This window comes from Pyrgilauda ruficollis, unplaced genomic scaffold (assembly GCF_017590135.1).
Source record: "Pyrgilauda ruficollis isolate IOZ18807 unplaced genomic scaffold, ASM1759013v1 scaffold28, whole genome shotgun sequence".
Taxonomy (NCBI): domain Eukaryota; kingdom Metazoa; phylum Chordata; class Aves; order Passeriformes; family Passeridae; genus Pyrgilauda; species Pyrgilauda ruficollis.
Window position 1 is genome coordinate 7,647,019 of NW_024524155.1, and position 72,089 is coordinate 7,719,107.

General features: G+C 39.1%; 1 protein-coding gene across 1 annotated transcript; it reads right to left on the minus strand.

The window, feature by feature from the left end:
- Positions 1 to 5,298: 5,298 nt before the first annotated feature.
- KCNK10 (potassium two pore domain channel subfamily K member 10) lies at positions 5,299 to 60,096 on the minus strand. Its single transcript, XM_041471999.1, has 7 exons — positions 60,045 to 60,096; positions 36,659 to 36,987; positions 26,883 to 27,000; positions 24,045 to 24,205; positions 11,970 to 12,156; positions 8,751 to 8,893; positions 5,299 to 6,380 (listed from the first exon to the last, which is right to left on the minus strand). The coding sequence occupies exons 1-7, from the start codon at positions 60,094 to 60,096 to the stop codon at positions 5,775 to 5,777; spliced, it is 1,596 nt and encodes a 531-aa protein (XP_041327933.1). The 3' UTR covers positions 5,299 to 5,774.
- Positions 60,097 to 72,089: the final 11,993 nt, after the last annotated feature.

A 72,089-nucleotide genomic window follows, 5' to 3' on the forward strand; every position in this document is an offset into this window, starting at 1 on the left:
TATGTTCAGCTTACATCTCAAAATAGGCACCACAACCTTTCCTCTTGAGAGTATCCAGCTCTCACAATAAAAAGGACTTTGGGGACAGAATGTATTTGGGAGACAAAAGTATTCTCACGTGCCAAGTATCACCTGCCTTTGCTTTGCTCTGAAGATCAGTGAGGGAAAGCAGATCCTCTTTGCCTCAAAAGGCTAAATGCTATAGAAATGTCCACTTTCCCCCAAAAGCAGCAGCCCTGTCATTTCCTGCTGATAAGACTTAGCTCAGATATGACCTGTAACCAGAGAGGAGGGAGCACAAGAAGTTCACATCTACCTGCATGGAGCGAGGAGGCATCACCAGTAAACCTGTGTGCAAGAGCCGGTGATGTGAGCCACGTGAGGGGTGTTAGCATGGGGCCGTTCTTCAGCTGGATCCTAAGAACTCAGCAGTGGGGGGGATAAGGCTTGCCTTTAGGGTGACCTTCCCATCCCAGTGTGATCCAGCTCACAGATTATGCACTGGCTACATCAGGCCAACTCCAAATTAGCTCCATGATTTCAACAGCACAAGTCAACAGAGACTAACAATGTTATGAACTGCAGTGGCAGGAGGAAAAAATACAGTTCAGTTCAGCAGTGATATTAAGGAGAGTAACTGTTACTGATAGTAAAGGAGATGGGACCTTGGGAAAATTTCAGCAACCCAAAGGAATTTCAGATCTAGATTTTTTTGGTGATACATTTCAGCAAACCAGTTTTATACATTAATCTACAAGCCTTTATTTGAGCTCCACAGATTTGTGTTGATTTGCCTTGTGTTTTCATTGATATTTAAATGCCTAGGAAACTGTTTCTGAAGCTGAGCTTATTTGTGTTTAGTATGGATATAAAGCCATTCCAGCAAGTATAAATTGTAGAGATAATTTATAACAGCAGGCCTTTGCTATAAAAAGCTTAAAAATAACAAGGCAGCTTCGCTTTACTGCACAGACTTACAGGAGCAGATTTTGGCCTAGATTAGACAAAACATAGCTCAGAACAACTAAATGTACAGGGAGGACTGAAACAGTCCTCAGTCACCTTTCAGATTCATATCTGTTTGAAGTAGGAGACTTCCTGCTCTAGGTTAGTATACAACATAACATGATGCTTGGTCTTTACCTGTAATTTATTTCTAGTAGATTATGGGAAAAGTGAGAGTAGCAGACATCATGCAACCTGACAACACAAACCCCTGAGAAAACCAAAGCTGGCAAACAAACAGCCCATGTACAGCATAAATACAAATACTTCAATGAAGGGCTTTTAAGGACAAGGTTTTAATAACCTGAACTCAGGCATAATTTCATTTATTATGGGTTGGAGATTTTTGCAGAAAGTCTCTGGCATAGTCCATTAATGGCTTTGGAGGAAGCAGACTGGTACTAGCGACATCCTAAAGCCAGGCAGGAGAAGCTCGGGTGATTTGTAACTTCATGGCCACAATCCAAATCAGGTTCCATGAATATAAATCACTGGGGAGGGGAGGGGGGGGGGGGAATTATTGTATTTTATTTACTATTATTTCTAAGATTTATTAGAAATAATGTTCCCTATTAAGTGGTAATGAAATTACCAATCTTTTGAAGACCAGTATCTGCACAAGTTCAGTGATGCTTATGATGCCATTGTTCAGAAAGATCCCCAAATTCAAATGCAGAATTCTCCTGCACAAAGCAGTGGAAAGTGGGACTGCAGAGCTGAAAGCTGTAGACATACAGTAGCTGAGTCATCCTCTGTGTGTGAGGGCTGCAGCTACATAAAATCCATGTTTCCTTGTTCTTCAGGTCCCAATTCCCATGTCAAGTCATGTTATGCTCAGGGCAGGATCAGAGAGTTAAAGTCAGTAATTCACCCTTCAGTAACCCAGGCTTATTTTTAGGCTGTTGGGAAAGGTCCTAATTTAGAGAAAGGAGTTTTGGATATGGTTCAGACTACTTTGGCTAAAAAATTTCTATAATGGTGGAATAGCCTCACTAAAAATAACGACAAATTTTTTATAGGTGTTACTAAATTCCAGAAGATGAGAATTTTAGCCATAAAAACACTTGATGTTTGAACTGAGATTCCCTCTTGAGGTGTTGCAGAAAATTAAAACCGAGGGATGCTCTTTAAAAGGGGAAAAGCAATTTAGCTCATTAAAATGTCATTTTAGCTGTCAAGATGTTTCTGTCTGGCCCCCTATGAAATACACCATTTGCACTTCCAATATTATAATAAAAATTATGTATATTGAGGTATTCAATAGACAATCATCTAGCAGAAAACATTTACTCCTGTCACAGCCTGGCAACCTTCTCAGCAAGTTTCACAGACACAGAAATGGAGAGGAATGAAAGAGAGCATTTTGTTTTCATATAAAAGGTCATCAAATGCTCTGCTCAGTATCTCACTGGGATTTAGTGATCATCACCTTTTGTCCCTGAACTATTATATCCCAAACCAGGGGATGCTGAAGAAACAGCTGATAAAATGTCAGTCAGGGGCTCCTGCATGGCATGGCCAAACAGAAACTAGAATGATACACACACACCATCACCTAAAATCTGGACAGGGGACAGACTGAGAACTCAGAAAGTTAAGATTAAAACTATTCCAAGATGTCATTATCCTTCTCTTGCATCAGAGCAAACAGTTCTGGGTTTTCCCAACAAATTTTGCCTCTTCACTTTTCCATGTTGACCTATTTTCTGTGATTTGCCTGCTGTCCAACTCCCTGCTCACACAGACAATTCCTGCAAGACAGACTTTACTTTCCCTGACCCTAATCAGAAGAAATGACCTGGCAATGGCTAAACTTTATATTTTGTATGTGGAAAATGCATCTCTTGGGAGATATAGCCTTACAGATGTCTGTGTGACTATGCAGAACTTTTCTATTGCAGACAAGCATTTCTTGTGAGAAGAACTCATCTGAAGAGCAGATAACACTGCATGCATGATATTGATTTGGCATTTGGTAACCAAGGAGAATTATTTGCAAAACTGAATGGATTGCATGCTTTCAGAGTCAGATGAGATGTTTTTGGGTGCCAGATCCTTCACAGATGCAAAGCGCAGGATGATGTAACAAGGAATTACTGCAATTCTCAGACCCAAATTTTACATCTCAGCACTTCTGAACCTTTTCTGGAATCCAAATGCAAATCTAAATTGTAGCTTTCACTCCTAACCTCCTACCAGTAAAACACCAGATCTGAACAGCCTTGCTACATCCAGACATGCTTCATCCATCCTGACACTGCAGAATTAGTGATGCTCATGAACAAAACTTCAGAACGTTTGCTCATATGTGGAACTCAAGGCCTGCCCAAAACCAACAGTAACAGGTGGATTAAAGAGCTCCAGAGCTTGAGGAGTCCTGCACCATGCTGGTGTCTGCCTGGGGCTGGAGGAGGACGGGATCCTAGGATGGTCACCAGCTGGTGTGTTTGTGAAAGCAAGCACAGGGCTGGCTGGCACAAAAGTCTCCAGAAGCCACAGCAGCTCTTGAGTTGAGTGGAACCTTCTCCAGGGTGTGGGCTTACTGCCCTGTCTCTGGTAAGGTGAAGCCAGAGTGCAGGCCTGCACCTTAAGAGATTCACTGGTGAAGTAAGCAGAATTCAATTTCTCTTGGATCTTATTGAGTTAGAGCAATCCCAAATGACCTGAAATTTTTCAAACATTGCTTTTTCTTCCTTGATTTTCAGACAGATAATGAAATTAGAAAAATGATAAGACATTTCAAGAGAAGTGAACCAGCAGACAGAACAAACTAAAAACTTCTTTCCTCCTCTGTACTAGTAGAATTTGACTCCCTCCTGCAAATTCAGCAGTTATTAGATATGCAAATATGTATACTCAAAATTTGCATACACAGTGCCATGCTTCCATTCATAGCCATGGCAATCTTGAATTGTGGTGGCCAGTTTGATTTTGAGTCATCCTATTGTGCACAAAATCTCAGAAAGTATCAGAGAATGATACATGCACTTTTGTGTGTGTAGACATCAGCATGCAATTCCAAAAGTCTGTGTCTGCATGACCTGTGGATGTCTGCATGTTTGACTAGCTTGCAAGTCTCTGCAATCAACATCCATGCTTACCTTACCTATAAGCCTACAGTTTGAATTGCAAGAGTATTTAGGATTTTGTGAAAGCTCAGGGAAAACATTGCTGGTACAATCATGTGTATCTCATTTCCAGCATGCAAAATCTTCTATCTGTAGTGGCCCACCCAGTAGCCCACAGGCTGACACTGTAAAAAATGTAGTAGGTTTTGCAATTCCCATTAATTATTTTGCAACTTTTTCTTTGAAAACACAATTCTATGTTTCATATCCATATGCCCAGACAGCACAAAGGATTTTTAAAAATGCCCACAGTTTGGTTACATTTCATTTTAGTCTAGAAATGCAGAGAGATCATGTTTAGTTTTTATCAATAAAAGGGATAGCAAATTTCCAACAAAGATAGTACTTGAATGGAAATTAACCAAATAATTTAAAATACTTGTTTAAAAATTTACAAAATATGATGGCATTAATGGCACTTAAAGTTATAAGCACTTAAAAGATTACCACAATATTTTTTTCCTAAATTTCTTTTTTCTATTTTTTTTCTCTTTTTTTTTCTGAGACTATGACAGCAGCTTATGTCTAAATCAAACCCAGCAAAAGGGAGCAGAGAGCCCTGAGATTCTATGGTAGCCCTGGCCCTCATTTGAATCATGTAAATGCTTTTATGTCTATTTTTAAAAATTCAGATTCAGCTAGAGAACAGCAGTTTGCTGACATGCAAAAGTTACAGCTTCCCTTCTGTCCTTATAGTCTTACAGCATTAAAATAGAAGGGGCTTTTTCAGTGGTGGAAAGTGTGAATGAGAAATTCTTTAAAAAAAAAAAAGTTGGCCCACTGTTTTATATTTTTAGCCAAATATTAAATTGATGTTTCTCTTCTTTTAAACAACATGAGATGTTGTATTTTCTTCATATGCACTTTCTTGCTGTGGCTTTACATTGAATCTTCCTACATGAGAAAAAAATCCATTTTTTTTTGTTTTTTTTTTCATTGCTTAAGATAAATACCCACAGAGTTTTTTGTTTTGTATTTTTTTCTTTTTTTTTTTTTTTTTAATCAAAAGAGCAATCCAACCCTTACTTATGTCTATGTCGATTTTCCAACCAGCACTCAGCTGCTAGCTTGTGTCCATGGACATTCTTTTGGCATTTAGGAAGGTAATGCATCTGAATCCGGTATAGGGGAAAAAAAAATCTAGCTTGGATCACGTGCCAAAACGTAAACTAAGCCTTACTGAAAGTTTCTAGTTCACTCCAATCATTTCTCCTCCTTTTAATCACCAGGGGAAGGCTTTATGGATGCATACTCCATTAGAAAGATACACTGTTTTTCATCCCTTTCATAGGCCCTTCTTGCATAGCTGCCCTTTGTCTAATATCACACCATGGTAGGAGCCCTCTGGTGATACTGCCATGGTCCACTCCCTTCCTTTGTGTCTTGCCCTGGTAATCTTATACAGGCTGAAATTTCCATGTGCGTAGCTTTCTGTTGCCATTCTGCAGTGCTGTGTTCCTGATTTGTTTTGGCAGAGCAAGCTTGAGTCTTTATGGCACAGTGAAATATTCTTGGATGCTATATAATTCAGACTGAATAAGGAGTCTGTATAAGGCACGTGTCTCACTATATATGTATATAAAAACACCAACATTTTTAATTCAAGTCAAGCATCTTTTACATTTAACTTCTGTCTTAAAGTCATACTTTGTTTTTATGCTTCCTTTCTTTGGCTTCATTGGGAATCTCTCCATTTTCCAGGTCTGAGTGCTGCTGAATAAAGTTGGTAAGAACTGCAGTGCTAGTAGTATTCTTGGAATTATACATCTTCTCTCTCTCCTCTCCCTTTTTTTCTTCAGCCAGGGAATAGTTTCTGAAGGTCTCATAAATTTTATGCATATCCTCAGGCATGGTCTTTTTCAGGTCTTTGTTTTTCCTTTTGGTCATCTTAGCGGACGATCCAAATTTGTTGATGATGTTGTCCTCAGACGCCCCCTGCCCATGCTTGCTGAGCTTATCTGACCCTTTAAGGCGCAGGTTGTTAGGCCTGTTGTTGATGCTTTCCTGAGAGGAGGCCTTGAAGCGTCCTGTTTCCAAGGTAGCAAAGACAGAGCGCTTCTCCGGAGAGAGCATGTCCAAGGAGTGGGCTCGCTGCTCCAGGCCCAGGCGCCTGCGCTCCATGCTCCGGATGGTGGCTGCCCGTTGAAGCTTGTCATGGATCTCCACGCTGAGCCGCCTCCGAGTCTCTCTGAACTCAGCCGTCACGTTTGCTTTCCACTCTGCTGCGTGGGCTTTTATTTCTCCAACCTTTACAACATAAGGAAAGGCAAATTAATAAAAAAAAAAAAAAAAAAAAAAAAAAAAAAAAAAAAAAAACAAAGAAAAATCTTTCCTGTAGAACAGTAATACAAGCACTTTCTTCTGTGGCATGAAACTGGGGAGTGGTCAGATCTCCACTGCATCCATCTGGACCCTAACTTCAGTAGTAAAGGGCCTAAACTGGGCAAACTCTAAACATACCAACTGATGACTTTTGTGACATAGAACTCATCTGCCTGTGTCACTTTGCCACCCCACACATTTTATAGATGTGTTACATCATGGGACATGTTCATGTTAATCCATCCTTGATTAAGAACAAAATTCCTGACTCATAATGTCAGCAGTAGATGGTCAAGAGTGGCCAAAGTTAATCACATACAGTTAAACCAATACACTTCAGAACAACACAACAACCAGTGCAGCAGTACAGGAATGTGTTTTCCTGTATGGCTCATGGATGCAGATGTTTAGTCCCACTGAAGGTTCTGTTCAGAGCCACAGAGTCACAGAGCTGTTAATGTTTAATACCCATTTATTGTATTTATGATGACCCCAGATGCAGGGAAGAAGGATGCGCATCTGACTCCATGGCTTTGGAATTATGAACACTCACTTTATTAAAACTGTACTATATTAAAGAGATACATTCTATACTACATCATACTTACTTACTAAATTCTAACTACTACTAACTAATAACTGAAAAACTCGTGACTCTCTACCCAAGAGTCCCTACCCACACACATGGATCCAATTGGTCACCTCGGGTAAACAATCTCCAGAATTGCACATACACAGGCACAAACACAGGAGCAGCAAATGAGATAAGAATTGTTTTGATCATTCTTTTCTCTGCTTCTCTCTGTTCCGAGGGCATGTGAATACCACATCCATTAGCTAATTTCAAGTGGCCCTCTGACTCCCCCAGTCTAGGATTCATTTTCAGGGACAAATGTAGCTGTCTTTAATGGAGATTTCCATTGCACAACTGTCCAAATACCACACTGTCAAGCCATCTGGAGGAGTTTTCAACACACATTCTATATGGGCACTATGAGCGTATCCTTGAATGTCCTACTACCGTCTTTCTCTGGTTTACTACTTTGCACTGGAGGCTGGAATAAGGGCTAAGAATAAAGAACCAAGTGATGGCTGTATTCAATAAATATGCCTTCCAAAATGAGAAAAATCAAGATAAATGACCAAGTAATATTTCAGTTAGAACAGGCCTTTCTCAAAGTTCAGCTAAAGAAGAACAGATTTAGGAGTACAGTGGCTGCAGGAGCCCACCACTGTCAATGCTTTGTTTGTGCTGCTGCAGCCTGAACTCAAGTTTTTGCATCCAATAACCCACAAGGAGTCATCTTTTTTTCTGCAGTCCAGATGCGCAGGTGTCCATTTAGCACTGTGCCAGAAGGCATCTGCATGGGAGACCAGATTCCTCGCTGTAGGTGCCTGATGCTCAACAGAACAGCAACACTCTCTGCAGTCCCCTTTATTAATGGAGATGCATGGGGGATGCACTAGGCTTTGGGTGGTACAGATGCCTTCAAAAATTAGAAACAGCAAAAAGATACCCCCCTGCCAAATTTTGTCTGCTATTTGGTTAACCCTGCCAGGTAAACTTTGCTAGTAAAGCAGGGTTGCCTTAAAATTTGAAATTATTAATATCCCCCACCACAGGCTTCAGCTCTAGAGGCATGGCAATTACCTTTCTATTTTCCACACTTATTTCAGTGTGGAAAATATTCACACTCACATAAGTGTGGAAAATATCCACACTCAAATAAGTGTGGAAAATAGAAAGAGCAAAATAGAAAAATAGGAAATAGAGCAGTATCCTCTTTGAATCAGGGAGGACATTTTCTGAGTGACTTTAGTCATGCTCTCCTTGATGCTGACTACTCAATTTCTTCAACTTTTAAAAGCAAAGTACACAGTAAAGGACCTGAATCTAAACTTCTATTCAGAACCACATTCCCTGGCATAGGAAAAGACAGGAAAATCTCCTAGTTTTTGAGAGGACACTGAAATTTTTAGTACAATTTCATAGCTAGTTTCAGAGTAAAGGCTGGCATCTCATTCCATAATTGGAATCCCACTGATGTGTTCGGTGTATTTTTGAGTACTGATAGAGGTGTAACAGCCTTGGTTGCTTCCGTTGCTCTCTTCTCTTCCTTTGTGAAGATGCTAGAGATCAGAGTTATGTGTATACCAAAGGTAGACAGTGAAGTAAAGCACAGAGCATATTGAGCATTGGTCATGCAGAGAAGCATCCTTATTTAGACATGCAGGAATCAGGCCCTTAAATCTCTCTTGTAAAATGACAAACTGCTGAGAAATTGCTGATCATACCTCTTCTTGTGTCTTCTTGGACAGGACTCTTAGCCAGTCTCCAATCATACTCAGAACAGCAGCAAAGTAGGCAAGGCCAACAAGGATCCAGAACCACACTAAGGGTTTATACCATTCCATGTATTTGATGTCAGCATTTCCTCCTGAAATAAGCATATAATTATGCTTACAAATAATGTGGTGCCAAAATCATTACAAAATATCTGCAATTCTGAAAAATGCCTAAAAGTATTTCCTAACTCTTGTCAACAGCACTGTTCTGATAATAAGACAAAAAGCTTGTCAGATGGGAGGGACCCAGTTTGCTTTAATTTGTCTTCAAAATTACCTATTGTTCTACTGCTATGTGACCTGCCAGAGCACCCAGAAAATACTTTCCTTTGTACTGCTCATATGCTGAAGCAGCTCTGAAATTCTACTTTGATAGTACTTGCAACAGCACAAACACCTGTCCAAGAAAAAATTTAATACAGCTAGTCTTCCTTATTCTGAACTGTCTGCAGCCTCATAGTTAAGAAAATTTACAGGTCAACCCCTTTAAGTTATAGTTTCGAGACTTTTTTGGATTTAGCTAGAGAATTGAGAGATCTGTGTGCAGAAAAAAGAAATGTAGCCTTTTCTTCCAAATCAGGGTATCTGACAGGAAACCAACCATGCATTAGCCCTGAAAATAAGGCTGTCCAGTCTTGGATATCATTCAGAGATGCATTCTCTGGACAGTGACTTCATAGGAGATATGGATCAAACCAAGCAACAAATATACTATATTGTTCTTCATGCAAGTCTCTAGATGAGCTGGCAAAACAAGAAGTGAGATATTTGGCAAACCTAATGGACTACAAAGACTCCCAAATAAGTGCAGTAGGGGCCAGGTTGCTGCCCGCTATAGAGTAAAATACAGGAATTTTTACAAAAGAAAGCAACTAGCAACCACACTGTCGACACTCTCAGTCCCATCACAGTGCTATGTGCACTGCAAGAATGAGCCAGTGAGAGGCAGGCACAGCCCTGAGTGGAAGAGAGTGAGCAGGAAAGAGTCTGCAGAGCCCCATGGGCACCACCATATCCCTCAATGCAAGTGAACATCACCTTGGTGGTACCTGTGGAAATCCCTGCCCAAAGAGCAAGCCTAGCAGGAGACTCAGGCAGAGGTCTGCATATTTCCTCTGTATGACTGCAGAGAGATTTTAGGGGTTTTCCCTGTTAAAATCACCAGACAACACAGTTCAATATTTTCCCTTTTGCTTTTCACAATCTGAGACATTCCTATGACTCTTTCATTTTATCAAGACTCAGTATGAATGTAGTTGCAGTGTTCGAACACCCCCATGGAAGGTCAGACATTTGAGACTTGGCAGGGACCCAAACATTGGTTTTGATGTTAATTTCTCCCCATACACTGCATGAATCACACTCGTTTTTTCCAGTCTTTAAGAGTCTGAAACAATGGGAGGTAGGGACTGCTGTTGCTATGGTACAAGAAGCCTCTTCTGATCATACATGTCCCTGAGGAAGCTCACTAGGAAACAGATTGTCTGGATCTATCTTGCACGGTAATCAGGTGACGAGAAAGTATGAGACCACTTTTTTCAGCCTATCAGATACTGTGTTTTTTCAGGCTCCATGTACAATTTTTTTTCCAGCTGTAGTACAAAAACCTCCCAGTTTCCTGAGAGCTGGGATTTGTTCTAGGGGAATAAGCCAGCATAGCTCCATTGACACTGCTTTAACTGTTAAGATATAGTATTTTTGATTTGCTGTTGAAGGAACAGAGATATTGAGAGATTAAAGCGGCAGAAAATAAAAGGGGCAGAAAATCTCTCTCAAAACCAGCAATAAACCCCAAATCTCCTGGTGATCACCTGCCTTAAACTCTTATCATGAAAATGCCTCTGAAGTTTTCTTGTTTCAGGTCTTCCATATGATTTTTGGAAAATCCTGCTTGTTAGTGACCACCCAGCTGTGGATTATATTCTCCTAACCATGTGCATACACAGCAATTTAATATTCAGAATTTTTTTTACTATCACATTATTAAACAATACTGAAATGCTGTATTATTAAGAAAAGTATTGTAAATTATTTTTATTTCACACTGTGATACCTCAAAGAACATCAGTGAATTCTTTTACACATCTAAGTGGTTAAAATGGACAAAGCTCACACAATCACTTCTGTAACTGAATGGTCCTAAAACTTTATTTTTTATATCTGGGTCTTCTTTTGCTCAGTGACTTTTTTTTTCTCAATAATTCATGTCTTTATGTCAGTATGTCATAACAAAGGAAGATTAGAGTATTCTCTACAAAAAAAGACTTTTCTACTGTTCTTCAGCAAAGAAAATTTTGTAGTTTTATTTTATGCTTTTAACTCATTCTGTTTATAGGGACTAAGAAGCACAGTATGACTGTTTGTAACACAGGCAGCCTAACACCTTTAATTAGGGCCACTAACAGGAATGAGGAGTAGAGGTCATGCACTGATGGGAAAAAATTCACTTATTTTTAACCACCTTTTTGTTAGCAAAGCAGCTGCATGAAAAAAAGTCTCTCTCTCCAGTCAGCTATCTCAGTTGCCTCTTTGTAAATTGTATATGGGTAGATATTTATAGTTCCTGCTTGTACTGTATTAATCTTGGAGAGTCTTCCCCAAGCACTGAGTTACATACCCCATTAGTCCTTCTCTCCTACAAGAGTTTTCCTTAACAGGTCAACTGCAATGTCAAAATTTCTGCCAAGGTTATGAAACAATGCAGGTTTTGAAATGCTGCATCTCCTGTGGTAGCAGCCCACTACCGCATCTGACCAGAGAATTCTACAGACCTATGGCTCAGTCATCCTTTGTAAAAGCTTCCTCCATTCATCATTTGGGCTGCTTGCTCCTGCAGTCAGCCTCAGACTGAGCACTAATGGACTAATCCAAATCTTTAATTGAATGGGAAAGTAATTTTACTTTTGCATAATTCATTGAATGATAAAGGATAATCAGGATTTCCCAGGCTCCCGTTATCTACACTGCTGAAGGCTCACAATCTACAAATGGCAAGGCACCTGGACCTTAAATCAGCCTGGTGTTGTACTGCACAATAATTCCAACAGAAACACCTGGCATCGTTTCACTGGAATAAAACACATTGTGAAAAGCCTCCTCTCTATACCAGAAAACAAATTCTAATAGCCAAGGCCATTGTGCACAGCATCTTGGCTCAAAGCTGCTCACCTGCTACAAAGTCACCGAAGCCAACAGTGGTCAGAGTGACAACTACAAAGTAAATGGACTCCAAGGCTGTCCATCCCTCGATGTATTTGAAGATAAATGCAGGAATGGTCACAAAGACAATGCAGCCTGCCAGGATGAAGACGATGGTAGAGATCACCCGGATCTTTGTTTGACTCACTTGTTTATTCTAGAAAAAGGAAATAACAAGAAAAAGAATGTTTGAGTGGATTTCTGTATTCTTTGTGGATGACACACTGATTATGCTGGTGTCACCTGGTATGTCTCTTTCTGCCTTTTGTGAGCTTGTTGGGTGGAATACAACCCTCTCTCCCTGTTAGTGAGAGTCCTGCCTAGGTAATAGTAAACCCCCATGTCTGGCCCCCGTTTATCATGATTCCCATTTTCTATGCACTAGGAAGTGACTAATCTACCACAAACACCACCTGGAAAAACATTCTTGAGCTTCAGAAAGGCATCAATATGCTCCATATCAGGTTCAATGTGTAAGAAAAAGTGCACATTCACACCTCCATACAAGTATGCGTACACCCACATTGTCTCACCAGCACCAAGCATTCAACAAACAAAACCAAGGTTAAATGAAGATAGACCCCTCTTCCCTTACTGAAAAAGTGCAATTTTATGTAGAAACAATTCATGCTTTGGGATTTCTAGACTCAGGATTTCCCGCTTTCATTCACAAATATGAAGGTTAAATCTCCGTTTCAAAAATAGAAAGCTGTATTATTGGCTTACTCCAGAAAAAAAGGATTTATGTCAAATACCAAAGAGCCTGAGATAAAATTACCTATGTAAAGCCACACTGGAAAGCTATTGAACAAAGAGTATGTGTTACTGACTTTTATAAACTGAATTCAAATATAGCCAGTGTAATTGTAATATTTTACACTCCAAAATCATATAAACTCTCAATTTATTTAGTATATACTTATATTTTGTTTCTATTAATATTGATGCAAGCCTGGATTAATACAATTGACTCTGGCAGATTTATTTCAGATTCTCTGCTGTTAATAAACTCAGCACCCAATAAAGTTTTATGAGAAACCTGTAAATTACTAGAAACCTTATTGTGGATTAATTTGAGTGGCAGTACAAATTCTCTATTTATTCTGGAAAAGCAACGCGGAGGTCACTCTAAGTCATATTTCCAAATTAGTTTTTCAAATCAAGCATCTCCCTTAACCCAGGAATGAGATCTCATTTCAGATTAAGGCATTGCCTAGACAGGAAATAAGATCTCAGAAGTTATCTTTGTAATATACAGAAGGGATATTGCCTGAACTGGTTAATATCTAACCAGCTTGTGAGCAATACTGTGCTTCCCCTAAAATGGGAGCATTTATTTTAGAGATGCATGTCAGACCCTTGTTAAGTACTCCTCTGATCTGGGATGCATTCAGAACCAGGTAGAATAAATATGGGATATTCATAGATGCTTTCAGTTCTGAAACTGTTTAAGATGATCCCTACACTTCATATTTAATCTGGGTGTGTGCTTATTTTCTGTGTCTGGATGAATAGAAATAGTTCAATAAGACTAGTAATGTAATGCAAATATAAGACATGGAAGAAACTGCCAAGTACCAAGGGGAAAAGCAACATAGAAATATAAAATCTGAATTCATTCCTTATTGCCTCTTTTTCCAAAGAGCCACTTGGAGTATTTTGCTAAAATACCAAAGGATGATCTATCTTATTTAAGAGGTATGGACACACATTCACAATGGCAGGATTTCAGACTTATTCAATGAGTAGTGAAAGGAAAAGAACAGATCACATGGATGTTACATAGTGTCCTACATTGGCACCCCTGCCTTTCTTCATTGAGAATAAGGATTTAACCAAATTGATGTTTAATTTCTAGTTTGGCTAAGGTGACTTGTTTACTTCTACTAAATGCTTCATTTTCCTGATATGTAAAAATGAAATGTCAGAAACCTTGCCTTGTGGAAGTTAGGAGACAAGTGCCTCTTGGACATCCTTGAACAAAAAATAATTTGGAGCTGCCTCGCATCAAAGTTGTGCATAGCAATTCTTCCTCCAGTCCCCACATAGCAAAAATTAAAATGCATTTCAGTGTGTGTCAGAATTGTCTCATGAGAGAGACAGGAACAAAAAGAGTGGCCTTCAAATCAATAGCAAATGTTCAGGACATCCCCTTGTCCGTGAGCAATAAACTCAGCCAAAGGCTTTTGGTTTTTTAAGTAAAAAAGGTAACAATGTTAATGAAAGGATCTGTAAAAGGCCTGACTCATGGTTATTGTGCACCTTTGTCAGTGACACAAAAGCAGAGCAGCTGAGGGTACAAATGAAGGCAGAAAGCAATGGTGAATCAGGCACAGCATTTTTAGAGATGCTGAAAAGAGCACAAAAGCAGGACTCAGAAAAAGAATTACTTAATGAACAATAATACGTGAAATACAGGACTGACTCGAAAAGGAGGGTCTTTTTACAGTAAGGCATGCATTCAGAGGAAATTCACAGTAGAGTCTAACTGCTACACATGAATAAAAATGCTAAGGCATAATTGTATTTACTAATAAAATATGTACATTGTAATAATGACTTACTACAAAAATTTAATCCACTGCAGTGTTACACCAAGTCATTATTACAATAAATAAATAAATAAATAAATAAATAGTCACATTATATAACACTAAGGGTTGAGAAGTCTGAATAAGTTCACTCAAATTTCTCTTTTAAACAGTATTCTCAGCTTAGAGCAAAACATTGTCAAATAGCTGAGCAACTTCTGCCACGCTAACAAGTCATCTGAACCCATTTTGTGGCATGAATACAGAATTTTTTATAGGTGTCAAAAAGAAAAAACAACAACCTCTTCCTCCAGGAAAGGTAGCTAATCTTATAGTTGTTTAAGTAAAATTAAAACACCTTTAAAAAAGATGTTTTCCACTCTTTTTCTTTTTAAGTTTGTTTGTCCACAAGTCTTTCCACAGTGATGAAGCAGATAATTTGTAAGACATTCTTCAAATACGAATAAATTAGTGCTGGCTAATGAGACCAATTTAAATCCCCCTAGAGCTAATTTGGAAAACATCAAAGAAGTCATCTAAGTATCTAAGAACTTAGAGTTTTCTGTGCACCCATCAGGGTCATTCCCATTTTCCACTGACAGTGCTGATTTTATTCTTGAGGTGGCCAAGTGCTAAACTGGCGACATTACAGATGTCACCTTGCTTACATGAATTCAAACAACCTACTGTCAATCTGCTCTAGTGCCAAGAGGGGTAAGGACAGACAGAGCAATGAAAACACCTTTATCAGTGGAATTTAGTTCTTATCCATCTTTTCCATCAATAACTGCAGCTTTGCTTTTTCCTCATTTTGTATTATATATACAGGGGTTTTAGTAGTTTTGGTCTTACCTAATAATTTCAGAAGTTAAAATAAACCTTGAGTTTCTTACTTTCTTTTTTCTCTCCCTGGCCCAGTAGATCCAAGCCAGTGTAGTAGATTATTTTACGTTTTTTGCTTTCTTCAGGTGAATTAACTGAGGTACAATTTTTCTGACCTGATGGTTGACAATAAAAGCACCAAACAGTGTTTTTAAGTTTGTAAACTGAGACATATATATTCCTATGTAAAAGGAGCAGGAGGCATTAACTTGGGGATCAAGAGAAGCTACAGTCATTTATCAGACTAGACTAAATGCTAAATATGTGGAACATATATATTTCCATGAACAGCATATTTCCTATAAGCTTATTCCAAGATTCTGTAGTGTCACCTGTCATTTCATAGAAAGCTCCCCCAGTATACAGTACTACAAAACCAAAAATAGCACTGGAACACTTGCTGCTTCACAGTGAGCTCAGATGGCTTTTCCGCCTTCCAAAATTTTCCTTTTCTGAATTCCTGACAAATCTCCCCAAGGCTCCAGGCAAGATGGCTACCTTTTTTGCTAGGTGACCAATGGCATATTTTTAGAGATAATGTAATGTATCTGCATGGAAAATGTTGTCCTCATGTCTCCAAAAAGCTCTGTATTTTGGAGCAAACATTTCAAACAAAACACATTTCTTTAGTATTTCTTTTGTTCTCTTCACTTACTCTTAACTTTTTGCCCTTCCCCATGCTGCCAACTATTCTCAGAACAGATTGTCTCTGCCCATGCATTAATTAAACAGCTTGTCTTCTAAATCACTTTCTCTAGACCAAAATATTTTAACACTAGGAATGACAGTCTTTGTACCAAAGCCATAAACCAGAATATCACATATATCAGCTCACAAACATTTGATATGTCCTTAGTCAAAATATGTTTGCAAAGCTAGTGTGGATGATGCAGGCAGTCATAGTTCACACTGCTTGTCTTTCAGCTCAGCCAAATGCAAGCCAGTCCTGGCGCACACAGTAAGGTGTGATATAGCCCTTCTCAGCAGGTTATATGGAAAGACTGACACAATACTGGCTTGGACATCAGTGATTTGGTCACATCAACCTCTTTGGTGCCTGTAACAGTCACTGTGGATTTCATTGTAACTTGTCCGAGCTCCTTCAGGTGCAAAATGAGACTGAAACTAAATGTATTTTAAATATCACTGACTTGGACATAACACCTAAGAAAAATATAACAATATTTTTTTCTTCTCTGTTCTCTGACACTGCTGGTTCCTGTCAGCTCCAACAGACCCCCCTCAAGGCACTGCTAAGCCACTGAGATGACATGGTGGCACCACTGGGCAAGTGTGTTTAAGAAGGGGCAGGAATGCTGGACAGGCAGAAGAAAAGGGAATAGTGAAGAGAGCAAGGGAATAACAAGGTCAGGTGAGTGGGAGCTTCTCCGTGGCAGTACAGGTACTGCAGGGTCTGCAGCCCATGGGAGACCAGCAAAGCAACAGAGGAAAAGAGTTAAGAACAGCAGACAAACCACTGTGTTCTGGTCCCAGCCCCTGTGCCATTTGCTGCTGCACCAGGGGGACTGAAGGTGACCCACAGTAACAACATGGGTGGAGGAGAGGTGTCTGGAGTGAAGCTGTGCTTGAAAAACGGGGAAGAAAGACATTTTGAATTTTTGTGAGGATTTTTATTCCAAACACTCAACTCAGTAATTAATTTTTTTAACGTTAATTGTCAACATATTAATTTAAAGTCCACCAGTCAAGTTTGCCTGTGAGAGTACATGGTAAGTGACTTTGCTGTCTTTATTTTGACCCATGAGGTTATTTAGAGAACATTCCATTGTCCTTCCCATGTTCTCTCCATCACTGTAGGCGAGTGAGCAAACGCTGCGTGGGTGCTTGCTGCCAGCCAGGACCTACTCACTACATCAGTGAAGAAGACAACACTCCCTGAAAACAAGCAGCAGAATTATAATATATGTTAAAATGTAGATGACATTTCAGACACCTCCATGGGTTATGAAATGAGGGTTGAACCATTCTACTAGATATGGGCTTCCCCTACATTCTAACCTCTTGGTGCCTCAGTGTTATTTTAGTTCTCATGTTTTATAAAGAATGCTGCTATGGCTGCAGATTCCATCCTCCGCTTTTTAACTGCAGTGAGTACCAGAGGAGAGACAGATATTAAAAGCTGTAAGCAGTCACATTTATTACTAAGCTTCGGAGACACAATCCTGAACTCATACAAGACACAGGTCAGGGTAAAGAAGGATTTATGTTATTTTTAACATCATTTTTTCTCCCCATAAAACCACATTTCTGTAGAGTGTTTGTCCAGACCCAGATGGAATATACAACAAGCTTCTCACAGAGCAGTGTCTTTCTCTAATGTAATTTTTGTAAATCTCTGCATGGATCTTGCTCAGGCATAATGTGAGTACTGTGTGATGAAAATACAGAAACACTGACTCAGACATTTTCTAGGCTTGATATACCCTTTTCCAATCTTCTTCCTCTCACAAGAAAGCACACAGAGGGATTTCTGATATGGACCCACTAATTTATCCATGTTGCTTATTACAAAAATAAAAATTATGATCCTAAACCTCTGTTATGGCTGAACTGTATTCAGCCCAAGGAGGGAAAAAAAAGAAGCAAAAAACCAAATTGAATAAGAGGAATCCGTGTATACACAGGCTTTTCTCAAACACCGGAGCAGACAAAGGACAACAGAGGTTGACAACAGAGGCATAGAATTCAGCAATTTCACAGAGGCCAAATTTGTAACGTGTTGCACCTCCCTTCCCTCCTTCAACTCATATCTGAGTTACATCTCTATTCCCCCACTCAGAGAGTGCAAAAATGGGTTAATAAAGATTGCTCCACATAGCTTCCCTGTACCTGAATGGATCTGATCTTGCCATTCCTGGTGTAACATACTCACCACCAAAGACCAGAGGACAAGAACAAAATTAGTAAAATGTCTGCTACACTTAAGTTGCATTCCTTGAAATGGAATAGCTGTAAGCATCACTAACTAAATTAAATACCAAGTTAGAGGGCCTAATATATCAAAATCTGGGATGCATAGATGTTCTAATTGATTTTTTAGTACTAGCTAACTATCTTAGGTCTGTGCAGAAAAAGATACTTTTCTGCAGCTCAGATATAATGGAGGGGGTATATAGGATTCAGGGTGACCCCCTTGGCAGGGAGAGGAATGATGAGGAGGACTCCATCTTATCAGAAGGCTAATTAATTATTTTATTCTACTATATTATTCTATATTGTATTACACTATATTACATTACATCTAAACTGAATCTGCCAAGCACTCCTCTCATGACTGTCAGCCGACAGTCCTGACACACACACACACTTGGCCCTGACAGGCCAAGGAAACAAAACACCATCACTTTGGGTAGACAATCTCCATATCGCATTCCACTTTTGCACAAACACAGGCACAGCAAATAAGATAATAATTGTTTTCCTTTCTCTGAGGTTCAGAGAATATGAATCTCAGAAATCCTTGGGAAGAATTGTGCCTTGCTTTTCTTTGTGAAGAGAAATGCAGCCACAGGGGTAAGTGATCCAAAAAATAAACCAAACATATTCAAGACAGTGGTTTAACCTAAAACAGAATTCAGAGACAAATTTGGCTCTAGTTGATGAAGAGTCACCACCTGTAATGAAGTCACAACCCTCACCATCAAGCTTACAAGCACCCCTATTTTAACCATACTCGGGGAAATGTGACTCTTAGAAGGACCTTTAAGGTGTGACAGGCAAAAGAACAGATTATGAGCTGAGATTGCTTACGTGCATTGGTTTTGGGTTTGTAAATCACCATTCTAATCACTGATTTTTTTTTTTTGTATTTTTTTGCTTTTTTTTTTTTTTTTTTTTTTTTTTTTTTTTTTTTTTTGTGGAAATGACTCAGCAAATTGTTTGGCTGAGGTCTGAACCCTGAACTTTCAGCACATAAGCCTTGTATAATTTTGGAATAATACTGTGAATGTGCAACAGTAGGTTGAATTTCACACCCTGTCCTGACAGCTCTGTTCAGAGACAGGATGCCAGCAGATGGCAGATAGATCACTGCATCAGACAGTTACTATGTGGAAGTTATGTGATGATTTTTTTTTTATTTTACCTTTTTCCTTACAGAAAGTCACAGTGAATAACACTATATTTAAAAAATAAAAGACATCTTTCCACCAGTTCCGCGGGACTACACCAGCCCCATCCCTATCAGCCAATTAAGAAGCACTTTTCCTAGGACAATTCCAAGGTTAGGTGATGTGTGCTGTTATCTTTCAGAAAAAATATTAAGTGTAGACCACTTTCATAGCATGTCTCTGAGAACTAGACCAAAACATGTTCTCTGAGCTGAAAACCTGAAAGTCAAGTAGCAGAAGTGTCTGTTCTGACAAGTCCCTGGTTCAGTGAAGCACAAGTTGCTTACAGAGGCATTGCCTTTCTGCACAAAGCAGTGTGTTTTCAGTGGTGCAGCCTTGCCACCACTCATGTCTCTGGCTGCTTGCTCACATCCCAGTACTGCAGTTCACAGTCTAGCAGATGTGTTGCCAGACCTGTCCTCTCTGTCCTGCTGGGAACCAGAGGAGTGAAAGCAGCAAAAAAGCCCAGGAACTGCTCAACTTCTGAGGTGGCCTCACCTCAGAAGCCAGGAAATCCTGGAGTGCTCTCAGAAACTCATTGTGCCCAGGCTGAATTCCTGCATCTGTACTAAACTGCAAGATAAGTGAAGATCATTCAGGTTATGCTAAGCCCATCTACTTCTGATGAGAACCTAAACACTCGTTCAAGATTTGAAAAAAGACTATCCGAATTAGCCTATATTTAACTCATTATAATGGCAGCTGCTGTGTTCTGTGACAGTGTACTCTGCCTATGGAGTGCTTTCTATCTTTAGATGCTTGCAGACACTGTGTGTACAGAGCATGCCAAGAGAATGGGGCTTTGTTCTACTGTTTATTATAGAAACATACATACATGAGGGATCTTATGAACAACTTGTGAAAGATATAAATACTACTTTTATTGCATTATGTCACCTTAAAATGCATGTTTCATTTCTGTTGTGTCTGCCCTTGTACATATTCATTTTCTGGGGAATCACATTTGCATGCATGTAAAAACAGACTGGGACCCAGGTTCTGCCCTAGATTATTGAATGTGGAACATACAGGAATAACCAGGAGCTGAGAAGACAGGGCTTTTGTGAGGGAAGTTTTGCTTTACATCTCTGACCTGGTTGATGCTTATTTACTTGTACCAAATATAATCATTCCAGTAGGACAGATGGCGTAAACTATTCAATCCATGGTGTTTGGGATAGCATCATCCTGCCAGTGCCTCCGTTTCCTAAAATGATACATGAAAATTTCTATTTTTTACAAAGCATTATTTTGCAATGAAGTACCTCCAGCCCTACCTACTCATAAATGAGTAGTTGTTTCCCTGGCTGGTTACACACTGAAATAATGGTAACATTTTGGATTAGAAGATGAGTGGTGGCATGTGCCCAGCTCCTCTGCTGAAATATTCTGTCAATACTGTTGGGGTAGTGTGTACTTGATAAGAGCAGATCTCTTTCTCACTTTATGTAGTTCAAATTGTTCTTAAAATTCCCACAGAATGCTGATTACTGCAGGAGCTAAATGTGGGATTCCTAAGGTCTAATTTGTGGTGTTAATTAAGGTAGGGTTGGTGGGGCTCTGCACAGGTCATGTCAGAGGCAGCAGAAATGCACTAGCATAACTCCTCTGGGAGGAATCCTCCTTTCATCTTTCCAGATATGCTGAGGAATGCCAGAGGCAAGCTGTCCCTAGTGTGGCATGGGCTCCATGCTCACAGATACACTGTTGGATGGAGCAAGAGACCTTTTAGGGAAATGCTTTGGGTGAAAGGACTGCGGTGACAACAGAAAATTCTTCCTCTCCTTCCCACGTGCCAGTGTGTGCATACTGCATCTTACCTAGCTTCAAAAATGATCCTAACCACGATGCAAGACCAAGGTGCCCTCAAGTCCCTTCAACCTGTACAGACAACGAAAAAGTTGCAAGGATTTCCAGAACTCTCGCTGCCCTGACTCCAGCCCTGCAACACTCATAAGAGTGAATAAACAGAGGCAACAAGGTACATACAGCAGAGTGCTGAGGCATATGAACATGGAAATTTGATGCATTATACACATGCTAAGTTTCTTCCCATTCTTTCCACAAGAAACTGGACTGTCCCGAATTGTCTATGAGGACAAATAATACAGGCAGCTAGTTTGTACTCTCTCTAGAGCACTGATACACTCAGTGACTTCTCAGCTACCCCCAGAACATTTGTCAGGCACACCACCCACCATTTTATTATGTTTTTCAGTGGCTTTTTAGCCTATGTTTGTTCCTTTTAGTTTCTTGATAACTACTCTCCTAATTTTTTTGTCCTCTCTTTACAGGTGTTAACAGGTTGTTTTACACCCACAAACATGCTGAATTTCAGTTCATTAGGGAGTCAGTTACAAAATAAGAAACAAGAGTTACACATTGAATTAAAATTTGCTCAGTGCTCAGCATTAAATAAAGAACTGTTACTCTACTTGAGGCTTCATCTGATTAGGTACAAACATTTATGAAGCCTAACAATGTAAATATAATGTGATAATAAAGTACACAATTATTAAAATTATAGTGATTATTATATTCTGCATATGCCAAATGTTAAATAATCACCTAAAGTGAAACCACTGGTATTAAGACTATTTACTAAGATGCACGTAAATTGTAAACTCTATCAGAAATATTTCAAATAGCTGAAACTCATTAGTAAGAGTAACGAAGGAAATTATGTATAACCCTGTTCACCAAATCACAAAATAATAGATATTATGGAATGGAAAGGATTTATGAAAATCAAAATAAAAGGAATAAATGCACATCTTAGCTAAACAAGAAGACCACAATCTCTAAATGCCTTTGGAAGCTGACAAAATACCAAGGAGGAAAAAAAATACCTTGGATGGCTATAAGCAACAAGCAACTGCATTGACTCAAGAAAATGAAGGAATACTTTGAATACCAAAAGAACTCACATTATGTGACAAATGGCTATAATCTGGATGAAACATTAGTATCAGCATTCATACATACTTGAAGTATTTTAAGATAAAATACTTCAAGTATGTATTATGCTTTAACAGGGAGGCTGGACTAGATGATCTCCCTTCCAGCCCCAGTTATTCTGTGATTCTCTGATTATTTTAATCATAAACTATCATACCAACAGTTTAATGGTCTTGTCCATGTCACTCAGAAATACAACACTCAGCTAATAATCAAAGATTTTCTGACTCTCAATCCATATAATGACTTCAAGTTTGTCATTTTTCTTGGGCAGAAGCAGACTGGAATGTTCTGAGAGTCCACTGAAGTGAAGCAGGTGTAATAAAAAGGTAGACAAAAATAAATTAGGGATCTTAGTTGCATTTTTGCCAAACTGAACTGAGACACTTTTCAATAAGATTATTTTCATTAAATGAAAATATAAGCCTTTTGAAGTGCTCTCCAGACAGGCATGTACATGCTTACTCACCCATCATCACTAGTCACTTTTCTACATTTATTCTGATATACTATTTATGTCTGGTCTGGGACACCTAAAAGTCATTTAATCAAAATGGAAAGTGCTTGTTCTTCAGTCTAATACTTAATTACTTCCTTCCAAAAACAGTTACAACCAATTTGCTCTGATCTGTGGGAATGTTTTAGAAACAGATGTCTATTAAACTAACCAGCTTGGACAGCTTCTTATCCACTCCATCCCTGGAAAGACTTACCTTCAGTTATGCCACTTCCAAGGAAAGTATACACAGGTCACCTCTAGAAGTTCTGCCTCAAAGAGAGAATCCCTGAAGTGAACCATTAGCAAGTTAGCAAAACAGCATTTGCCAGGTCTGCGGCACTGCTTGCGAAAGAACTGCTTACAGCAACTCAGACTCAAAACTAGAGGGTACTGGCAACATAAAGGGAAACTACACATGAGGAAGTCTACACAAAAATTCAGGGTAGGATATCTTCATGGTAGGCAGGGCAGAGAATGATTGTGATTTCAGAATGATTATGATTTCAGCCAGTGGCTTTACAGCAGTTTTTGTAGCAGAGCTGCAGATCTACTCCAACACATCTGTCACCCTGCAATGAAGACATATCACTCAACCATCTCTCTTCCCAGGTTCACATTCACAACAGCAACCCTGCTTTCCTTCCAGGCTATATCAGTTACACAGTCAGGACCTACTCCACATCCCTGTTCCTTCAGGGAACCATTACCTTCTCTCCATTTTCAGTGAATAGATGTACAAATCTAAAGCAGCTTGTGGTGTTTTGAAGACTGTTTTACAGCAATTCCTTGTAAGGAAGCTAACTTAGGAGATACATTCCCCAGCAATACCCTCAATAAGGAAATTCAGTCTGACCTGTAACCCCTGTGTCATCATCTAGAGAAGTCTGTTTCTCTCCACTGACAACAGAGATCCTTACAGACATTAACTATCATCTCAACATGTGAATGTTTCATGGCGTCCAACATATCTAAAATGCTGCAGGTAATAACAACAAAATTAAGAGCAGGCTATGCAACACAAGCAAAAAACTGTTAGTGGACTTACTCTGAAAACCTTTTCCACCCTTGCAATACCCTTCCCAAAGATGGTTCCAAGTTGGTCTCCAATCCCAGCCAGCAAGAAGCCAAACAGTGGAATCCCAAATAGGGCATACAAGATGCAGAAAACCTTGCCACCAACAGTGCATGGGGCAATCTTCCCATACCCTGAGGAGAAAAACAATTGTCAGACTCTCAGAACCTATACACGGCTTTTTAGAAAACAAACTAATCAGTTTTAAAAACTGCTCTTCCTGCAGGCATACCTTTGTTCCATCTATAATTCCTATTTATAGACTTGCAATGGCATGATGTAATTTCCTGGGTAAGCCACCCTCTGATATTCCATTTTTCTGGAAGACTCAGTTACCCATATTTTCTGTAGATTCTGTCTTTCTAAAATTGCTGATTGCTTAATTGATCTAGCTGATGCCACGGCACAAAAATCTCTCCATGCTGGCCTGGTGCCTGCATGCTGTTGCTCCTCTTGGCCTGTGCCAATGGTTTCCTGACAGGAGTGTGATTCACTGACAAGGCTCATTTTCAGTGGACAAGGCTCATTTTCAGTGGTTAGCTCATACTTTCCTCATCCCCTCATCATACTGACTAGTTACACTGCAGCCTCCAAACTGTACCCACACCATGCAAATCTGCCCTTGAATTCTTTTTTCAGTAAAGCATTATGACTCCAGTATGGTATTTCTGTTGAAATGTTAAAGAGAAAAAAAACCAAGAATTGTGACAGTAATATTTCCACCTTTTTATTTAAGATCAGCTATTTTAATTGAAATGCCATAGACATTTTGAGTTTAACTATACATAATTACTTAAATATTAAAAATTATCACATAATCACAAATCACTGTTGCAATAAAGATGCCTTGATAGGCTATCTAGAACGGAGGCTAGACAGTGTTTAAGGAATAAAGTAGGTATTTATTAAAAGGCCTTCAAAGGATACACCCTGGGCAGTACAAGAGCCCAGCCGAGGCTGCACCTAAGATGGATCCCAAATCATGAGTTTTCCTACTAAGTCTGGGTCCATTTACATATTTGGGTTAATTGTCCTATTACAGCTTCAGATTATGAAGTCCCATCCTCTCAGATTGCTCTTCTCAATTTGCCATTGTTTTTACTTTTTGGGCCTGAAGCTGCAATGGTATCCTTGGTTCTTGGGCTGGAAAAGGATTGTTTTGTCTAACTGGACTGTGAGAACTTGCTAACACTTTATATGAAGTTCAGAGTTACATACTAATGCAGTACAGAACCTGGAAAATATGAAAGCTAAAATTTAGGACATCAATAAAGCATCCATTTTCATGCCCTGACAAAATACACAGACTTTATGCAGCCTATAAAAATCTAATTCATGGAGAATTTACAACAAATATGGGCAAAAATATACGGTCTTTTCAATAAGTTATTTAAATAGCAGACGTCAATGAATATGCCTGCATGAACTATGCCCACATAGTGGCATTTATTTAATGAGTACTTTAAAAGCTTGGCACTTGGGTCTATTGAATAAACAAATATTAAGGGGGGCGGGGGGGAGGTCCTTACATATGAATCAGAAAACTTTTCTTTCTTGCCACACTCTGGTTTTATGCTACCATCAAAAATACATGGTAATGTAGCTTAATATAGAGGAATGCAGATTGTACACTCTATACAATCACTCTTTCCCCCTCACTCTTACAGTAAAGGCAGAGCCAAAGGCACAGACTCTGCAGTTAGAAATTATCACCACAGCAAGTGTTTAACTGCCACAAGATATTTTTTTTTGTTATTGTATTACCTGCATAAAAAGCCTACAGAATTTAGTCAGATTATCACACTTTATTGAAGGGTTGTGTGATTATCAAGTTATTTGTCTGTACAGTCACCAGTGCATGCAGCACAGCTGTAATGCAAAGAAGCACTTTGTACAATAATTAAAGCAGAACAATACTCATAGAAAATGAAAATAAAAATCAACTATTTGCCAGTGATTTCCAAATAATTAGACCTCTTGATCTAATTATTATGACAGCACTGAAATCAAGCTTAAAATTATAAAACTACTGTATAATTGTCTGAAGATTAACTATATCAACAGTGCTGTTGATTTATTTTCTTTTTCCTTCAGACTGTCTTCTGAAATCCAAGCTTGTTGAACATTCTTCAGGAGAGAAACTGGCTTAGAGAGGAGAGATTGAAACCCTTAGCATATCTAAGACCTACATTGAGAGATCAAATACTAAATATATTGGACACAATGCATGGGGAGAGAGATGATAAGCGCCTGAATAATTATCAAAATTAGTGGTTCAAGAAAAGTGAATGGTGCAGTTCAGTATACTCTTCATTTAATGCAGAGAAATTTGTCAATAATCAAGGCCATGAATTCTAGAAAGAAAAAGAAGGATTTTTTTTATACAATATATCATTCGTGTAATTCCTTCCAATTGTTAGTATGAAAGCAAGTAAGAATTTTTAAAAGGATGTAATAGTTATGAGAATCTATTTCCAGTTATGGAAAGGAGGAAGATATGAAAAGAATTGCTTCTTCTCAAGCAATTGCTTGTGGATTGCTTCAATCTACAATAAGAACAGGGTTATAAAGCCTGCATGAGTATTACCTGTTTTCAGCTTAGCATTGCTATTCTACCCTAATTATGTAGACAGCTTCTGACACTTACCCAAAGACTCAGTGCCCTTGACACATGCTGGAGTCATATCTTCTGCTAACAGAGAAATACAGTTCAGCTACTTTATTTCTTTGTTGCCTACCTTCCTCAAATTTATTTCATTATCTATGTCTCAGTGTGACTGTGTCTTTTTAAAAAATAAACAATAAATATACCTATAGTAGTGATGACTGTTCCAGCAAAGAAAAAGGCACCTCCAAGGTCCCAGTGACTGCTGCTGTTAGAGGAATTTCCAACGGGACTGACTCCTGCATTATCAGCATCAACAGCATGCTGCAAAGAAAATACAAAGAATCAGCATCATGCATGCCTTACTGTATCCTATGCTAGTTGGTATAGGCTCCAAAGGGACATTTCTAGGACTGTGGAAACAGCTTCAATTTAAGTTTTTAATATGTGCTCATAGTATAGTAGCCTCTTCTGTACGCATAAATTGAACATACAACTGAACTGAATGTCCATTAAGGTGGAAGAAAGATACCATGCATAAACAAATGGCAAAAGATACAAAGCAATTGAGAAGTAAAAGACCAACACCACAAATTCATCCATAAATATTGTTCCTGTAGTGACTACTGCCAAAGGAAAAATTCCTCATTGGGAACAGCTCTTGTTAGAAGCAGCTAGAAAGGTGGTAAATACAAATAATGTTTGTGAAATCAACTGAAGCTAGTCAGCCAAGGATTTAAATTCCAAGACAATCAGTAATTGATTAAGTAATTTATATTTTATGCTATCAAAAGAAAAAAATATGGCATATATATATACACCCTGTTTGAAATTAACAAATAAAATATCTATGGAAACATGACAATTAAACTTTGTGATCAGCTCAAACTTCCCAGTTGCACACTACACATGATCTCATGTCCACAAATACAACATGATACAGAGACTCCCAGACATGCTTGAATGAAGTATATTCCAGATAGAAGCTGAGATAGCTATACTGCTTCCTGGTCACTGTCCTGTGTCCCACACAATACTGAATCAAAGCAGGCAGACATATCAGCCTCCTGAATGTTTGTTGGGAATTTCTAAAAATGCACCATATTGTATCATGGGGACATACACATTTACTTTTCATTGCAGCCTTACAGTCCAAAGGAAGCTGAACACATCAGCCTACAAAGTACAGAAATAAATCTCTCATCAGCATCCGGTATACTCACCTGAATTGCTCTAAATTGACTTTTGAGATGCCCTTCAGCATGTATTTTCAAGTTGCTTTTAGATCTCGCACAAGCTATTCTTCATCATAGAGAAATTCAGATCTCACTCTTGAACAGAAGCAGAAATGTCTGCCTTTCTCCCTTCCAAATGTTCCAGAGTCTAATTTCCATAAAATCATTACAGAGAAATCAAGATCCTCTTTTTCTGACTCCTAGTATTTCCAGTGCTTTGCTTGTCTCACATTCTGCTCCAGCCTCACTTTATGTTGCTGTTATCAGCTGCTCACACTACTGCCAGACCTTCTCCTTCTCTTTCTGTTATTTGCTCCTCCTCCTAAATATTGCCACCAATCTTTAGCCTTGGTAGTTTCAGTGAACTTATTGCTGGGCTCAACAAGTGAAGCAAAGTGCTACCTCTTGCATTCTCTTTTTCTTTGGCTCTGTTCTACATGGAATTCCCACCTATCAACACAGATTTGACTTTTCTTATTGCATTTCTTTAGCTAGTTATCTTTTCCCTATGATTTATGAATTGTCATGGTGGTTTTCTATTTCACCTTTTCCTATACAGTCCATGTGCAAAGCAAGGTTAGTCATTCTATTTTACCATTGCCCCACTTCTTATCTGGTCATGTCTAAAAGTTCTCTCTTAATCTTCTCTAAAACCTCACATTCTCTTATGGGTTTAGCACTGACTTGTAAACATCCATTTAACACTGCTTCTCTCCGTAACCTTCAGGATACACTTTCGTCCTTGTTAATCTTTTCCATCAATGGTTTATTTATCACATTCTTTCTTCCACTTCCATTTTTCTCACTCATTTTTTGCCTATATTTCCAACTCACTTCATGGTCATAAATGTTCCTCTACTGCTTTCTTAGCCTGGCCAAGTTTCAGCTAATCTGCTTCCCAGCTTTTAGTTATTCATCACATTGCCTCACAAAAGGGAAAGGAGTGGGAGAAGAGGCATATGGGCAAGAACAGAGACAGCTACATCTAAAGTGATCAGTATGGGACACCTTTTTAAAAGTAGACCTACTACATGCCAGGATAAGCTGATAGTGAAACTATAGCATGAGCAAGCTCCAGCCTGGACCAGTTTCACTTCATGTGGGCAGAAAGCCAGGGCTCCCCAGCACATGTCCATACCTCAAGAAATAGGGATATAGAGAAAGGATGTGTTTCAAATCAAAACCTTTGAAAGGGCTTCTGTACCAGCTGCTGGCATATTGCAGGTGGTGTGAAAGAAGAGATCATTTGTTGGTTTATGCAGTGCAGCATAAATCAGCATAACAGACAGGTTGCCCGTTTAAATAGGCCATGACACACTGTCAGCTACCCTGGTTACTTCTGCCAAGGAATGCTGTCTGCCCTCCCCTTGAGTGTGTGAATGTCAGCAAGCTAATTACACTTAAATCACACTTGAGTTTACACTGTTTAGCAAGTCTTTCAGGGCCAAGCAGGAACCCCTGAAGTGAAGGAGTATCCTGTTGCCTTAGATATCTTTGAGATTCTCAGACTCCCTTCCCATCCAGAATAAAAATTCATTTTTTTCTTTAAATTTTCACTGACATCATTCATTTATAAATATCCAACTAGTCCAATGCTGCCTGTTAATACGTTGTATTTTGCATGCAGTGATGGAGAACAAAAAGAGAGCAGCAAAAAAGAGCAGCCAGCAGCCTGCAGCTAACAACACTTAACCAATTTCAGCTCATGCATGAGAAAAGGATGCCTTACTACTACCACCACAAGTCCACCTACACAGAACCATCCTGCTAGATGGAAACTGACACAAAATTTAAACAATGATACTATTACTGGCAAGACTCTCCCAGTTCACGCAGACCATGAAATTTTGCGAGTTTCCCATCTGAAACTCCAGCTGGGCTTTGCAGCAATGACCTGAAGAGAGGCATCCTCAGGTTATCTCAGAGTAGGAAAAAAGCTAATTTCTAGAGTGCTAAACACTATGTTAACAAGCCTCACATATTAAAGATATTTTAAACTAGTAGCTTCAGCTACTTTTATAGTGGAAATATTGTTGATGATGTTGAAATATTGTCATGAAAGTACCCAAAGCTGTTTCACACTTGCTCCTTTCCCAATCTTTTTCCTTCACCAGAGGAGCTACAAGCACAGTATACAAGTACACAGTATTTTTTCAGTATAGTTTATAAATTGAATGTGCAATCTTCTTTACTGAATGACTACCAACCCATGGTAATTTTTTTATTTTGAAATGCCACCCATTTCAGGGAAGGCAATAATTTGAAATACCTCAAAGGGCAGAAATTGTCTTTCTGGATGTTCAAATAATGGATGCATGCTAAAGCCAACAGGTAGGAGTGAAGACAATGGCAAAACTACTGAAGTAAATAAAAGTACTTGATATTACTTTTTTTAAACATGTATTTTGATCACAGCTTTCTGGTTTTCTCCCCATCATTGCACAGATGTGTGTTTTACTCTCAGCCCCTTTGGTATCAACACAGTATAGTCCTTCTGTAAGAAAAAAGACATGGTCTGGTGACATGGTCTGTGTTATAGATATGGGTAGTAATTCGTGGGAATAAAAGGTGTATCAAAATATATATGTATAAAATAAGCTACTGGTGTACAAGGGGGGGGGTGAGATTCTTCCCCAGGATGGCGAAACCGTGGCAGATGGTCAGGGAGGCACCACCACATTTGCATTTGAAGGAAACTTCGGCTGCACAGGAGATGGGCATTCACAGGGGTCTGCACGCAGTGACGCCCAAGCGATGATGGCCCAGACAAGATGCCTAAGATGACCAGGGCCATCAACACCTTCCATCTGAATGCCAGATTCCAGGAATTGGAGCCTCCTGGACGGAGGCTTTGTGCAGCCCGAGCCAGAGAAAGAAACCAACTTGAATATGAAGAACTCAGAAAGAAACAAAGACATCCTGCCGCGGGCGAAATAAACTGTATAAGAACTGCTGCCTCGGAGCAGCCAGTGTGGACGGGGTAGAATTGGTACTAGCGAGACCAATCTCACGTTCACCCGTATCCCCTCCCGGGGGTGGTACGCTGTCCGATTTGGTTGATGGCCGTCAAGACTATATTACGGTCGTGAAATAAATTTCATTTTTTTATTTTTATTAAAATTGGCTATTTTTCATTTTTCATATATAACAGTCTGCATGGGACTGAATTCAAATCCCAGAGCAGAAGCCCTGAATTTGTGGTGATACTTGGACAACTGAATCCTGTATTCCCAAAGAGAGTGAAACCAAACTGCAGCTCAGTCTGAAGTACACCTTATCATCTCCACTTACATAAGCAACAAGATAGCTGGAAGCCAGTACAGCTGATGAGGAGAGAGGAGCAAACCAGACTGGTTCTGGTTTCTCCATGAAGAAAGGTTTTTATCTGGTTCATTTGTTCATGTTTCTGCAATTTCTCCAGTAAGATCCCAAGTATGAAGAAGAAAAATATTTTTCAAGGATAAGAGTAAGATCCCTCTCAAGTGGTGAGACAGTCAAAGATGTACCTACCCTATGTGTTATCAAGGATAGGAAATTGATAGGAAAATAAAATTCTTGTCCTTTTTTTGCCTAGCTCTATTAATTCCTCTTCACAGATCATTCTAATCCAATAATTATCTCCCTCTACAGTTCTTTTTCCAAGCAGATTCCTATCAAACATACAAAGAGTTGCTTCAATTGCCTTTCATGCTCTGATATTTCTCAATTAGGATTCTTAGGATGCTTCTCATTAGCAAACAGCTTTTAATAACTAATTCTTTAATAACTTTTTATATGCTTCCTAATTCTCTACTTATTCTCACCACCCTTTATAGAGTGATTAGGGACCCTCATTATAAATTCACTTTTACTAACTTTTCCACAACAATTTTCTAAAGACCAAAGCCAGCATTTTACTTCTGGTTTAATCAAAAGTAATAACTTTCGAAGCCCATTCCTTAAATGTTTCTACCTATCCCACAAAGGACTTTAAGAACCAATCAGCATAGCAGTGATCTACCTACACTTAGAGTGATTTGATAGCCATGCATGCACTGTGTCTGAGGACAGACCTACAGCATTTAACAAGGGATATGCACAGACAACTAAGTCCAAAAGGTTTAGCTCCCTGCTAAAGATGTCAGCTAAGTTCTGGAAGCAGCATGGCTATGGGACAGCTGCAGACTTTTGAAGCATCTGGAACTCAGTGTGTCTCCTACACAGCTGGAGCAGTCCTGGATTGACGCTACAGACCAGGGTGCCTGCACCAGCTAGGACAGGACCCAAGACATCTGAATCCTTCTTCCCTATCCTTTTAGGAGGAATGGGATAAAATAAAGATAGGGCAGAAGGGAAGCTGGGACAAGATAACCTCCAGAGGCACAGGTAGAAGGTTCAACAATCAGATACTTACCACTGTTTTTCTTCACAGTTCAAATAGTCTTTTCTTGTCTTCAGCAACATGCAAGTCTTCTCCATAGTGAATTCAAAGTACTATTTTTTGCCTCCTCTATCTAGAGTTTTCTTCTAGCACATGAAAATTATTTTCCTTTTACATGAAAAGAGCCTGGAAAGAAAAGCTGGCTCATGACACTAATGAACCAAGTAAGCAGCAGCAAAATGACACATCTCTCCAAGATGTTCCCTTTCTTACTTACCTTCAGGGTAAAACTGGTTCAGAACACTAATCCAAAGTGCCTATCCAAAATATGAATTCTTACTAACATAATCAGGCAGTAAAGCCTGACTAGCTTATTTCCAGCTCTGCTTCCTTTTCAGCTTGCAGTCTAGCTCTAATGGGTTGCCATAGCCATTAGTGAACATTAATAATATGACTTAGTTAGCAGGTGGGGTTTTTTTTATATACATATATACTGTAATCACTCACACTCCTAAATTAAACCCTGATGGACAAGGAAGAAGACAGCAGCCTGACAATAATATAAATTCTTAAGTAGCAAACCACTTTATCTTGAATAGTTTTGCATGGTTTATTATGAAAGCAGGGCTCATTATGGAAGTTTTTACTCATATGCAGTACACAGAATATATAGAAACAGAATATGAATGCCCTTATCAGGCCCATAGGAATTACTTTGCCAAAACACAAAGATTGTCTTCCTATCTCTCCTAATGATAGATAAAATCTGATCTTTCCGAGAAGCGTAACCTCCCCATTACACACCTCTCTGTGTGTTATTTCAAAGGAAGGATAACTTGGTTCTGAACCCAGCTACTAATAAGATTATTTTCTAACACATAAAAACAAAAATAAAAAGTTTGTAGTATGTTACCAGATGTATCTACCAATGTTATTTTTCTTTTCAACTTTATGTCCAGTCACCTAAGTCCTACTATCTTCTGCTATTCGATCTAATAGGTACAGCAGCTAAATGTACTTGAAGAATCTGAAGTTTCATTGTCTTTTAGCATGTTCTAGGTTTCATTTTTCTCTAACTCTGAAAACTCAAAAATGTTGAGATAAAACATGCATTGTTGTAATTTTCTTAATCTGGTATTCACTGTTTTGCCAAGCTATAGATCACCTACAGCCTTAAATAGTGTACTGGCTTCACTGCAATACATATCTTCTGATGCAGAAATGGGCTTTAAAAATCTGCAGTTAAGAACTTCTGCTTCAGGTGGCTTTAGAAATTTTGGACTGCACTGTGAACACTTGACATTGTTATGAAAAAACTACCTGTCATTGTGTTCGCATTCAACAGACCTGAACCAAAATCCAACAGTCAGATACCAATTTAAAATACTTTGAATCTTCCTAAGAATTTGCACTGCTTTCATCAGTATATTTCTTCTGAAGACTATGAATGAACTTCCAAGTCTGGACTCAGCAATTCACATTTGTGCTACCAGTGCTAGTATTTGCAATGGGTTTTTGGAGATAAATGTGAAAAGGATATCTTATCCCCACTAATTTTTAACAGCTTCCTCATACTATGCTGTATATCTTCCTTACATGTTTTGCAAAGCAAAACTTTGAAAGACTGAAATTTAGGAAAAGGTATACATTTCTCCATCATTAGTCTTGTAAGAACCATGATACTCCTTTGGTCTTCTGAAAAGATTGTTCCAGAGCCATCCCCACAGTAAAACAATACAAGTTAGTTCTAAGGTTTCTCTTTTTGCATTTTCCATATTCTCTAAAGCACAGAGGTGAACCAACACAGTCACTCTGCAGAGTATGATCTGTGTTCATCTAAGGGCTTTCAGGTGGCCAAATAACATTAATTATGATTAGTTCCCTTAGTGTCAGATGGCACACAGCACAGCAGCTAGGACCCATGGAGGTTGCCACATCACTCTGAACTCGCAGCTGTAAAGGCAGTTGCAGCATTTGGTGCAATGCAGAAATGTGTTGGGCCAGGCAGGGGGATTCTGAGATCATCAACATGAAGTTGTGGAAGCCCAGCATTAACTCCCTGATATTATCTTCAAGCAAGTTCATTCACTGCTCTTCTGTGCAAGTCAGTTACAATCAGTTTTCTGTATAAGCACACCCAGCTACATTCCTGGAGCTGGTTTCACCCCCAGACATACAGAAGAATAAAAAAAAACAACTTGTTCTTTGTTGACAAATCTATTTCAATATTTCACATCACTCGGCCTTAAGACATTCACACCCTAAGCTGCTAAACCCATTTTAATTTACTTTTGCACAATGACTTCCAGTTGCCCACTGTATTGCCTGAGGACATACTGAAATGTCAAAAGATGATAAGATTTGTCCAAAATATCTGTCTTTTAATTACAGAGTATTCATATTCTTTATTTTATTATCACCACTTTTGAGGTGAAAGAAGAAAAATGTTGTGTAAAATAAAGAATTGGTGTTGGTACATAACTTAGGCTAGAGAATAAAGGCTGTTACTACTGCAGCTGGTGCAATCTGCTGAAGTGCTTTGCTTGTTGTACCTTATAGGAGTTCTGCTTTCCAGTTGAAAAGAATGTATATTGCATATATTTTACTGACTACAATCCCACCAAGGGAATAAAAGCTTCTTGTATTTATAGTTTTCAAAACATCCTTTAATCATTATTTCTAAGTAGAGGGAAATGCAGATCTCTGCAACACTGCCAAGAGAAACACATCTGAACCAATATCCCTGGATCCTGCCAATCTAACCTGTTCACGTGTCTTTTGCAGACAGATGAAGGATGTGATCCAAGCCACCCCTGATCCAAGCAATACTACTTCCTGCTAAAGCAGATTTGTCTCGTTAGCTGTAGTGCCAGGCTGCCCAAAGGTACAGATACAGCTACACAGCTTTTGACCCAGAACTGACCTGTCTTCTGTGAACATAGAGCACAAGAGGGAGAAAACACATCTCTTTGTAAAGAAATTTAGGCTGAAAACTAGGAGAAGGTCTTTTCTATCACGTCAATGAGATATTGGGATATCAATATCAATATTGGGATCAATATCTTCAATTGAGATATTATTAAATGAAATAAACTTATAAATTTGATTCACTTACAGAAAGGGTTTTTTAACACAGGTGACTGAATGGACACAAGAATTCAGGGGATAGCTCCGTGTTCTTTCAAACAGCCTGAAATCAACAACAGAGCTCTGGTGCAACACTCCAAAGGGAAACACTGTGCTCTTGAAAGGCTGACAAATTCTGATCTGAAATATGAGGCTGAAGTTTGAATATATTCCTTAGGTATGTCACATTTCTTATCTAATCTTTGTTTTCTCCAGGCTAACTGATAGGCTTCTACATGGAATCCCAAAAGATACTCTACTGAAGTCTTGTATGATCCATAATATTTTCCTTGTCTAGAGCTTTAATCAATGAGAGATAGATCTATCCTTGATAAACCTTTCTTGCATGTTATTACATTTTCCACTTATCCTTGCATACTTCATAATAATTTCCTTCAAAATTGATTCTACAAATTTTCATACTACATCAGACTAAAAATTCCATGGCTTTTAAATAACCATTACTTTCTATTTTGATTTGTATATTTCATCCTCCTTAATTTATTTAAAAATTACAACAGTAAACCTGTATGTTCAGAATCCTTGACTGAATATTTATTTCCAAAATCCCACCTACCATGTTCTATGTGCTCTCCTGATTGCTGTGTTTAATTTTGAAGAAAAAAATTAAGAACTTAAGACCACTTGAAAATTTGTAGAGATGAGGGCAAATCTGTCTTGCAAATCTGTCACCTCTCTCAAAATTTTTTCCAGATATTAGGTTCTGCTTTTCTTTGCACACATCTTTCATTATTCTAGTGAATACAAGTACCAATCTCTTCAATCTTATGACCAGTGACAGGACTCAAGGAAATTACCTGAATTTGAGTCAAAAGAGATATAGGTTGGGTATCAAGAGAAAGTTTTTCACCCACATGGTGGCTGGGCACTGGAACAAGATCTCTAGAGCAGTGGTCACAACCCCAAGCCTGACAGAGTCCAAGAAGCATTTGGATAACGCTCTCAGGCACATGGTGTGACTCAGGGTCTCCTGCATAGGGTCAGGAGTTGGACTCCGTGATCCTGATGGATCCCTTCCAACCCAAGCTTATTCTATGATTCTGTGGTTCTATATTTATAATATTTTGGACACATAGTTTCTGCTTCTCAGACCTTAAAATGACTGGGAAAGAGCCTGCTCTTCACACTGCCCATTCCAAGGCCTCTGTGAACAATTTTGCTCCCCAACTCAGCTGGTCAATGAACCACTGACCTGTTTCTCCTAACTTCCAAGAAGTACCATCTTCTTCACGTGGCCTACCTGAATGAGTGTCTCCAGCTCCAGCTCGGTGACACAAACGTGCTCCCGAAGAAAGTCAGCCTTCTCTACCGCGATGGTGTTCTTCTGCTCGTTTTCAAAGGGCTGCTCCAGGGCACGGAAGATGAGTCCTCCCGCCACCAGGTAAACTACCACCACAATAAAGATGGCCACCACTGCTCTCCAATCCATGACTTTCTGCCGGCCTTGAGAAGGGCCTTCCATGGCAGCAACAACAGTGGCTCGGGAGGAAACGGTGAATGGTGGAGTTGGGTAGTGCCCAACAGGTTTGGGCTCAGGCTCACGAGGTGGCACTGCTGAGGGAGCAGCTACTGAAACACAAAGTAAAAAACCTTATTCAAAATCACATCTTCTAGGGTATGACCTTGATTTACATTTAAAAAAAATCTTAAATAACATATTTCAAAACTTTTACATAAATCACGTTCTTTACATAGATATAGTTCTTCTCATCTGGAAAGTTCCATGTCTTCTTTGTCCATCCATACTCAATGGACACCTCAAGGGTTTGCTTTGCCCATTACCTCTAGAACTGGACAGGCAAGTTACACATGCAAAAAGTTCAGAAATATGCAAAAATACATTTATGCAAAATGAACACAGAAATTCTGACCAGCTAGCATATAAATTACACTCTGGTGTTTGGTGAAGGAGCCTGGCAGTAATTTATACCTTTAATCATAATACTAACAGTATTCATAGTGCTAAAAAATTGAACTGCTAATGAACACTGATCACCACCCAACCTGGTATGGACAGAAACAGAAAATGCTTTGCAAACCACAGTGCTATTTGGCTCACTAACATAAACTGGCCCATGCCATTTACCTGGATTCACAAAACCATCACTTGTGAAAATGACCTTAAAGCCTAGAAGCTTGACAAAGTTCAGTATAAATCATGTGTCAGCCAGAGTATATGAGATGTCTGAGGTCAAAGTTACACACCAAGCACAACTGTGGACCTCTCACCTTGGGACTGAGACACTGTATAGCCCAGGTGACCTTTACAATACATCAGAGCTGACCAGTCCTGACCTCCAGCTGGACTTAATAGCCCAACCACTGTGTCAAGCTACCAAGGCATGTGAATCAAAGCTGGGTCACCTCCAAATACTTCAGGCATTCAGTTCCATCATCACACTTCCCCACTCCGTGTTGTTAGTGTTACCAATGGCAAGATGAGCCTAGGCTCCTCAGCATCCACTGATATATTGGTACCACATGTAGGATTTGAAGATGCTGAATTCATTTTAAACCAAACTCCTGTGTAATCTTACCACGGTACAGCTGCCACTGGCCTGTTATTTCTTTGAAACCAAATTAATTTTTTGCATATCAGACCTAAATCAGATTACAGTTAAAATACAGCTACTTTAGGTGCATTCTCTAAACTTATTCACAATGTGTCTGTGCTGTTTCACTTAGAAATTAAAGCAGAAAGATTTGCAACATCCCATCAGAGTGGGAGTGTAACCCCATTCTCTAAAATTTAAACATACAAAATTTAAACATGATTATACCTTGATTCTGAAGTGGGCCACCACTCTTTCTCAACAGAAACCATTTTATGATACTGAATAATTTCAGAACTTGGGCATTTACTACAGCCATGTTTTCCTACAAGCAATACAACTCTGAAGCATTGCATGGAGGATAGAGCTTCCAGCTTACTTGATAATCAACAAACTACAGAAATCTATAGCTGCTTTATACTTACAGTTAATATTTCATTGCTTATATGATTTAGAGGTTCCAGATACCAAATATATTAGGAAGGATCCAGGATCACGGCAAGAGCCTTTGTGGTTGATTTCTTTTTTGTTTGTTTTGCAATACCCTGTGGCACAGCTGTTCAGTTTGGCCATCAAAATGTCTTTATAGTTTCCAACACTTGTTAACCAGGATGGGGTAATATCAAACTTAAAAAGATATTTTCTCTTACCTCCAGATGTATTTCATGTGACTATTAAAAACTTTATGTAACAATAGGAAGAAGAGCAACAGTATTAGAAAAAAGTCACACTTTTTGTAAGATGTCAGTATATTTATTCTCTAAGTCTCCTGAAAGTATTATTGTAATAAATACAGTGAATTTCAACAGGAAACACCAGAAAAGTATGCAGAAGAAACATAAAATATTGAGGTTGTATGAAGCAGTTAGAACTACCCTTTCTCTATAGACAAGTATCTTAAAACTGAGTCACAGCATCTCCTTACTGAACTAAATTTGAGTACTCACAGAAGTGGCTCAGCTGATGTAACTCAGTGTAACATAGCTTCCATAGATTCCACAAAATTCATACAATTTGAATTAGTTAGAGCCCGTAACTACTGTGTATATTGTAAACCAACACAAAATCTGCGAGCCTAAGGACTGATTTTTCACACTTCAGATTACTCAGCATCAGGATCCAAGGCTTACATGGTAAGAAGAGAGCAGAGTTCATGTGACAATGCTAAGATTTTTTGAAACAGGTATCCACCTTATCACAACTGTCAGTCCAGACCGGGTGAGCCTCTCAGTGGAAAGCAATGCCTGCCTTTGATATGACACAAATGAGCCAAGAAGATGGAAGTAAAGAGCTGGTACCATTAAAACAGTGTTTGTGAGTTTTCTTTTCCTGTCTGCTAGTAAAAATGTTTTTTCTTATTCAAATAATGTTTCTGGCAAAGTGTTAGTAACAGTCTTACAGTAAAATCATGGCCTGTTTGATTCTGTCTTCTAAAGAAAATGTGTTGTACTAATTTAAGAACAAGATGGAAAGTTCACAGTAGAGAACATAAAACGTTCTTATAAATATTTTGTCACTTAAACAGCTTAGTGGATTACTGTGCACAGCTTGCTTATCTCTAAAAAAGAAGAGAACTGTCTTAGTTTTTCATTTTCTTCAATTAGTAATAGCTATCCTAAGTGAATGTTGAACTGTTGATCCTAAAGTATTTTATATTATATAAATAAATTCACAGGAAGACTGTACTAAAGCAGCTAGTTAAGCAACTGGTGTGTAACAGAAATGGTCTTCTTACCAAGCCAATGCACAAGGCACAACTGCAGTCAATACTCCAGAGATTTTAAGCAGGAGTTAAGTACTGGAAGAACACTGTAGATATTCCACCTAGGAGCTATCCCACTCTTTACAAGACAGTGGGGTTCGTGACTTCAGCACATGGTAAGAAGTCATAAATCCTGATTTCTAATTGGAACACTGTCTCTGTGAACTTGTATTCTCACAAAAGTGCTGCCATTTGCCTTTAAACCATGGTGTCATCAACTGCAAAAAGAGAAAGTAGTACTTACTTTTCTACAAGTTCCCTGGGAGAGTCCATTTCTGAAAACAAGAGCTACATAAAATTCCAGAAGTTTAACAGGTAGTTTTACTAAAATCAAAGGATGAAATACACTAGCAATTCAACAATGTGCAGAGGTGTATACCTTAAAGCTTAAAAAAAATAAAAGACCACATAAATTCTTGCATTTGTAGAGATGGTTTAGACCACAGTTTAGGACAAACTAGAGCACAAGAGAAGAGGATGTGTTTACAATAAATGCAGAACAATCCCTACTTCATTTGTTGATGTTTTTCAAAACAAGCTGCTATCAGAACAGGCTTTTCCCCAAACAGTGCCTCATCCATATGTTTATTAAATCATATCAAAGACTTAATCAGCCTCAGTGAAAGCAATGATAGATATCCATTCACATGCATGCACTACATTAGCTAACAGCCAATATCATAGGTACAAGAACCCTTAAAGGAACGCTCCAGTGATTCAAAACAGGCCTTATCCCAATAAAAGGATGCCAGAGAGCAAAGAAAGGTAAAGTCCTGATTTTTTGGATAACCTTCAAAATGAAACAACTGAAGATATTAATGTTACAAGTGAAATTGCAATGTTAGGATCTATACAGTTGTTTACATCTGAGATCACCACATTACCTCCTCTTGGACCGGTGAGCATCATTGCCAGGGCTCACGTGTGAGGAGCTTAAATACCTTAAATTTCTGCTAATATTGATGGCAATTGAGGAAGCAAAACTCTCACTCATCATCAAGATGATGAGTGTAACTGGTTAAAGTTGCCTACAACTTTTCTCCCTGCTGTGGAGAGCAGAGGGCCCAGAGTGCTGCCCAGGCCTAGCCTAGGGCAGGGTGCGCTGCCCCGGGGGCCTGGGGCACGGCCATCACCAGGGCACCTCCCAGCCTGGCATGGCCCTCACACCGCTGCCCCTCCTGCTCTGCCACGGAAGGGGCCGAAGAAACGGCAGCACATAGTCCAAAGGTGATCAAAAAGGGCTTCAAGGCCTTCAGATGTTTGGCAAGGAAATCCGGGGTGGGGGTTATAGTCTCCTCTCTAGTTACAGTTGAAGGCAGCAACATGGGAAGAAATGGACAAACTGAGTCTGTGTCTTCACGGGCTGGTGTCATCATCCAAATTTTGGGGGTTTTGACAATGGAATGGTTCTACACAGCCCCAGGCATGCTGGCATCAGATGGGATTCACCCTTCTCACTGGTGGAAGAGAGTCTTTGCTCAGGAACTAGTGGGGCTCACTGGCAAGGCTTTGAACTAGATGTGAGGGGGTAGAGGGGCAATATGAGGCTTGTCCCTGGCAAGTGTGAGAAGATATGAAAATAGACAGATGGAGGGACAGGATGCCAGGGAGGACTCTGCAGTGACTCTGAACTGGGCTAGCCATCTGGGAGCATCGCTGCAGCTTTAGGGAGATGAGCCAGGGAGTCCTAACAGAAGCCACAGGGAAACACCAGGGAAATATCTGAAAGTAATAATTCCTCTAGGAAGGCAGCCTGGCAATCCCCAGGAGCAAGAAATTGAACAAGGAAGGCAAGAGATTGGTATAGCTGAGACAGAGTAGTGAACTGCTGGTTGAACTAAAGGTAAGGAGATGAATGCACAGACAGTGGAGACAAGGACATGTAACCTGGGAAGAGTTCAGAGATGAAGGGATGGGGTGAGGAAGGCTAAGGCAAAGCTGAAACTGAACCTCACAAAGGACACCAATAATAAGAAGGATTTCTATTGGTATGTTAACCAGGAAAGGAAAGTCAAACAAGCCCTCTGATAAACAACATTGGCAAACTGGTAACAACAGATGAAGAGAAAGCTGGGGTACTCAAAAAATTTTTTTTACCTCAGTCTTCAGTGAAAGCCTGTGTTCAACTGACTTTTGACTATGAAAACATCAAAATGTTGCTTTGCCGCAGTGACCTCTATCCTGGCAACTATCTTACACAATATGCTAAAAACATAGGAGATACAAAGAAACCTGGCTTTGGAGGAGAGCTTCTCAAATAGTTTAAACCATTTTTTTTAAATAAACATGCCCTTCTGTGTGTTATTGGTGTAACAATTTCTATTGTGAAAAAATGTAAGTCAGGTTTAACAGTATCTTATTTAGTACCTCATTTTCTTCCACATTCCTGTGTTACACAGGCACACAGCAATGTATGTGTATTTTAATGAGAGAATAATAGACACATCTAATAAAAATGCTGCTTTCACAGGATTCAACACAGAATTACATAGAGGCCATATGCACTTCCAAATTCATAAACTCAGCAACAGGCTTTAAGCTTGAAACTTGAGTTATCAAAAATGAAACTGGACATTTCATCTCCCATTTTAGTGGTTCCATCGAAGGATGGAAACAAAGTACTTTGAGGTCAAGTAAAAAGGTTTGTTGATGCATGTCTAAAGGTATGTACCAACATTTTTTTTCCCAAAAACCTCATAATACAACTGGAGGTTTCTTTAAAGAAAGAAAATTATGCATTCTTCAGACACATACATGTTCACAGTCAAACATCCAAAATTTCCCATGAAGCTTTTCTTGTTTATACTAAACTAGAAATTTAGTTAGAATTATAAAGTAATCTCATCATGTAGTCCAGTTTCACTAAGAAAATTCAGGAGCAAATAGTCTTCCCTACAGCTTTTGCAAGATCCTACATTGGGTTATTGGCACTTATACATCCTTCCTGTAGCACTACTTAATAAGCCAGCATTTCCTTCCTAAACTAATATAGAAATACAATTTTTTGTGAAGTGTATGAAGTTGCAGGACAGAGCTCTCATGCACCAAAGCTCAGAAATGTCCATGGAGGTGTTAACAAAGTCCACTACAGCTTCCCTGAACTGACCACTAAAAGTAGGTGGATCCACCTTCTTTAGAATGGATCTTAAATGAGTGGGGGACTTCACTGACCATAATTGTTTTAAAGTAATTTATTTCAATTTAACTGGACAGGGTTTTTTTTCCTCCCCCACTTCCTCTTCTGAAATAGCCACACAGTGAATTTAAGATTAAAAGGCTTCCTGACTGAACAATATAGAAGGCAAGGAAATGAGCAGCCCACCAGTGGATAAAATATTAATCTTTCACTCCAAGGCTCTTGCTCATCTCCAAACAGAAATTCCTGGGGGATGTGGGCATCTAGCATTTGCTTCCAATCTCAAATCTTTCCCACAGACTCCCCAGGTTCTTTCAGATAAGGGTTGGTGGAGTTAGGATAGCAGGGCTGTGCCTGGAAGTCATAGCAAGTATAAGAGGTATGTTAGAGAAATAGTGGAGGCAATCAGTGTATTAAGTTATTACCAATAGGAACAAAGAATGTGTCACAAACAGAAAATGAATGCAGACCTGTGAAGGAAGGGAAATGAATGGTCTAATAGGAAGCAGGTGAAAGTATTGAAACACTGAAGTTTCTGTCCATTTGTTACCAAAAATCATTAAACCATCAAAATTTTGTGTTTTGAGGATATGGCAAATAATTTCCACTACCTGATTTGCTTGTTATTCCACTCCCCCTTATTCATCTCTTTCTGTTGTGGTTTTTAACAGGTTTTGTAGAGACCATCCATTGAATTTCTATAACAGGGCATTCAAAAATCTGATGCTGGTTTAGAAAGTCTGGCTTTTAGAACAAAAATCCCAGTAGACAATGGTCATGTTTGCCTTTGTTTTGTGCAGCATCTTTGCAAGATGTGGGCTAATTAACAGGTGACATTACAGCTGTGATCAAGAAATGGGAGAAAAATCCTGCCTGCAGGCTACCATTACATATGGGACAGAACACTAGTATCCCTCTGGCAGTTTTTCTGGATTGAGGAATAAGAATAATAAGAATTGCTGTCTGGGGACCACAGGATTAATACAGTCATGGATCAAGAAAACCGTTGTCAGTGCTGACATGTTTTACACCAGTTTGGGCCTGGTCCTTCTGCCTATCCTCAAGGCACACAGGCTGAGCAGTGGAAGCAATCGCAAGCTTGCCACACAAGGGGAATTTCACCCTACTGTTTCTACAGTGTTTTGCTGAGAACTGCCACTCAAGTGAGAAACATTACTATTGCATTTACTGTTCATGAAAGCAAAGCTTGACATATTGTTTGTTAGGAAAACACAGAGTGCCTCTGAGCATAGCTTTTCACTTCAGCAACATCCCCTGGGTTAAATCTAACACTGATTTCCCTGAAGAGGATTCTCTAATGCAGCATTAGTGCTGCTGACTTCAGCAACATCTCAGCTGTCTGCTGCAAATGCAGTCATCAGCAGCAAGGCACTACGTGGAGTATGAGAGACAGGTAAAGGCAGAAAGGGCAATACACGTTAAACAAAAGAGATTGGATGTGCTATTAGAAGAAAAGTAGCATTGATTCCTCCCAGTTGCCCCTTTCCCTGAGTGGGGTGGTGAGAAGGGAGGAGTATGTTAGGCTACAAATCTGCATAAGGAATAAAGGCACTGTTTTCTTCCTATTAGAGGGTAATGTTACAGAAATAGAGTAAAAGTTCATAATAGTAAAAAAATACTGAGTTGTCTCTGTTGGTGGAGAGAGAAATGTCAGCAATATGTATCAGAGGGAATTGTATCTGACCATTGTTTTGCCATCCCTGGCAGTAGCTTTGGGAAGTATGTCATATCAAGAGGGTTCCACAATTTCTGTTCCACTTGTCATGTATTCCCATCTAGTGCTCAAAATAATGATTCTCAGTAAGCTACCAAAAAAATCTATGCAATTCTGCTGCATCAGTTATAATTGAAACATACAAATTAATAGCTCTTGGAATTAATTAATTAAGCTACTTAATTAATCTGGAACAGTTGTTATGAGAAAACAAAAAGGCACTGTTTTAAAATGTTTTACATTCTTTTTCGTTAGAAAACTATAGTTTAGGCAAAATTAAAAAAAAAATTGTAAGCAGCCTAAATTGGAACATGGTCAAAATTAAGAAATCAGTATGGTCTGAGTTAAAGTATCTCTTTAGAAAGAGCTTTCCAATGAAGAGAGTCTTCACATAGTGGTGGTGCTGGTGGCACTATAAATCATCAGAACTAAGGAGAACCCAAGCCTCTTGTCTCTTCCCAAAGAGCTTCTTTAGCATCAGACAAGAACTTAGCTATACAGTAAGTAATGAGAATGAATTTTACCTTCCACTGAGGGACAATATCACTTCTATAAGAAACCAGTTTTTTCCAAAGAACAAATCTTGAGGGAATCTTCTCCACTTTCCATTGTCCATACTACCAGAACATACTGCTCCCATTTACCTGTGTAGCAAGTGCATGACAGGAACAAATAGCTGGCTAAGCTGGCAAGGTGATGGGAGCAGGGTGGCTACAGTGGTGGTCTCTGTGGAAGGTCTGGGGCTGCCCCTTTCTGGACACAGACAGTTCCTGCTGATTCCAACAGACCCACAACAGAACATAGCTGAGCCCATCAGAGGAGCATACTTTAGAAAAGGAAAGTATTGTGCAGACTTTGAAGAATGAGGGAAAATGTGTGAGAAAGAATCCTATAAACACCAAAGTCAGTGAAGGAGAAAGAGGCACTCCAGGAGCTGTAGGAGATATTTTCCTGCAGCCTGTGAGTTTTGGAAGAGATCATGATGGATTTGGTATTTCCCTGGAGCTCATGGAGAGGATCACACCAGAGCAGATATTCACACTGCAGTATGTCAAGGATCCCAGTCCAGGGCAGGTTGATATTTCCTGAAGTGCTTCTACCTGTGGAGAGACCATGCTGGAGGAGGTCTATCCTAAAGGACTGCAGCCTCATGGTATGGACTCATGCAGGAGCAAGGAAAAAGTATAAGGAGAAAGGTGCAATCTAGAGGAGCTATACCCCCGAAAACCCTCACTCCCTGTCCCCCCTGCACCATGTGAGGTGGGGAGGATGAAGAAGAGTCAGAAATGAAGCAATAAAGTTGCCAGGAAAAAGTAAAGCAGGGGAAGGTATTTTAACCTTTGTCTTCATTTCTCACCACCCAAATCTATTTTAATTAGCTGTAAATCAAATAAACTTTCCCCAAGTCAAGTCTCATTTGCCTGTGATGGCAATCTCTAACTGGTCTCCCTGGCTTTATCTCAACACACAAACTTTTCCAATCTTATTTTTTTCCCATCTCCTGTTGAGGAGGAGGAATGATAGTGGCTGGGTGGGCATCTGGTAGCCAGCCAAGGTCAACCCACCACAGAGAGTTTGCAGAGCTGCAATAAAAGATGAGGACACAACTCAGACTGTATTGTTCAGCAACACTTTTCCTCTAAGTCACATCAGTTTCTTGCATATGGATTTTGTGAAAAAGTCATCAGTCCAAGTACTAAGAATATCAATGTATAGGTCAGGATTTAAGCTACAATGATGTACAGGAGTTAGCTACACAGGGAGCAAACATCCTTCCAACAGTAATGCATTTTTGTCAGTAATGCATTTTGCTCTCTACTGAAGCTGGGTCAATTTGGAACAAAAGCATTCATTTATATTGTTGAATGGATTTGATTTTTTCACTTTCTATCACCTTTCATTATAGTTTTCCTTTCTCAAACATAAGCATTTTATTTCACTCACTTTCTACACGTATTTAAGAAAAATGGATGCCAGCAGCATACATTTTCACATAAAGCTAAATGTCAAATTGATTAAATTTTTCATGCTGGCAGGAAGTCCATGCATATGTAACCAATGAAGTACCAATGCAACATGATGCTTCTGACAATCCTAAAAAAGGATGAGAAAACCTCAATCTTCTTGTAGATGTTAAATGGCTTGAAACTGGGCACTGGGTAAACCTGACAGGTTGGATTACTTATTAATCTAGTTGTAATCAGTTTAACAAGTATGCAAAAGATTAAAAAGTCTATGCAATTATCATTCCCCTGAGCTATGCCATGTCCCTCTTCTTTGCGAGCTTGTTGTAAAACTCTGCTATTCTATAATTTAGCAATTCTGAACCTACTGTCCCTAAAGAGATAGAAAAATGTATGTATCAGCAAATTTAATTTTAGTCAAGACAGTGTAGTGAGAGAGCAGGGTCTGAATACCATTTTCATGCTTATTCTGTTTCTGAAAGACAGTGCCATTTCTAACTGTGAATGTTTTAAAGCACAGAAGAATGGCAGTTCAAGCATCTCACAGGGGCTCTCAAAACAGGGAAAGGGAAAACTCATAGTGGTGGCCTAGGAAAATAAGAAGTCTGAAAGGCTAAAATCTAAGTGTCCTTAACTATATAAACCACAGAAAATCTCACTACGCCAGTAAGTTTGTTCCTAAATTAGTTTTTGTATATGTCCTTATTAATAGTCAACGCAGTCATCTCTTCAACATCCCACATCAATTTCCATTGCAGCTTCCAAAGTATTTGCCTAACATAAATGAAAATGCTGTTTAGATTATATGCAAAAAGGTGAAGTGTAATCTCACAAATGAAAATAAGACACAGAGTAACTAAAGAGAGTGATGAATTCTTTTCTAGAATGCTTAAGAACAGCGCAGGAAATAACTGAATGATCTATACCAAGGAAGTAGGGGAATATATATTAGGAAAAAGTCTAGCTACAAGGAGAGCTAAGCATGGGAACAGCCATCAATATATTGAAGCATCCTTTATTGGAAGTATCTAAAAACAGGGCATAAAATCGCCTGCCAGAAACTGTCAGTGTTATTCATGTCCTGCATGCCCCTGTGAATGCAAGAAGAAAAGCTACCAGTGAAGGTTAACAAACAGCCTAATGTTTTTGTATTCAACATCCAGAATCTGTAAAAAAAAAAAAAAAGACTAATGAAATGTTAAAGGTATATTTTACCTTTAACATCTTGACAATCTAGTTTCAACTGCTAGCAGGAAAATGGGAAAATGCTCTTGAAATCCTTTTCCTCCCCTTCAATGTAAGATAGTCAATCACACCTCAGCATTCCTTTTTTTATCAGTTGTGCCAAACCTCATAGCATTGCACAAATAATAGATAAACCCCTGTGCCGCTGAGAAGAAACACTATGTGTGCACAGTTTGCCTCATGTAAACACTGCCACAGAGAACTTAGCAAATTAATTAAATTCAAAAGTAATTTCAAAAGTTGATTGAACAAGCTCCTTTTCATATGTGCATCAAGAAGGTACAACAATTTTTCATCAATGTATTAGTACATTTTCAAGTTCTTTTAGGGGACATGCTCTTTTCCACTATACATTACGGAATGCCATTCTGTTACAAAATTAATAGACAGACATAAACCAGATTCCTTTCTTTTGTTGGTTATAAAGGAAAAATATGACAACCATGTGTAAGCTGCTCTAGATGATTATTTACAAGAACTTCCAGATCTGAACCAGTCTCTCCTCTGTCAGAACTGCAGTCTGAGCGTGCTCGTGAACTTAAAATGGACTACCCAAGAGTTACTCCCTGCAAACACAGCCTTAGAGCTCCTGCTACTGAGGCTATGCAAATGTCAGGGAAACAACAGGAAGCCCAAGGCTGGCTTGAGCAGGTATCTGCCAGGACTTATCCACTGACATTAAAAAAATCTCTGCAAAAGTCATGGGATGCTGGGATGCTTTCCCCTCCCTCCTCCCTCTCCCAAGCGCTGCGCTATTCTAATGCATACGTGACAGCTCACTGGTCAAAAGAATGGATGTGCTAAGGCAGGACATGAACTCCAGGAATAGCTGAAAGCATCAGGGTTTTTTTCTTGCTTGGCTTCAGGACAGCAGTCCTCAGGGGGGTTCCTAGCTAACACTGGCATTAGCAGGAAGATGCACTGCTGCTGACACCATTTGTAGCACTACTTACAGAGCTGCCAAGTCCAGACGAATACTTGATAGAGGTTTGTCTTGTGCTGGAGTGAGATTGTACACTCACTGCTGGAGGGCAGTTTGGATTTTGTTTCCCTTGCTTTTGCCTTCTCTCTCTCCTGACCTCTCTTCTACCCTGCCCTCCTCCAAATCCATCCATCTGCTCTTGTCCCTCACTTCTTTCCAACTGTGCTGGCAGCATGGGAGGTAGCACACCCCTAACTCCCTGTTCAGTTCCTCTTCTCGGCACTACCCTTCCCATAGCCCCCGACACCCATGTTCATGTGCGACAGGGCTCATCAATGAACATCAGGAGAATGAAAAATTGAGCACAAGAGCATTACAATGAGGAGCAGGAAGTACTGAGGGGAGATTAGAAGTGATTGACAGGGGCAAGTCCCAAATATGGAACCCTCCTGCTTCAAGATTGGTGACTGTGTTTGTTCCAACACACTCATTGGCAGCAGAGCTATTATCAGCTTTATGAGGCTATTTATAGAGAAACTGAATACAGAGAAACCCATGAAAAATTCTCACCTTTCTCTTCCTGAAATAAGACTAAAACCAATAGATCATGCTAAAACCTGTCCCTAGCAATAGATTGGCAATTCTTGCTCCTGCTAAAATTGAGAGTTCTAGTTCATGCAGGTCTCTGCTCTGCCAAATAGGAAGCAAGTGCTTTTGGCTCAAGATCTTGAGGTGCAGAGATGACTTTATGAAAAAGAGCTCTTGTCAGAAGAAATGACCATACCATTGTTTTTCCTTATTAGGTAACATAGAAAAGCTTATTTTTTGTCAGTATGGCACAAGCACCAAGGAATAAACAGCTGCTCTCTGGCTCTCTGCAGATTTCACCCTTCAGTGAACAACAGACAGATTGAATAGTCATGCTGCTATTTATCCATAATCTTCTTTTTACAGACTAAACCAAAACTTTTCATTACATCATTATGTGCTTTGTATGAAACAAGTTGTTTGGTTTTCCACAATAGGAAGTATCCCAGGATTCCAGCAACAGGAAGAGTCTGAATCTCCCACCACAGGTTTTCAGTGTGTTCCTCTTCAAAGTACTCACAGGATGATCTAGGCCCAGGGATTTTGCTGGGATCTTCCAAATATTCTATCTCACAAATTCAGAAAAGAAATTCAGCCAATGGCCAGACCAAACAGTCAAGGAAACCTATGTCTTGGAATTTAGTGTAAGAAGGCCTGTATACAGAGGGAAGGACTTTCTTATTAAAAGAAACCTAGTGGTAAAACAATCAAGTGGCAGAGAAAACAAAGCAAAGATTCGTGCTGGCCTTCCTAGAAGGAAGCTATCTAATCTACATTTGAAATATGATTGATGCTGGCTGTCTGCCAGAGGTACAGCCTTACATGGAGTGGAGGAATTTATTGATCATCTCAGTCATGAGAAGGGGACTTCAGCACCACTGACTGGACATCAGGCTAGTGGTGTGTCCCCCAGTCTGACTACTGATTAGGATCTGTAGAAAAATACTTTGAATTCAAGCAAATCTCATTAGCATTTCAATTAAGTGATAATTTCTCAAAATTTCTGTGCAACAGCAATAAAAGTGGATCTTTCCATGTGCAATGGTCAGAAATCTTGTAAGAAGCACATTGCTTGGGCTGTTTTTTAGTTCATTGAAGCTATACTACTTGCATAACCTCAGGATCCAATCTCTTTTGTGGTTCTTATAATAATTATAATAATTCTTATTAATACTCTTAAAGTGAATGAAATCTTCCCAACATTTTAAAAACCTATTCTGGAACAAGATGAAGAATACATAAAAGATAGAGGTAGGACAAAATTAATCTGTGCAGAAAATGTTTTTCAGAAGGGAGAAAAAGTTGCTGTTTGAAACACATTTATTCATTATAGGCATTTTTATATCCTTTTATTCTGAATGCTTTATAATACACACATTTTTCTTTTACACATTCAGTGTGTAAGTTAGCAGAAACAATCCTTGTCTCATTTCTTTGCTTGGCTGTAACTTCAATTACATCCCATTAATCTGTCAATACAGATGTGGTCAAATTGATCAGTGCAGCCTAGAGAGAATCTGCTGACCCTAAACCAGACATCAACTGAAAATTCTCCTGGCTCCAATAACCATATTTGCCTATAGCTCCCTAAACTATAGAAGGTCCTTAGAAACTTAGAATACCCTAGAATTTCAGATACCTACTTATATTTAGCTGTTTTATTCTCCAACTAAGTCACGCTCAAATGGTGTAATTCAGTTGCCCATACCACTACCAAGTGAGAGGTTACAGGATAACCTAACCGGCCTTAAGCTGTGCTCCAGAAGGGCAGAAGTCTCCGTTAGGTCTATTATAACATATATCAGGCCTATACAAATATGTCAGTTACCTTAAAACCCCTTAAATATGAGCAGATGCCTATTTTTAGAAAGCTGAATCAACAAAAAAATGTCTGGTAGCAATGAGAAAGTCAGGTCACAAAGTTACGTCAGTATATCATTGTAACCCAATAAACAGAATCTATTTCCTGTGAAGACAAATTAGGCTGTAGGGTCATGAAGAGGTGACTCTGAGGTTGTTTCTGCAGTTGTCATGATTGCTGCTACTCAGGGCCTCTCTGCCCAATGCCTTCTTGTGCAATCCAAACTTAGCAATCTTAATATTTAAGTAAAAAGTGATAGATCTGGGTTAACCTAGATGAAGAACATCTTTGATATGTTCCTGCTGCTTCCTGCATTTCAGCTGGGAGCTTCTGCAGTACCATTTCTTTCATAATTCTTTCATCAATGAGGTCTTTCAAACACAGTAGTTAGTGACTGTCTTTTGTTTCTCTAAGCTGAAAAGCTGAAATTTGAGAGGTTAAAAGCCCTGGACAAGCTGTCAGTATGTGTTTTCTGTTTTCAAATCACACTAATATTATTGCATTGCAGTATCAAGTAAGAAATAATTCAAACACCCTTCAACAACATATCACTGAATCTTCAAAAACTCAGTGGCACAAGTTTAAGGTGCCAAAATCCAAAATCCTCATCCAGTAAAGTCAGTGGCATGTTGTTTTTTCTTCCTAGGGAAGAAAAGATGAGTCAGTCCTGCTGAGATATGACCATATGGCTCTAACAAACCTAGGTACTCAAAGCCTGGTGCTTAAGGCACTCTGATGATCCTGTAGGACAGTGATACCATAATAATTTGTATTGCTTTCTAAGAAGATTTTTTAGGGTGTTGTCTTTTGTTATCCTCTGCTAGCAAAACAGTCTATTGTCTTCAGCAAAAAAAGTATCACACGGTCCTGCATAATACACAGATTACCAGAAAAAGAACTGAGGAAATTTAAAGATCTATTAAATGCATCCATTTGGGGACAAAATAGAGGAACAAATGGAAGAAACATTAAGCGTGTTTCTCCAATGAAAGACTAGTCAAATAAACAGATCATCATCTAAGACAGATACTTAATTCATGAGATAAAAATATTTTGTAATATGGCCATGAGATAATTTATAATGTGATTTAGTTTGGGTCACAGAAGAAGACCTTGATACATGCCTGAGGCACCAATAGAGAACACAAAGATATTTCAGGGATTTTTAAAATATGAAGTATGATATATGCTTACTTCTACAAGTTAGAAGTAACACCATGTGCTTGAAAACAGTGAAGTCCAGTTGAAGGCAGAAAACCTCATCTTTATGTCTACACATTTATTTTCTTTTCACAGTATTTTCAGCCTTACCACAGGTACACTCTGTTCATTCTGCATTTTCTGCACTTCTGTGAGCAGATCTGACCCTGTCACACTTTGTACCCACTCTTTTGTAACCCATTGTAGCAGCCGGAACAGGGCCACTCCACAATCCATATTTCCTGAAGGAACTTATTTTGTCTCTCTTTGTTAGGTCTTTATTTCTTTTCAAATACCTTCTAAAATTTGAAATAGCAAACTCTTACAAAATGCCAGGACTAAGTATGTCTGGATTTCAAAAAAGAAATTGAACCACACCCAAACTTTGTAACTGATTACTACTCCTATTCAGGACTCCATATCCTAAGGGCAGCATGTTTCAAGCCCTTTCATATATGCTGTATCTCACACCTCTTGTCACAACTCCAGCTTCCAGCAGGATGTTCCCTTTCCATTTTAAAAGCAGTAAAAATGCAATTAAGCCAGGCTTATGCATTCTCTTCCACCTTTTTATTCCCTCATAATAGGTTTTGTTAACAGGTTCTATCACCCTACTAGTTTTCATTTCAACTTCTAACACCATGATATACCCACACTGAGCTTTCTACCCTAACCTCAAAATTGCACCAATGTTCTCCTATGCTCATCATATTTTAGGACAACTGGAAAACACATATTAACACATGTACTTGAGACATTTTGCCAACAGTAAGATTTATAATAGCATATGGATTGATTAGCAATTAAAGAAAAAGATGAAAATCTGAATTCTTGTTTTCAGTGTTCCCAAACCAAGGAAACAGCTCCTAAATTCTGTGACTCATTAACATGGTAAGAGATACATAGTTCAATTTTGAAGCATATTTTTGTTTAAATACTCTGAGTTGATATCTGATTGTGAAAAAAGCAGTCCAGAAAGTATGCTTGGAGAATAATAGTGGTCCATGGACTAAAAAGGATTGGTACTACCACCCTGAAGTACAAGGGTGTAGGATATATGCTGTTCTCACCTGTTATTTTATCTCATTTGGGTAACCAGTGAGAACTGCATGGCAGTTGATCATTGATAAAAGTCAGCAGGTTCATCTTAGAGTAGGTTTCCCATTACATTATGGACAAACAAAAGAAGTATAACCAATGTCTCAGGAACGGGGATATAAGCAGCCTCTCTTTGACAAGGCCAGGTCCCAGGATGTTTTTAACTCCTACAGAAAGCAAAGACCAGAGATATTCCTACTAAAAAGGTATTTTAAAAGGTATTATTTAGCCTTTTGCTGAATGTCACTTCTTTTACACACAATTTCCATATAAAAAACAGACAACTGTTCAGCATTCATATTCTCTGCTTTGGCCTTTACTATTACACTGAGATTATTATAAAATAAAGGTTAGGCATTTGCATCACACTGAGGTCTTTAATAATCTACCTTGAATACTAGTGTGTTGCTTATCCCTTTCTTATATCGACCTCCTCGTTTTTCCCTTCCCATTTCACTCCAGGTGCTTACCCTATTTAGAGCACAAAATGTAGGGCCTCCGTTTTCCCAGTAATTCCAGGCACTCCCTTACTCTTAACTTAGTAGCCTGCGGCAACAACATAGTTCTTTAAAAATGAAAAATTGCATTTTGCTCACACTGAAGTGAGTGGTAAAAGTCCTAGCTCTGGATTAAATAAAGAGGGTAAGAATTAAACTGTATCGCCATCTATATGCACTCTTCTGTCTGCAGCTGATATAGTCCACACACTAGCTACATAAATCCACATAAATGCCAAAAGCTGAACCAAAACCTGCCCAATTACAACTGGTATCATATATCTTTTTCCCAAGAGCAAACTCCATCACTTCAGGTAGCATCAGTTTTTTCAAGAGTTGCCCAAGGGACTTTTCTGTTCAAAAGCCGTTAACAGATTACTCTTGTACATACACAGCAAAAAAGAGCATTGGTATTCTTCACTGAAATCATAATCCTGTCCTAACCTCTCCCACTGATGACAATTCTATTGCTCTTCCTATCTGAGACTTACAGCTTCCTATTGCCTTTGATTTTTTCATTCCCTTTTCCTCACACTACAGATGACATCTTAATGATACCCTACCCTCCATATTTCTTGCCTTGACTAGTTCAGTCTTCCTTCACTACTCTAAGAAAGCTACTGTCAAGTATTTTGCTGTGCCACTTTCTTACTACTAATTTTACTTTTCTGAATCCTTCGTTTTACCATTACCAGGGAACCCTAAAGACAACAATGACAAATCTAATAGCTGTCTGCTGCCTTTCTTTCTCTCCACCTAATTCAATTCTTTTGAATTGAATTAGGTGGAGAGAAAGATCCACCTTTTACCTTATTACCTTATTAGGTGGAGAGAAAGATCTATCTTTTACCACACTGGCATCCACAGTACTCATCTGTCTTCTCTGCAGGTTCCACATAGCCTTCAGTAAAGTTCTGATTTTTTTTTTTTTTATTCTCTTCTGTTTGTTTTCCAAACTCTTCAAATTTTCCACCTTACTGTATTTGGCACTATTGTGCCTACACCATGCACTTCCAGGAGTGTCCTCCTGTTTGTCCAGTTTATATCCTCCTTCAGATATCCCATTTAAATAAACTCCATGTAGTGTTCTACAATCCATAGTTACTAGGCACCGCAGAGTCCCAGTCTATCAGATGGGTGGGTAAGTAGCCAATATGACTTTGTGGTACAATTAGCACAGGGTCAGTACCCTCTGACCATGTGTCATTGGCAGGGATCAGACCTACTTTTTCACACATTATATTTTCCCAGAACAGTCTTCATCTATTGAGCTAGTAATAACCAGCTTGCTAGTGCGGAAAGATATTGTCTAACTCACAGTTGCATTCCATTCCTTTTTACATATCTCCTTGAAAACAGAGGACAGAAACAAACACCTTTATTCTACTCATCTATGCCTTTTTAATCAAGTTTGCTTTCTGCATTGGTCTTTTCAAACAAAAGAACAGAAAAAGCAGGTGCTGCAGCAATTTGTAACACTTCACCAGCAGCATCAATTTAATTTGTACTGAGTACTGATGTTGAAGATTTTTCAAACATTCTTCAAGGGATGGTCCAATCCTGATACCTGCATGAAGGCATTTGAGACTCAGCTCATTGTCCCACACATAGGTGTCAAGAAGCTGTTACTGCTTGAGGTGTCTCAGATCTGAGAAGGCCAGTGACAAACGACCTATGGAAGATTTGAGCTTCTCTGAAGCAGCAGCTGGGGAATATCAAAGGTGTTTAGATACTTCTAATGGGAAACTCAATTGACTGTTCAGTGTCTGTAAAGAAGCATAAATGATACTAGTTTCCTCTAGCTGTAAAGTGCAGAGACAACCTTATTTCTTAATTGATGTGATCTGTGTATGATGACAGGCTGTTTTGCTCCCTTCTAATTGTTTTAGCATTTAATTGCAATGCATAAGCTCTTCTTTCAATAGCAGATTTTAGATTGCTCTAAACAAGTTAATTATATTTCACAACACCCTTGTGCATTAGGGAAGTATTAATATTCCTGTTTTCCAGTCTAGGAAGAAGGGAAGACAAGAAAGGGCAAGGGCTTCCTGAAGGTTAAACAGTAAGTCAGTAGCAAAATTTGAAGAGAATCTCCAGACTCTCAACCATAGTTTAAATTTCCCACAGACCATTAACTCCCATGCTAAATGTAAGGATGGTAATAAATACGTGATTTTAGAGTTTCAAACTGCAAACAGTGCATTTGTGAAAGGATGCAGGATCTTGAATGCAAACTTCAGAGTTCCAAAACTTTAGTGTTGAGGTAAACATCGAGCTGGATATACAAAAATTCTGACAATCCATATCACTGCAATGACAGCAGAAACTGCAGGCATAAAGGAACAAACAAGACTGAATTCTATTTGCTCCCTGCTACGAGCATCACAAGACATACTTCGCTTGAAAAAGACATCTCACCTGCACCCTAAAAGACAGTCACACTTGGGGATAATTTCTAAGCATATTTGAAACTGTCTCATCTATTTTTTTTTCCCTACAAAGAAACACCAATTTTAAGCAGACAATTTTCAGAAAAAAAATTTATATTTCTGTGACATCCAGATGTCTCAGACAGGATGAGGGACACACTCTGTTTTACGTACTATATAAAAATATGTGTGCAAAGACATTATGAGCTAATTCAAGCACAGAAAACAGGTGGGTGTAACAAACAGCAGGAGGACTGCAAGAAAGGAGAGATATGAACAACGATTATGAGAATTGAAGTCTTCATATGCTGCTAAAAGTCCAATCTTATATTCTGGAAAGTATAGATGAGATTTGCACCAAATATGAGAAGCGACAATAAGAGATCAAATGATTCCACCAGTAACACAAAATAGCAAGCTTGTTTTTTAAAATGTAAGGCCAGGTACTGTGATATCTTTTACTCCTACTCAGCATGTCCAGTGCTCCCTAAAACATTCTTTAAGTACTTGCTTGGAGGGTTTTTTCAGTCATTTCTTACCCTATTCATTCACTGAATATAAATTTCATGGGTTTTAATCAATATCAATATCAATATCTATCAAATTCTACGGCATATTTCACATTGGATTGTTAAGGCCAAGTCCCAATGACTTTTGTGATTTAGTTTGATCAGTTTGTTAAGGGGTTCATATAGTTTGATTGCCTGATGTAGTCTGGGGACTTCACTGTAGGAATCTAGACTTAACACTTCCAGATTTATGAAATATTTGGTTTATCTAGGAAACACACTCAGCATTTACATGTAACACAGAGATATACTTTATGCCCAAGACACATAAAGATAATACACAACATGATAAAGTCACAGTTTCATCTCCAAGCCCCGCTTGGAGCAGTTTAATAGCTAAAAAATCAGTCTCCCATCACCTGTCTGTCAGACCATTCTTCATATCAATAATATTCTTTTAAACTCCTTCTCTTCACAAAGTCTTCCTATGGTATATTGATCTCTGCTGATGCAAACTGAGAATACCAGTTCTGTGCCACAAGAGAGTCACCAGCAACCCTTAATCTATTTGTCTATTTATAGTTTAGTCGGCATTATGGAGTTGAACATTAATTAATTTCAATGACTATCATTCTGATCTGGGTTCAAACCAGCAATATCATCAATTCTATGCCAGCTGTATCTCCAAAAAAAGGGTCCCAACCTTTAGAAATGTGTATAGTTTCTAGAAAATATGGCCTGAAATAATCAGGTGTATACAGTCTTTGAGATGCCATAGCTCTCACTTATGTCCTTGGACTGCTAGCTTACTTGCCAGGAGCTTCAGTTGATCTATTCCAAATACTGTTAGCACAAATTATCACAATTCCTACTAGACAAAAGTATGGAAACTGGATGCTCTCTGGCTGACAACCAGAACAAGACACAGTCATAAAATACACTCTGAAATGAGCCTGGTATTAGAGTGCAAATGCTAACTGGCCATGAGCTGTGCTCTAATACTTAGGACTCTTTGCATCCCTTCACTGCCAACTTTCTACACATTGATTGTTGATTGTTGTATCTGAGAAAAGCAACTTCAGCTCTTAATTCCAGAGATAACACATAGGATGCAAAACATAACATCATTCTTGTATGTGCAGAGAACAGACTATATGTGTGATTGTAAATCAAATTCATTTTAGAGTTTTGAGTTATTTCACATAGATCATTGCTAACATTCATATCTACATAAATATATTTTTGTTTCAAAAATAACAGAACTCTGATCTACTTTGTCTTTTACACTCATAATTCTTCAGTGGGACTATGTGAGTACAATGTCACTGCACTGTTCCTCAGTTGGTTAAAGGATTGGGATTTTGATAGTTTTCCTTGCCAAATTGCCTTTTTTCCATTACAACAAATTTTATCTATTTTCTGAGTCTCTTGGAGAATTAGAAAATAACTTCTTTTGCTTCCTTCTTGGCAATACATCAGCATCCTTTCTGTCTACCTAACAAAGTCAATACACTGAGGGGAAATAACTGGTAGGATTCTAAAGTTTTTAGCAAGCAGAGAGGAAACCTGCTTGGTTTGGGGTCTTTTAACTGCTACAGTACTATGGTTTTATCACATCAGTAAATTGTGGCCAACCACCTGTTGTATCCATATGCTTTAAAGCTGATTGCCAAGCAAAGGAACTGCACGCAGAATGCCATCATACGTCCTCCTATGTGTCTTGTCAGGGAAAAGGAGAGAGATTTTTGCATTAAAAGACATTCTGCAATTCATAAAAATGATTAAAATGGATTTAAATTAATCTGCAGCAAACACACATTTAGAAAAGCACCTGGGTAGACCAAGTTTTCACCACAAAGAATTTAGACCCTAGGATAAGGAATATATTGTTATTTAAATAATCAAATCTCTGTTAGCACTACTACCCATGTGTTCATTAGAAAGATAAGGGCGGAGGAGGCTGATGTCGATTTCAGCCTTCACCTAATTAAAGATGTACTAAGGCTTAAACTAAACCTGAATTGTGTGTACAGCAGATTGTTCTGCTGTATTCCTTCTATAACACAAGAAACAGTTTGTAATGTTTCATTTTGTAAATGAAACATGGAGGATGACAGGCAAATTGACCACTAAAACCACACCTGTGGAATAAAGAGGAATAATCAAAGCCCATGTTATCACTTCATAATTCCTGCAAGCACTGCTGTACAACAACTGGCTGCCAGCAGTTCTGCTGCAAACCTGAGCAATGGCTTCAAGTAGTTCTGCTCCTGTACTAATGCACAGAAATATGACACACCAGTGTACAAATTACCAATAGAGTTTTTTCAGTCACTTCTGTAGGATGTAGATGAACCTCCTCCCCATGTCAGGCAAGGAGAGTATTTGACTATGGTTTATTTTTAAATACTACTTGGATCATCTTATTGAAAACCACTGCACTGGCGTAAATCTCATTTCACCATCACACAAATACATTCCCCAAGATTGAGTCCAAATGTACCTATGTAGTTAATCAAACTATCCACTCGGGCTGATCAGTTGTTAATAGGACACAGTAAAGAGTGTAAAGGTCTCTTATTTAATGTGTCTTTTTATACCATCCAGACTAATGATCTGTCCACACTAAAGGTGATATTGCTGCGGCATTCTGCTCCTGCCAACAAACACGTGCCATCAAGAAGCCCTGAACAAGCACTCACATCTGTGTCCACTCCTGTACCACCCATTTAGCAGAGACAATGATCCCTAGAAACAACAAAGGAGCCACTGATAAAACAAACAATGCTGTGAGCCAGAGATCACTGCCATGCCAGTCAAGTTTGCCTAGAAAATACTCCAAAAAGGGAGAGGAGGAGGCAAGAGAGATATCAAATATAAAACTGTAAAACTTACACCTAGAAGAGGTTTTAGCCATGCAGCCACCCAACCCACATCTCAGTAGCATTTTCTAATGCATTGCTATAGGATTGAGCAAGAAAGACTGAGCAGTGCTCACAGGAAGCAGACAAACATCCAATGCCTCCTCCCATTTGGAGTCATACAGTCTCCTACGAGTCAATAGACACAAGGAATAATAATAATTGTTATTACGGTAGTAATAGAGATAGTAATAGAGAATCACCAACCTTGAGGATCCCAGTTCACCTGTTTTCTTGGAGTCTCAATTGGAAATTTCATCGCTTCCTTTTTGCAAAGGGAGTAAAAAGAATTAAATAAATTCCCAACCTTCCTGTCTGATGCTGCAGTCAAACAAATTAATTTCAAATTATAGGGAGCCTGCGCTGTTTGACAGAGGGAAACTGGTGGTTGCCAAGGAAAGAAATACACAAATAAATCGAAGAAGGTGGGGAGGGGCGGGCAGGGGAGTGGAGTGGAGGGGTTTGCAGGCACCCCAGCACAGAGAGGGGTATAAGAGATGGACTGAGGACAGGAGAGAGTCTGGAGGAGCAGGAACGGAGCAAGCTGAGGTAGGCAGCGGGTCCAGGGTGCTGCTGGCTCCTGGGCAGCTTCCCGCAGCTGTTTTGCCCCGTCCACCTGCAGATGTCAGGGTGGCGGGGTCCCCGCTGCAGCGCGGCCCCTCTGCTGCGCCCACCCGAGGGGGACCCGGGCTGGAGAGAATGCAGGCTTGCAAGGATCGGGGAGTCGTCCAGCCCCCCACGCCCCCAGAGACACCTCCCACACGTGCACAAGCTCCCTGGCCTCAGCTATCCCCCAAAAATGGGCGCACCTCAGTTCAGCCCCGGGCACTAGAGGGGTGGCAAAAGTCAGCCATGGGGCGTGAGCCGCGGCAGCGTGGCTGGGGCGAGGCAGGGGCGAGGCTGGGGACCACCCCGGCTCAATGCAGCAGCAGCCTGGCTCGCCCAGGAGAGCCGGAGCAGGAAGAAGAGAAGGAGGAGGAGGGAGCCACCCTATAGCTTTGGAGGGAATTCACGGAGCCCCTCTCTGCACTGGCATAAAAAGGGGGTGGGGAGAGCCTGCGAGTCCCTTTGTAAGAGGCAGTGGCGGGTGCCTAGGGAGGGGGCAGGCTCCGGCTGGTACTCACGAGGAATCCTTCCCGGGAGGGGAATGCAGCCTTGTTTGGCGGAGTTTGCAGCCGGAGACACGCTCGAATAAGCTACGAGCAGCAGTAGCGGCGGCGGCAGCACATGGCAGGAGTACGGCAGCATCCAGAGGCTCTGCAGCGCAGGGGGAGGGGAAGGGCAGGGGATCGTCCGAGCCCCCGCAGGCTCTGGGGACCAGGACCGGGTACCCCGAAAGCCAGGGGACCCCTGCACCCCTTTCTGTCCCGATCCGCACTGTGGACAGGGACAGACCCCGCGTCAAGGCGATGCCTGGCACAGCGGGGCTGTAAGATGTGGCCAAGCTGCAGGGAGGGGGCAGGAGGCTGGATGCTCCTCGAAGCTGCCCTAAGCTCTCAGGGGCCTTCGGGGAAACGGAGAACACTTGTGCAATTACCAGGCACTTGCTTCTTTCCAAATCTGCATTCTCCTTCCTCTTCCTCATTCTCCAGGCTTTCCCTCAAACCCAAAACGGGCTAGTAACACCAGAAAGGTCCCCAGTTCTAGTTACAATTCATGCCCCAGCTCCCCTCCCTTAGCCAGGAAAACAAAACCCCAGCCCCTCTGGGGGCCTGAAGGAAAACTGTGTGACGTTAACCCTGTCCTGCCTATTCTCTTCCACCGTGGAAATCAACTCTTTGTGTAAAGGGGATCATCTACAGGGGGTGGTTTAGTGGACAGATCCACAAATTCTCATATGTCATGGTTAGAGACCCATACCAGAATCAGTCCAGAGGTCCACAGACCTTCCGAATTTTCAGGAAATGTGGTTGGGATCTAAACCAGGTGCCTGTGATAATTTGTGCTCTGCTTTTTTCCATGTACTTTTTTCTCATCTGTCCTTTTTCTGTTTTTCTTTTCTATCTGTTGTTTTTCTATCTGTTGTTTCTATCTGTTGCTCTGAGCTAATCTTGTAAGACCAAAAAGGAGAAATCTGCCCTAGTGAAGAAAAAAAAAACATCCAAACCCAAAGCAGGCTAAAATGTGTGACTCTCCTCAGGAAACTCTTACAGTGAAGATTGGCACACTCTTTTCACATCCACATTGTGAAACTAAATCCATGCTTTCTCCTAGTCTTTGTTCAACCCCAAACAGGAAGAGGAAATCAGTACTGGGGAATCCACACTTTCATTTAGCAGTGGTGTAAAGTAAGGTCCTGTAAAGCAGCACGTAGTTTGAATAAACTAGATGGAAGTAATGCAGCAAGTTTTCTTGGGGGAGGTGCTAGGAGTCTCTCCTTCCCCTAATCTAAGCACCCCTGTGGCTCTTGTTTTGTGCTGTACAGGAGGAGGAGGGAGAGGCTGCTCTAAGGGAGGACATGGTAAGAATGATAATGAGCCTGCTCAGTCAGACTTGAATTTGAGATGATTGCAATGATGACATCACAAGCAGAAGGTATTTCCTTTCAAGTAAACCATGATGCATTCTGAACACACTTTGGGATTTCTGCTGACATTACTTCTGCAAACTGAGTGGGAACAAAAGTGAGCGTAGGCTCTGTTAATTGCTTGAATTATGGTTAACCTAAAAGGCTTCAGAAGCTTTCTGAACCCCCAACAAGACCAGTTATCAAATATGTATGAATAAAGAACAATTCATGTATTTATACACACACATGTATAATATATATGTATGTGTGTAAATAATTTTTCCTTAGCATGCAAAAGTTTCCAGCTTACTGGCATCTTCCTTGTATATTACCAGGGAAAACCTAACATGAAGACAAATATTACTCAACTGTGTCACCCTAACCCAAGCACTACCCTGTCCCTCCACCACAACTATCAGCAGCTAACTGATGAAGTGTGTGTTCTGCCACAGACACCTGTCCACTGAGAACTCACCTAAGATAATCAAACTGAAACAGTCCACTGACAAGCTGACAGCATTAAATTTCTCCTAAAACATGCAAGCAGTCTATAGCCTGGAGGTGAATACTTCAGGTTTATTACCAGAAATGCATCCTGATTGTTATTGGCTAAAGAAGAGGAATTGTCATGAAAATGACCTGATGGAGACATCTCACAATTGTTTGACTTACTGTAAAACTAAATAGATAATAATGACACAATATTCATGTTTCTTGTATCCCCTTAATGTTCCCTTATTCCCAAAAAATGTCTGTAAGCTCTACACACTTGCTCTAACTATATGACTGAGAAATCTTGTGGCAAATCAGTTGTGGTCTATCAGGGAATAAATAAATAAATGCATGGCATCATGTAATTGTTTTGCAAATTTTTTTAACCATGTTATGATCGTGGAAAACTTGCTCAATTATTTCAGTGCCTCAAACCTTCAATTTTATGAAGTGGGCCAATTTATTCCCAAAGTAACTCATTTAAAATCAATGGGGTTACTCCAGAGATAAATTTGGCATCTTTCACTGACAGCACAGCTGCTGCATAGAAACGTAACTATTATCTTATGCAAATAAAAGGCCTTTCACCCCTCAGTGATGTCATATTCTTATGACAGGGAGAACTGGTGCCTTGAAGCTACAGTGTTTCAAGCTGTTATTCTGTCAACTTTTATAAGCTAAGTGGATTCAGTAGTATTTAATTTTTAAATGAAAAATCACCAAGAAAAAGAAACCTATTTTAGTACCTTTTTTGATTTGACTGGTCTTCCTAAATTCTTACTTTTCATTCAGGGTTTATTGTTCAGACATAAAGTCCTTAAAGTCCTCAGAGCTGAAGTTAGTTGAAAATCAGTGCCTTACAGGACAAGGCCTGTGACAGCCACAACACAAATGATAAAAGGCCTTCTATTACAAGCCATCTCATTGAAAAAAGAATAAAATGCTAAGTACCCTTTTACTGTTCATTAGTAACATGGTATGACTGATTTAGAAGTGAAATTGATGTAATTCAAAGAAAGCCATAGAAAAACAGATGAATAAGTACCTCTTATACCTACTTAAATCTAGTGAGCGTGAATGGAAAAATAACTTGATCCTTGATAGCAGATAGAAATCATCTGTAACTTGTTCATTCCATTTCTTAGATGCTCTGAAGAAATGAGACAGAGCTAGATGGAAGTCTAGACAGTCTTTGTGTCATCACTTAACAATGTACTCATTTGTGTATATAACTACTCCATTTATGGTTACCTATATAGTTGTTTGAAATCTGGTGTTTCTAATTGTGACGTTTATTCTTCATTCAGTTTATTGCCACAGGAGTGCTGTTACTTATACTGAGACCAAGAGAGCAACTCAAGTGAATTGCATCCTATTCTTTATGTTCTATTGACCCATACTCTGCAGTAGTATTAATCTGGACATGATTCAATGCAGAATCCTTTTATAATTTCTTTATTCTCCAGGAAGCTTTCTGTCAAGGAAAGCATTTAAAGCTTCCTCTTTAGGATAACCTGAAAATTTCTTGTTCAAGTAGTTTTCAGAAGGTTTAGTTCATTAGGAATCAGAGAGTTAACTAAGAATTGGGACTATGCAAGGAAAGGCAACCTGTTATTTTTATTGTCTTTTATTGCATAGAGTTTCTTATCAGTTTTTAAGTTACATCATGAAGTGCCACGTTTTCCTTACTTCATGGATTAATCCTCAGAACAGAAAATTTGCTGATTGGCAGAAATGGTTTCAGTGAAAACAGTGAATCTGCCTGAGGAAACCAATAAACTATGCTGGGATGGTACCACAACCTGTTTGCAGTTCCTTTGGCCAGTGACACTAAACAGAATACACTATGATCCTGCTTCTCACATCCTAACACATCAATCACCTAACTGCCAGAAGAGGACGGGGGTACCTGGTTCACTGGTTGTAATCATCTTCACCATTCTTGGCTCTTTTCTGGTACCCATTCCTCACTAGCCAGACTCCTGCTTTCAGACACCTTTTACATCAGTCACTTTGTATGGCCAGCAGGGACTATAGAGTAGTAGTTCTCTCACATGTACATTATTAGTGTGTTAGTATATTGTAGAATATTTTTTTTTTTTGCCTTGTAAGAAAATATTAACTAAAGCTGCAGAGTGCTGAGTCTGTCTGAACCCACTTACATCTGTTTCACATTAGTTTAATTTGACTTCAGTTCAATTACTCCTGCATCATACTCATGAGAGAATTACAATCTGGCTCTCAGTTTTTCCATTATGTCCCTGAAGAATGCTCATAAGATCAGAGGCTGATATCTGACAAAAATAGCAAGCCTGATTAATAAAAACAAGCCAGCAAGTTCATTTTAAGCAGCACTATTCTCTTCCCTCATGTCATTTTTCAAAGATTTCTTACTTGATAGATACATGAAACTCTATTTTAGCCACTTGATAACTTTCCCCCATATTAAACAGGAAATTTGGGAGTTAGCTTTCAAAGATACCTCCGTTTCTTTGCCATTAACACCAGTAGCAGAGCCACGAAAGGAAAGGAGGAGGCAGGCGGCAGGAGCCAGCCTAGCCAGCTTTCAGGACCCTGGACAGGGACAGCCTCTGCCACCTCGGCCGTGTGTCACCCACAGGCTGGGTAACACTGGGAGCGCCCGGGGCTGCCCGGGGACGGCAAACACGGCAGGGAGCCCCGCTGGGCATGAGCGCCCATGCCCCGTGTGAGAGTCCCGCCTGGCAAGGCAATGCAGTGCCGCTGCAGTGGCACAGTCACTTTGCAAAAGAACACAGCAGCAGCCACGGAGGAAGAGTAGCACACAAAATATCCAGAAAGGGAAAATGAGAGGCAACAGATGAAGGACGATCAATATCCGGAGCGTAGAGACATAAGTATGGGCAACCATGTTAGTGGTGAGGTCAGAAGGGAACAGGAAAACCCCAACACTTCAAATACAAATGAAAGATCAAATAGATGGCTTTGACATGAGAAGGGTAACAATAAATAGATGGGACTCCCTAGCTTGAATACAGAATGAGGGATAAATGAGTGGAAGAAATATATTAAACCACACCTTCACATGCAAGGTGCAAAATTGCACTGCTTGAGTAGAAAGAAAAGGAAAATAGAGCCAAACCACCCACATTTTTATGTATATGTTTGTTTCACTAATGTTCCTTTGTTTGAAGCCTTCAGATATAAAAAATAAAGCTACAAAGCTTTGCACTTCGAAGACACAGAGATCTTGGGCAAGAGTTCAGATTATTTTCTGTGTTGCTGCCTAGCCTGCATATTTGCTTGTTACTCAGCAGGACCAGTAGAACAAATGCAGCTACGTGGAAGAATGATTATCCTGCACTCTGACCTTACCTCCCACAGACCTGACAGTGGCCTCATCAGCCAGTGGGGCAGGATCACGGGCCATCCACACCAAAGACATTCATGCTGGTCTCAGAAGCATTGTCTTACCACCCATTTTGACTGAAAACTTCCACATTTCTTAGAACCAAGTATTCCACTAACAGCAGCTGTTCCTTTCAGTGTTTTGCAATGCAATATATCGTATCAGCAGCCTATTAAATGTGGGGATTATTGCAGCTATAGAACAGCTGAAGTAGGGAGGAACAGTCTGCACAAACACCATTTACTGTGACCAGTCCTCCTATAGCTTCCAGTCGTGCCTATTTCTTTTCTACTTTCAACAGCAAGGGAAGAAAGAAGCTATACTGAGCATTTGAAGGGCTGACTACAACTTTTGCATTAATCATCATCACTTTTACAGTACTCAGAAGAGCTTTACTACTTTCTAAATTCAGTAACATATTTCTCACATGGCTTGAGTAGTAAGAAGCAGTTTCCAAAATGTGAAAGCAATGGAATTGAGATTGGAGCTGTGGAATAAGGAAGGAGATGAGGCTTTCTATTGACTCCAACACTGTCCCACGGTTTTCCTCAACCTTGTAGTCCAGGACATGCATTTTTTCACCCACATGTAGAACTTTGCAATCATTTGTTTAGCCAGTGTTCGGAAGGTTAACACTGGGATTTGTCTGTGTTCCCCTTATCTGCACACCATTGCCACCTTCAGTGCAGGAGCTCCCAGGGGAAAATTACTTTGAAACAGGATAATATTTCAAGCAAAATCAAATCAATAAATTATTATTCTATTGTAGGAAGAGTGAGGGCTGTGTTCTGAGTGTAAGTTAGAAATCATCAATATTAATAGTAGAAACAGTGTGTCAGGCAGCATAACAATCATGAAAACAGCTCATGACTGTCTTAATATACTCACAAGGAAAAAGCTATTTCTGCATTTCTGAAGATGCATAGCCTAACAGTAGGTGCATCCCAATTTGAGTTTCTACACAAATTGTGCATCCACGTGCAGCTAGTCACAAAAAAATCCCCAAACAACTAATCAACCAGAAAACCCCCAATACAAATCCATGAGGGGAATCTAGTGGATTTGGCAAAAAGAGAGCACTGAAAAGATTAGATTCATCCTAATACATAATGTCACCTTCTGAACAACTACTATTCTCCATTTCATTAACTGTTTCATAGCATTTTGTGAGAAAAGATGTAGTGGAATTACAACAGTTTAGATGCAACATGGCAAGAGAATGCAGTGTTATTCACACATGGCATATTCTCAGCAAAGTGAGAACCTCACTGTGAATCAACCCAGAGGCAGTGACTTCTCACAGTTAGCAGATCTGCTACAGCCTACAGATCAAGAGGTGACATGCATTTCATTCAGCTACCCAACTAAAGAAATATGTCACTGTATATAATTATAATAATGTTCTGAACCATTTGTATTCTGGTAATATAAAGGCAAAGAAGAGTTTATGTGATTTGGGAACTATAATATATCTTTGAAGATAACATATCTTCATGTAGAACAATGGAAAATGTAATGTATATTAATTTCCTAAGCATTTACATTTTGAATTAACACTTCCTTCAAGCCTTTTAGGGAGTAATTCAGGAAAGCACCCTTGCAGTTCTAAAGCAGCTGCAGTTACTTCTGTATGTAATGCATAGACAAGCCTTGAGATCTTCTATTTAAAAGGAACAATATAAACCACTGTATTTTTACATCTTTACATTGTATTTGTCTATAAAGATCCCACTTAGTAATTCTAATATGTCTTTTTACTATATAAGCTAATGTGATGTAGGCAATATCTAGATCCCAGAGACTTAAAATTATTGAACACTCAGATAAAAATTGCTTGTATTACAAAAGGTATGTACAGCTCTGATAAGCATGTCTGAAAGCAATCTGGATATTTTTTTTCCCCTTCGTTTTTCATTATCTCAAAGAAATAGTTTCACAAGCTCCCAAAGGTATTTAGGCAAGCAACTATGAGTCAATGACAGTTAGGTAGGCATCTAAATATCTTGCAGATATTTTGATGTCTTAAGCACACATCACCCAATGCATCAGTACTGTAACCATGTTAATGGAATTAAAGAAGGAAAGAATTTAGCACAGCACTCTATTGGCCAGCACTTTGAGTAAAGTGATGGAATGAAGTCTCTGTCACCATCATAATTCTCTATATACACAAGGCTGTAATGGTGGGCTCCATTGTCAATGAGTTCAGAACTAGTGCACAGGTGTAGATTTATGGCACAAGTTTTCTGAATGCTGAGTTGGGACTCAGAGCAGCTGTGGTTGTAAAACTGTTTCCATAAATTGGACTCAACTAACATTAGATGCTGCTAAAGGTATAAAGAGGCATGGAATTTTGCTATTACAGATACTTGTTAGATAGATCAATAATTTGCCATTGCCATGCCTGTAAGTGCTATTTCAAGTAGAAAACTAATGCAGCTAACTTTATTTTCTTTAGCATCTTCCAGCTCAGTATCTGAAAACAGTCCACTAGCTAAAGTGAATAATGAAAACCCTTTATAATAAATATTATTATAGCCATTTACAGATTATTTAATTGCTATATGGAGTGGTCTAGTACCTCATCTAATTTAATGAGAATTCTCAACACAGTGAATAGTGAAAATGAGGTTTTACAAAATGCAACCACTTAATCAGAAAAAAAGGGGTAATTTTATGACATAAAACCCCAGACTGGTATACTGAAAAACACTATTGTTAAAAAAATAGTATAAGAACCAAGATATATACCTAACTAATTATCATTTTGCTTGATAATATTACACCTATTATTCCAGCAATTTATTCAATACTAAATCTTTGCATAAAACCACTCTCTCCCTCAATTACCACAAATCTCTAAATTATACATGCTGGAAATTTCATATCACTTTATGGCAGTATAGCATCATCTTTTAATTATAATAAATATCTCATTCTTGATTTCTAACAGCCCAAAAAGAATAAATCACAAAAACTCTTTAATTTTTCATTTTGTGTAAGAACAGAAATTTATACCAGTCAATTTAACCTCATGCCTCAACATCCTTTTTCTGACTCCCACAATGCTCTTTGTCTTTTTCATCTTCATTTCACTGTCTTGAGAAGCAGTGGTCAAAACTGAATTAAACACAGGTATGTTTATTAAATACCTATTTCAACTTTAATTAGAAAGCAAACTTTTTTTGCACTATGCTCAGTGCTTGTAAACATAATATTGCTTCTCTCATAACTGGGTAAAGATGTTCATTCAAGGTAACTACAGAAATCCTGGAAACCTATTGTTTGCTCATTTCTTGTAGGAAATTGTGAGAAATACTGAAAGCAGTAATCACTTAAGTTGTGACAAGCTCTAAAACAAATGAGGTGATATTTAGTATTTGTCTTTTAAACATATTTTTTTCATCTTCAGAGTTGTGTCATATTCATAGCACATAGAACCTCATTCTGCTTCACTGACTTGGGATGGATATTTAAACAATTGGGTTTTTTCTTTGGTTATGCAGTGAACGCAAACAGATTTTGAGATACAGGGACTAGGACTTTGTGCACGAATATTCTCTAAGATTGTAGCTCTTTGTCATGAAGTTTTCCAAAATGAGTAATATTTCAATTTTGGCTTTAGAGATGATGTAATTAAAACAAACACATAGTGGTAGGAAGAAATCCAGCTGTTGCAACCATTGGATGCAGAACAGTCTGCCAGCTGATACCATCTTTAGAGCTGGAGAGGCTGCCATGGGAACTGACAACAGAAAACCAATATAGCTATACATTTTATTATATGACAAATGAGTTTTCAAATCAGTAACACTGCAGCAGTCATAACACAGAAAACATGAGTTAGTTACCAGTAATGTATTCCTCAAAATCTTCTGGAATTCAACAGAAATGGCCAGTCAAATTTTCAAATGAAAATTCCCAGCATTGTCCACTCCCCCCACCAAAAAAACCCAATCTTACTTTACTTTAACTTTAGTTTCATTTTAAATAAAACATTTTTAATAGGCTCTAAAGTCTTACAAGGAGCCTTGCATTCAATTCCATTTTATTTTGATAATGAGTGCTTTGTTTTATATGTTATCTTCCTTCTCAGACATTTTATTCCACCTCAAAAATTGCTAATGTCACTAAGAACAAGAATTACTAGGGCTACTTAAAACTTGCATTAAGCTTTAATTAGTCAAGCAACTTGTGTCTTAAATTTCTATCTCTTAAACCCCTTTTCTCATGAGATTTGATTAGAACACATTGTTTAGAGTTAAATCACTACACCTGCAGTAAAGTGAACAGAAATTCTTTTCCCATAACTTTCACTGAGGTAGAAAGAACCTCCTAATATTTCCTAATCCATGGTATTAATGTATAATGCACTGGATACTTACTGAAGAGTTTGTTGCCTTATGGTTGTCAGGTGTCTTGGCCCTTCACAGATGAAGGACTATGTCCTTATCTATCAGATATAGCAAGATATGAAGTTTCATAACACAATGAAGATTCTCCAGAAATCTTTCCATAGTTCTGAACAAACTGAAAAGAGAAAACTTGGGAGAGAAACATGGCTTGCGCAAACAAAGCAACCAGACTCAAGGGGATACTAAATAGCTGGAAAACTCTGAACACAGTGTAGTTTAGAAAGGAGAAAAATTATGCAGGGAGAGGAGAGGATAGGTAGGGAGAAGCCTGCTGGTTTGACCTCAGTACTCTTCAAGGATATGTTTTAAAGAAAGCAAAAACAAATGACTTCCAGAAGTAATCAGTAAATGCAATAAAACCCAATAAGTTTGTTTAATCAAATAGAACCTGATGGGTTTTTAGATGCACTTAGCTAAAAGGGAAACAAAACCTGTTTTCTTGATAGGTAAACTACAAGGATTGAAGTTATTAGTGATGATCCTGGAAAACAAATCCTGAAAAACTTTTGATACTATCATAGTACACTCTGTAAAATAGCTAGTTGTGCAAATTATGGAATGTGGGAATGATGGAAACTGAAAGGTATTGCCAATATATATTATAATTTGAAGAGTATTTACCAATACCAAGGCATGCCTTGGATGAGAAAGAAGAACTGTCATTATGAAAAGCAGATGACACTGGAAGAATCAGACACAGGAATATTAAATGAGCATGAAAAGTCTTAGAAAATAAAATTTATATCAATCAGGTTGAAATTTCTAGCACAGATCTTACTAAAATATATGAAGGAAAACATGAACTGGGGGAATGGGAATGCTAACCTCTGAAAAGTGAACAGAAGAGCATGAGACTAATTCCACATGAGACTAATACACAATATTAACTGCGTATACACTGCTCAGGAATATAAAGGTTTTGTATTCTTCTATGGAACTGAATTTTTGAACAAATTTTTAAAGAGGGCTGCAAGAAGAAATACATGCAACTTTTAATACAGAGATTAAACAGCTTATGGAAGAGATTTACACGATGATGTTGTCTTTTATTAAATAAACCACCATAACACATAAGACTTTCCATCCTAATTTTTTCTTTATTTCTATATTGTATAACTGATTTGCTTGTTCAGACTAAATTCAACTTCTCCTAGTCTTATGTGGAATTGGTAGACTCCACTACAGATATTCATGTTTAATATTAAAAATCACAGGCCCTACTGGCTTCTGTGACATTATCTTAGGGATAAATATTATTCTGTGTATACGTCTCATCCATATAATGTAATCTGCAGTTCTGATATTTATTATTCAAAGGACAGATGTCACTTCTGTTCCTATTGATCATAAGCACAGTGCAAAAAGGCATGTATCAAAAATGCAGACAAATGCACTAAATCCAAATGCCTCCATTCTTACTACCAACAATGAATTAAGGTGATTCAGAC

Bases quoted from the DNA above. Each gene is read 5' to 3' on its own strand.
- KCNK10 (XM_041471999.1), bottom strand. From the start codon at position 60,096: ATGAAATTTCCAATTGAGACTCCAAGAAAACAGGTGAACTGGGATCCT. The intron at 24,206-26,882 runs GTATATTTATTG...TTTTCTCCTCAG, and splicing joins AACAGTCATCACTACTATAG to GGTATGGGAAGATTGCCCCA. The intron at 12,157-24,044 runs GTAAGTCCACTA...TCCTTTTTCTAG, and splicing joins GGGTGGAAAAGGTTTTCAGA to AATAAACAAGTGAGTCAAAC.